Consider the following 69,263-nt stretch of genomic DNA (forward strand, 5'->3'; position numbering starts at 1 on the left):
GCACTACTCGACCACCCTACTATAAAAGAAACAACTTTACCTACTAGAAGAGTCATATGGATCACTACTTTATGACTGAGATTTATATGTGATTCTCAGTGATGGAGGGTTTCATTGTGTCAACTTTGGAAGATGGAAAAATTTTAGAATCTTCAAGATTATCTGTTGAACAAAAGTGGAAGGTACAATCAAATGCCAAAGATATCATAACTATTCAATGCGGACTGATTTCATAGCAACTAAACAAAGTTGATTCATTTAAGAGTATCAAAGAATTGTGGAACAAGCTTATTGGGCTAAATGAAGTCACAAAGGACTTAAGAATCATAAACAGAGACCTTCTCATAAACCAAATATAGAATTTAACCATGAAAATAGAAGAAACGGTAAGTTCACTACATGGGAGGTTCAAGGAACTCCTCAATGGTCTTCATTCATTTGGAGAAAGTGTGAAAAACTAAGACCTCATCAGGTATGCGCTCAAATCCTTTCCAAAAAACTCATTATGGTCATCAATGGTTGATGTCTATAAGATTTCAAGGGATTGTCAATTGTTAAGCTAGATGAATTAATTGGTGAACTAGACTTGCATGAACAAGTTAATGCAAACCATAAGGAGAAAGGTATAGCTCTGGTTGCAGATGAAAAGAGCAAGAATAAAAACAAAGAAATGAAGAAGGAGAAGAAGGAAGAGTCTTCCTCCAAATTTGAACAAGATAGTGATAGTGACGAGGAGTTATTATCCAATGAGATGGAAAACTTTGATCGAAAGGTGATCAGTTGCTCTAGAAAGTTCAACAATAAGGATGTTAAGAAAATGTTCGTCGACAACAAAAGAAAGGGTAAGTCTTCAGTATGATCAAAATCAAAATCTAATACAATTTGTTATGAGTGCAATAGGAAAGGGCACTACAAAGCCGATTGTCCAGAGCTAAAGAAATAAGATGATAAGTCAAAGAAAAATAAAGTTTTGAAGGCTATGTGGGGTGACTCATCTTTCATCCCATCAGAAGAAGAAAATCAGAGAAAAACTTCCAGACACTTAACACTCATGGCATTGGACAATGTTGAGAGTTGTGAGGATGAAGAAGAAACTAATGGAGAAAATATGGAGTCCTCAAAAGAATCATCATCTAATGATGACAAGGTAACCTCTCCAAATTTAGATAAGTTATATTCTACCATTGTATTCTTAACAAATGCATTATCTAAATTAAAAGGTAGAGTTAAAGAACTACAAAATGAATTGAAGTCACTTAAAGTTGATTTTGTGTCATGTGAAATTTGCATGCATCATGAAAATATCACTAATCAATTTGATAGGCTCAAGAATGAAAATGCATCCTTAAAATTGCAAGTAGATAATCTTAGAAATTCATTGGAAAGGTGTACTTAAAGTTCTAAATATTTAGATATGATTTTAGGAGCTCAAAGGGTTGTTTATAACAAAGCAAATTATGGTACAAACCAAAACATAAAGAAGTAAAATTTATATCCTTAATCAATAGAAATCATTCTTCTAAAATTAAAACTGTGCAATCCGAGTACCCAAGCAATATGTTTCTTGATGCTACCAAACCCAAAATTTAGGTACCAAAATATTTAGTTCATTGTATTTGAATAGGCATGCATCGAGGGGGAGCATCCATCAATATGTTTTATTGATAGTGGATGCTCTAGACACATGATAGGGGACTCATCAAAATTCTCATCACTTAAATATAAAAATAACGGTACCATTTTTTTTTTTTTGGTAATAGTGGTTTGTACAATTTGTGAATAATTTGAACTATCCAAATTTATCTCTTTTGTATGGTAATAGTGGTTTGATGTTTGTCCTCTCCCATACACTATTTAACTGTCCAAAGTTATTAGTCATCCGTGATTTATCTCTTTTATATTAACTTAGAAATAGACTTACAGGGATATTCAAGGTAAGCGAATCATCTTTTTACCACATACTTAAAAGTGTAAAAGAATTAATTAAATTGAACAATTTATAGAATCCATCGAATTTTTAAAATTCAGTTCAATTTATTTAAAATTTTAATTTTAAAAAAATCAATTAATTTGATTTGATTTATTCAAAATTTGATTTTTTTTAAAACATAGCTAATAGCTTAGTGTTTAATTTTTATTATTCCTCCAACCGAATAAACTAAATAAATTAATTTTTTTAGACAAATTAAATTTTTTAAATGGAAACCAAATTTTATTAAATAAAATTGAATTTTTATATCCTAATTAAATTTTTTTGATTAATTAGATCTTTAATCAAATTAATTAGTATTTTATTGGCTGAGCTTTTCAATTATTTTTAAAAAATCAATCAATTCAAAAATTTTAAATAATGTTCTCACTTCTCTGACATGCGTCAACTGTGACACTTTTTTTAAATTTTAAAAATTGAGTTTAAAATTGAATAAATTGCTGAATATTTTTTTAATAGATAATTAATATAATAACCTTGTACTGCTACTTCATCCCTTGTAAATACTCCCTAATTTATTTTAAGGGTAATTTTGCCTGCGGCCCTTATTGGCAAATAAATCTTTATATGTAGTCTCCATTCATGAAAATCTTTGTTTTTACTCCCCAATCAAACATCTTTACCTAATTGCCCATGATATTTTTTGATACAAAAGTCTAAAAATCAGTATAAATCCTCTTAAATTGAGTATATTAACTTAGAATCTAGTATATTTTCTATCAAATTGAGTACGATTCTTTTTTCACCTCAAAATATACTCGATTTTAGTTTAATGTGCTGAATTTAATAGGAATTATACTCATTTTTAGACTATTTGTACCGAAAAATATGAGGGTTAATTTTGATAGAAAATATATTCGATCCTAGTATAGAGTACTAGATTATAGTATAAAGTGTTGAATTTAACATGAATTATACTTATTTTTAAAATTTTTATACCTAAAAAATAAGAGGGACAATTTTGATAGAAAATATACTTGATTTTTAATATAAAGTATTGACTTTAAGAAGAATTATATTCATTTTTGGACTTTTTGTACTCAATTTTAGAATTGTTGTACCTAAAAAATTTGAGGAGTAATTTAGGTATCAATATTTGCATGAGGGAGTTGAAACAAATAATACTTTACATGCAGGGAGTGGAAACAAAATTTTTTGGACATGAAGATCAATAAATGATTTCAACTAAAAATTTTTTGGACATAAAATTAGATCAATAATTTTTTTATCAAAATTTTTGGTAACTAAAATTAATCCACTATTACCAAAAAAAAAAAATTAATAATTTTAACGGTCCCATACATAATAATTTTTTGGAGTTATAAAATTTTTTTTATGGAATTGAATTAATCACCCTTAAAATTAATCAATTAGATCAATAAATGATGTCAACTAAAAAAAACTCCAAATCTATTTTTTTTATTTCAATAAAAAAAAGTTAGGGTGCATTTAATTTGCACCGTTTTCATTTTCATTTTCTGGAAAACGCGCGTTTTCTAGAAAACAAAAAACGATTTTTTGTCATTCTCTGTTTTTCTAAAAAACGATAGCTAATTTTTTAGAAAACGTGCGCGAAAAACGTAAATCAAACATCGTTTTTCAGAAAATGCATATTTTTTAGAAAATAAAAATAAAAAACGCACGTATAATTCCTTCACGAAAATGAAAAAGAAAACCCTGTTCCATATATTATATTATTTAGGAGTAATAAGAACACCGAATTCCCAAGTCGATCGAACGTCCACACAGAAAGAGACGCCTCAACCTCAACGCACACGCAAAGCCGCAAATGAGACCGTCCGCAGAGTTGGCCACAACTCACGAGCAAAAAAATACACAGCTGTTGTTTTGTTTTCTTCTTCTTCCCACCGCTAATTAATTGGGATTTAAAGACGGATTCCACTCATCTCTGCTTCCATGATTGCCACTTTAGATGGCTAATTATTCTTCACAGATAATGGAATGGAACCGAATCGATTTTCAGGGGAAAAAAAAAGAGCAGAAAAGTTAGGCTGTTCACGCGCAGACATGTAAAGAATTAGTGTGCGAAACTGATGATGAAAGAGGAAGAAATGTCTCTCTGATTGGAAGGAACGAAGAAAATAAAAATGAAAATGAATGAATTGGATTGGATATCAGTGTTTGAGCTTTTGGATGACGACCTCGGTGTCGAGGCCGAAAGCGTCGACCTTGCGGGAGCGGACGAGGCGGGAGTGGTTGAAGAGGGCGAGGAGGCCGTCGACCCCGCCGAGGAGGTCGTTGGCGGAGTACTTGTCGCCGCGGCGGTGCACGGCGACGTGGAGCACGGCGAAGCCGCCGGGGCGAAGGGTGCGCTCGACCTCGGCGGCGAAGCGGTCGGGGTAGAGCGCGTGGTCGAAGACGTTGGAGAACTCGAAGTCGAAGGAGGCGTCGGGGAAGGGCTGGCGGTGGAAGTCGCCGCGCACGACGAGCGGCGGCGCGGGGGCGAGGTCCATGCCGACGGCGCCGGAGACGCCGAGGCCGCGCAGGGCGGCGACCTCCTGGCCGAGGCGCGCGCCGATGCAGAGCGCCGCGGAGGAGTTGGAGAGCAGGCCCTCGGCGGCGAGGTCGGAGAAAAAGCGGGTGAAGACGCGAACCTTGCGGTCCCAGTCGCGGGTCGCCCACACGCGGCGGAGGCGGGAGTCCAGCGTCTTGTTCAGCTGCAGCTTGACGTAGTCGTCGTAGGAACGGAAGGTGCGCCGGATGCGAACCAGAGGAGGAGGAGGCACCGTTTCAGAAACAGACGAAGTAAAAACAGAGGCGGTGGCCGTGGCCGTGGCCTTGGCCGTGGCGCTGGAGGAGAGAAATAGGCGGAGGAGAAGGAAGGAGGAGAGGAAGAGGAGGAGGAGGGAGAAGGGTTTGAGAAGGGGCCTCTTGGAGACGGAGTTCGACATGAACGATGTCAAAATCGGAGGAGAAGGAACGGCGACGTGGTGCTTGTGCTTCGATTCCTCGCCTCTCTCTCTCTCTCTCTCTCTCTCTCTCTCCCTCTCTCCCTCTCTCCGGCTCTGTTCCGCGGTGGAGGAGAAGGGAAGACGGCGATAACGACAAGTGGGCTGTCGCGTTGGAATTCTATTCTTTTTATGGCATAGTTTTAGTTGGGAGGTGGCTTATTGCGACAGGGTAGGCGTTGGGCGTTGGGTCATTGGACAGCCATAAGGGTGGTCCGGGACAACAAATACGCAATTTTTTTTAACTAATTCTTCGAATGATATTTTAACGCTCCGGAAAAATCAAAATAAGTAACAGAAATATATCGCTAAACTCTTAGCATCTTAAAATTTTATAGGAGTTGAAATAAATATAATCGGACGTATTTAAGTCTATAAATAATTTTAATCAAAATTTATTAATGGATTTAGATAAATTTCTGAGATTATAAAAAAATCTAACGGTGCATGAATTGCTTATTTCAATTATTTTAGAGAATTAAAATATTATTAGATGAATCAATTAAAATATGATCCGATCTCTCAGAACTTAAGTCTGTGATAGTATCAAAGATAATATAATTATCGTGGTACTAATTTTAAAATTCAACGTGATAGTAATTGTACATGTATAAAAAGAAAAGAAAATAGAGAAAAAATGGAGGGTAAAACATGAAAGGAAAAAAAAAAGCGAGATTGATCTAATAGAGGCATAAAATTAGGGGTGTAAATGAGCTAAGCCGCTCGTGAGCTATTCGAAGTTCGATTCGATAAAAGTTCGTTTGAGCTCATTTAATTAGGCTCGTTAAGATAAACAAACCAAGCTCAAGTTTCACAATATTCGGCTCGTTAGCTCGTGAACATGTTTGTTAAGCTCATGAATCAATTTTTAAATAAAAAAATAATAGTTTTGATATTGAATTTATAGATTTTACACTTTACTTATGAAAAATATAGACAAATATATTAAATTTATTGATTAGAATAAAATTATAAATTTTAACAAGAATATTATAATTTTTTTAAAATATATAATTTAGTTTTTAATGAATATTTAAATTTATAATTTATATTTATTAAGCTCGTTTAGGCTTTATAAAAGCTCGAATAAGCTCGTGAGTCATGAATATATTCGTTAAATAAAGATCGAGCTCGGCTCGATTATAAACGAGTCAAACTCAAACATCCAAGAGTTCGGCTCGGGTCGACTCGATTATACCCCTATGATAAAATTAAAAAAAAAAAAAACTGATATATTTTTGGTATTTTTAAAGTTTAGGATTAGGACGACTTTGAATCATTCTGAATTTTAGGTGCACTTTTTAGGGCAATCCTGTTTTCCTTTTTCTTTTTATATATTGAGTAAATAATGATAATTTTATGTGGCAAAAAGATAATTTACTGGTTCAGTATTTATGTCAACTAGTCTCTAAACTAACATAGAAAAAATAAATTATGAGTGATTACTATTAGACTAACTATTGACACTTTTAGATGTGAGAAAAAATAAATTTCTTTTTCAATTTCATCATTAACAATTTATTTTTATTTTCATTATTCTTGTTACACCTTATTTCACATGCATTTGTGAATCTATATATGATATTTGATGTGCATCGCAAATAAAGGATACTAAGTTTTTTGATCATATGTCTCAAGTATTTTATGATTTATCCTGATGACTGATGAAAAAACTTTGTCGGGTCAGGTCGGTCATCCCAAGGCTAGTCAATGAAATTAACTGGGTTTATCATTTTTTGATTACATCATTCTCTTATTGGCAAAGTCAAGATAATTGCCCTTGCATAGTGGTTAATTATAGATTTCTAATTTACCTCCCCACAAATAATTATGAGACCATTAAAGTGACGAATTCTATCATTTTTTATTGCTACAATTAATTGCATCGTTCCCTATCAATTCAAATCCAATAGAGCTCTCAATCCTTTGCACCCAGACGGGTCTATCAGTTGTAATGTTGCACATTAATACTAATCAGTGAGGGTCAGCATGACCGGCATGATTCCTCTGGTCAATTCAACATATAACTGAAAGATAATGAAGTACTCTCTGCGAGGGAGAGGAGCTCAAGAGCTGAAAGCGTTCACTTACTTCTGCCTTCTGCCTTCTGCCTTCTGCCTTCTGCCTCTAGATACTTCCCCTTTTATACGGGTGAGGCAAGCGATCTACGCATGGGCCAATGTAAAGCCACAATTACAATCTGCTAGAAGCATGGATTGGCATAGGAGACGTAGTCCAACAAGGACGCTAGGTCTATGTAGCGCACTTACCATTGTATGGAAGTCATCGCGCGTCAGTTTTTTGGACGTTAGTCTTGTCTAAGAATGACAATGGGTCAGATTGAAGTTGAATTTTATATTTTTCATCCCCATATCTATTGGGTATCGGATATTCATCATCATATTCATACTCATTAAAGGATCAAATATTTTTTAGACTAATAATTTTTCTTCTTTTCATCCAACTATCATCATTCAACCAAAAGAAATTAAAATGAACATTATATATATATATATATATATATTAGTAATCCCTCCATACCCTTCTCCATTTAGGTCAGATATCAGATCCTCAATCGAGTTCAGACGAAATTGGTATCCCTAGTCTTGTCCATGAAAATTGTTGTCAAGCCTATACTGAAGACATTACTATCAAAAACAATTAGACTTATAAGTCGGAGGGATTTGGTTCATGATCCCATCTAGAAGCGGTGAACCATGGACTACCGGTGAGCTAGTTGGGAGTTTGTTGAGAAGAAGACTTTGACAAGGGAACACCGAGGGACACTTGCAAACACCAACAGAAGGAGGAGGTAAAAAATCATTAGTAAGCAAGATGGGGGCGGTCCCTAGCACAGCTATTCTGATGATCAAGTCAGAATCCAGAAAGAAGAAGAACAGTGGCGTATTGAAAGAAAAGTAATGGACTTGTGTACCTGCACCAGTGGAGAAAGACCCCTTTTAAAATGCCTCTATAATCTATGTTTTTAATGAGGCATTATATCACTACTTGATAATATGTCTAATCACCTTGTTTCCACTATATCCTGTAGTCTTATCGTAGGTATGAGCGAGTGTTGTGTATATATGCAAAGATATAATTTTCTGACATTCTGACAAACTCATGTGTTGTATTAATGGTAAGACGGGCTCATAGACCAAAAGGCCTATTGGGCTGCCCAATTAGGAGATGGGCCACGGATAGGGGGCAGTCTTTCATGAGAGTGAATGGGCTATGATAATGTCCTAGAGGAGGGTTGGGCCCCGTAGACAACCTGCAGAATGGGGAGTTAGACCCTGAGAGATTATTCGATCGGCATTAGCCAATCGAGAGATGAGGGGGAGCAAATCTCCATGGGTGTACAGTAGAGTTGGGGAGCTAGGCCCCTGAGAGCTAGTCCGATCCGGAGGTGAGGGGGAGCAGAATCCTGTAGGCGTCCAAGAGAGTTAGGGAGCTGGGCCCTTGAGATCTTGTCCAATCGACATTTGTCGATCATGAGATAAGGGGGAGCAGAGCCCCATAGGCATCCGAGAGAGTTGGGGGGCTAGCCCCTGAGAGCCCATTTGATTGGCATTAATCGATCAAGAGATGAGGAGTCCCACCGGGTAGGTTACTTGTCTTATCTTAGACTTTGACTGTCATCTACCCGACCCACTAACCTTCGGACCCCCTCTCCTTATTCGATGTATCACAAGTCTTCTCTTCAAGTTTAGTCAAAGGAAGCCCAGGACCGACTGACTAGACCCCCTCACAGCTTTAGTTTCCTGATCAGATCCTTTGTCATGACTAACGCCATTCTACTTATGCTTACTGTTGAAGCTTATCCTCCTCGAATATGAGCATGTCAGATGCCATAAATGTACGGTAATGGGAGGTGATACGCATGATGGCATATCATAGTAATAATTTGTTGGTTACATCTATCATAAATATTCTTTCCTACGGGGCCACGTGGCCTACCCATGCCCGATTTTTTAATTCCTGAAGAGAGGTCTGATGATTAAGCTGCTAGCAGTTTTGTCTTTTTGATCGGATGGCTACAGTAATTAACCTGCCCTTCTGCCCTTCAGATCGGATAGCTGTGCTTCAACCTCCTAGGTTTATAAGCTTTACTCGTCAAGGGTTTTTGGCCCACACGTTCTTCTCCTTCTCAAGCGCTCACGTCTGCTGTCGTGATTCCTTCCTTAGGTTTTCGACCCTCTTCTTCACCAAGTTCTCCTTAACTCTGTGTCACTTTTTTCAAATCATAGCCCTTAATGCTCCATTGCACATTTATATTCTATGGTACACCTCCACTCTCTTTGATTTTAATGGCGAGGAGGTGGACAAGATCTGGCTCACCTTCGAGCTTCCTCAAGATTACCACATTATCATCCTCAACACTCTCGATCGTCCCCATCTTCCTCCCTCAGGTTATATTATCTTTTTCAAAGACCAGTTCCTAAGGGATCTTTGCTTCCCCATTCCTAGCTTTTTCTCGAAAATATCCCAATATTTTCACATTCATCTTCAACAGTTGGCTCCCAATTCCATTTGGTTGCTGTGTGGCATTGTTATCCTCTTCGATTGTATCACATCCACCTAACTCCTCGTATTTTTTATTTTTCTTATTACCCTAAAAAAATCGAAGGTGGAGGTTTTCATTCTCCAAGCTTGAATGAAAGTAGTCTTTTTCGATAAGATGTCCTCTTTGAATAAGGGATGAAAGTCACGTTATTTTTTCATCCAACCGGATTCGCTTGTATCCTAGCCAACCATCTGGAAAATGGAGCTACCCGCTATACCAAAGTTGGGTGATTTACGTTGGGAGTCCACCTTCGTTTCAGCATCACAAACACTGGTCGGTCTAAAGTTCAATATTCAAGTTGCTCCATGAGGGCATTCTCTATATTTTTCGACTGACTCCAATCATGGTCGGACTGCCCTTCAACTTTGGTAAGGAACTCAAACTCACTTTGATATTATAGCTAATCAAGGTCATTTTTCACCTTTTTGCAGCTATGACCATGTGGAAGGCTACTGTAGCTGAGACCCTAAAACTCGACGAGGCTAAGATGAACCAGGACGGGAAAGCTGAGTTGGAAAAGCGCGACCCCGAGCCGATTGGCTCCACAGCAAGGTTAATACAATTAAGTAGGAGGCTAGTGGGGCAAGGGTAGTGATGCGACAGCAGGTACTGTGAGCTGCCACCACCCAGGTCTTCTATGGTGCCCATGCGGGTGTCCACGAAGTCTAATGAGACCCTCAAGATTTGACACGAGAAGTAGATCGACGACCCCCTCCACCTAGGCTCCTCCAGCGGTCCCTTTGACGTGCCCACTATTTGTTCAAGGGGAACCCCCAATATCTACTCTAAAAGACTAGTGGCCAAGTGGCTCGGGCTTGACTCCAACCAATCCATCCAGTAGTTAGATTCCAGTCGAGCCCCCTTACCTTCTCAATCGACTGGCCCTATTGTTGCCCAACCACTTTCCATCCTTTCACTTCCTCCGACCGACACCATCCTCGGGGCTTCCCCCTCCAGGCCCAGTTCATCCCGTGGGCCTATTTTAATGAAAATAAACACAACATTTGGGATGTCTTCCCAGAGGGGGTCAGTTGTGTCCCGTTCAGATCCACCTATAGCCCAACTTCTCATCAGGATGAGGGGTAAACTTATCAAAGCTTAGGAGGAGGCAATCGGTCGTCGAGCAAATTGGTAGACGGATTCGCCTAAGACATAATTGGGGTATGTGCTTAATTTCAAGAGAATGCCCTTGCTTCTCTTTAGGATAATCTGTAGTATCTTTATACTTTTTTTTTTGTCAATTTTGGACCATGGGGACAACCCTCTATTATAAATTAGCCGACCTGGACTGAGCAACCCAGACACTAAGAAAAAGAATGGGGGGTGGGGGTGAGTCCAGCCAGGCTCCTCCTAATCAGGTCTTGAAAGAGTTGGCTAAGCTAAAGGATGAGGTTGTAGGCAAGCGAAGCTGTTAATAAAATTCCAAGAAGGTCATCCTTGAGGAGGAAGAGAGGGTTGCTAGCCAATTGACCATCATGGAAAGGCTCCAAGCTAATCTATAGATCTATGAATCCCGGCTCAAGTATGAGAGAACTCGGAAGATGAGGGTCTTATCGGATTTATACAAGAAAATCATTGAGGCTAAGGCCATTTTCCTTAGGTTGAAAGAGATTAACACAACTTATGTGACTGAGCTGGCAAGGAAGATGGTCAAGGTAGTGCATGTCCAGGAGCCATAGAAGGCCTTGGAGGCTCAAGGAGTCGAACTAGAGGCCTTGAAGGTAGAAATAACCAATTACAAGGCTGGGGAAGCCTAGTGCATCGAGACCAAGAGGGTAAAGTGCCTCCGCCCTACTGAATTCAATGGGCTTCTAAGCAGGAGGACCATAAAAATGTTCTCCTACGGAATTGAGGGAGCCATAAAGCAATTTTGCAAGGTTGAGTATCTGACGACGAAACTCCTTGAAAACTTCATCATTTTTTATAACATCCTGGATGACACTTTTTCCGACTTCGCTTAGCCTACCTTTCTACTAACTCTTGTACCCTTTGTTTTGTCTTATAAATCTTGTACTTGAGTTGCTGATAGAAATTATTGGAAGATCTTGGCCTTTTACCTTTTCTTGATAAGTTAAAGCCTTTATGTGTCAACTAGGGTACTGGTCGAGAAGACTTAGTGCTGAGCGACTTAGTGTTGAGCGAGCGGCGATCTTAATGTCGAGCGAGGAATGGAGTTAGTGTCAAGCAAGCAACAACTTTAGTGTTGAGTGAGTAGTGAAATTAGTGTTGATCGAGTGAGTGGCAAAATTAGTGTTGAGGGAGTGATTAGTGTCAAGCAAGCGGCAAATTTAGTGCCGAGAGGACAGTTGGGACCACTCTTATAACTTGCAGTGGATGCGAGAGTCTAGAGACTTTATCGATCGGAAGGTCATTGAGGCACGTGGGACCACACTTATAACTCTCAACGGATGCGAAAGTCTAGATGTTTACCGACCGAAAGGTCATTGGGGTACATAGAGACCACGCTTATAACTCACAGCTGATGCAAGAATCTGAATGTTTTGGTGACATCGAGGGAGAACGTTTTTGCATTTTTTTTTACCTAGGGTGAGAAGAGTACATGTTACAGTATATATTTTCCTTAGTAACCCAAAACTACCCTTAAGTCTTGTAGGGCTACAAATAGTTGCACTCCATGGTCAATCCAGCCTCACCGGAATTTTGAAGGTAGTTGGCTCGAGAAATGATCTTTTGAACAATTTTATAAGGTCCGCTCCATTGGGATTCCAACTTATTAATGTCTCTGATTGGCTTGACTCTTTTCCACATCTCCTTCTTGAAAAAATCGACGGACAACATGTCAATTGTAATTTTGCCTCATCCACTGTCAGTAAGATGTTAGCTGGGCGGATGTCCTCTCTCGGGTTTCACTGATGAAATCAAACTCCAATAGACATTGATCGATATTATCTTGATCATACAACAATCTGCAAGTGAAATCTTCACCTACCTTGACAGGAACTACTGCTTCCCTGTCATCGACTAAGTGAAAAGATATCATCCTAGTGCTCTCCTGCAAGGTGGTCTAGTATACCCACAAAATACTTGCCAGTTCCTCTACCCAGTTGCCACCCACATGATCGAGTTTGATTTTGAGTCCTCAAATAATTTTTTGATTTATATCTATAAGTACCCCAGATGAGTTTTGATGTAATCAACCGAGTTAAGTCAGGCTCTGTGATTTAATCCCTTGTGTCTAAGTGTGCAGGGACTTAAGAACATAAGAAGTTGAGCGAAAGACACAGCGAGCGAGAAAGATGGCACGAGAAGTGAGTCGACGGGCTCGATGCATCCAAGGGATGAGAAGCTGTGAAAGAGTACACCAATGGACAAGAAGGACCTGCACAGAGCTTCCGAGTGATAAAAGCCGGGGAGGAAGACTGTCTGAAGAGAAGGCTGAAAGTTTGGAGAATGTCAAAACCCTCACACAATTCTTGAATTCTACGCTCTGGAAATTACCGCCTATTATCTGGGATAAGATTTTGGGGGATTCAAACCGGCATAAGATATATTGACCCATAGGAACTTAATGACTGCATGCTCAGTATTCAGGTCAAAGATTCTACCTCCATCCATTTAGAAAATAGTCGACTACCATGAGTATAAACTTCTTCTGAGCGAGGGCAGTCGAGAAGGAGTTCATGATATTCATCCCCCACTAATCAAAAGGACAAGAGACCAGAGATGTCTTCATGGGCTCGGTTGGTCGATGAGGAATGTTCTGATGCTTTTGACAAGAAACTCAGGTGGCCACCAGCTGAGCGGCATCAACCTACAAAGTAGGCTAGAAGTATCCTTCCAATAATATCTTTCATGCAAGCCTTCAACCTCCTTCATAACTACCGTAGTAACCCTAATGAATTTCTTGAAAAATATAGCCAATGTCATTTGGTCCAATTCACTTAAGCAATGGGCCGGGCGAGAGAAAACTCGTTTATATAGATGATTCCCTATTAGAGTGAAGCAACTGACCCTCCTCTTGACATCTCAAGCCTACTCCATGCCAACCGGTAAGATTTCATGCTAAAGATAGCAAATCAACGAAGCCTGCCAATCGATCAGCTCTTCTGTATTTACTTGCAGATTGATTTGGTCTATCAGCAAGGTTTGCGCTACAAATGTGTCCAAAACCTAGGTGGATAATGAACTTGTCATTTTTGCTAATTCGTCTACTTTCTAATTATCCACTCGGACTATCTTGTGTAAAGTGACCTCCAGGAAATCGGCTTTCAACTTCTCATACGCTTCTATGTACATTTGGAGCCGCTCACTGTTAACTTCAAAATTTCTAGCCAACCGTTGGGCTACCAATTGTGAATCCGAGTTAATTACCACCTGAGTTGCTTCCATGTGTTTTGTTGCTTGAAGTCTGGCTAGCAAAGCTTCATATTATGCCTCATTATTGGATGCTCTAAAATTTAGTTGAATGGATAATTGCATCATATCTTCTTGGGGGAGATATTAATAAAACCCCTACATCACTGCCCTACCGAATAGAGGATCCATCAACGTATATTCTCTAAGTGCCATCTTATTCTAGATTGTGAACTTCAATCAAGAAATTGACCAAGGCTTGGACCTTGATAGTCATTTGGGGCTAATATTGTATGTCATATTTACTTAGCTCCATAGTCCACTTGATCAGTCTCTCTGAAGACTCTAGATTTATCAACACCCTGTCCAATGTGCTATTAGTGATGACTATGATAAGGTGGGAGATAAAATAGGGTTGTAAGTGGTAAGTGGTCAAAACTAGCCCGTAACCTAGTTTTTCAAGAGCGGTATACCAGTATTCAACACCCTTTAATAGATGACTCAGAAAATATACAGGTTGTTGTACATTGTTGTCTTACCTAACTAGCACCAATCCCACAACTTCTTCGATAGCCAATATATAGACATAATTGCTCTTCAATCACTGACTTAGAGAGGGATGGTATCATTACTAAGTATTTCTTGAGCTCGGTGAAGGCTTTTTCATAATCTTCGCCCCACTGAAATTTAATAGCTCAACAAAGTATTTGAAAAAAGGGAGGGTTCAGTCAGCTGACTAGGAGATAAATTGAGAGAGTACAATGATCTAGCCTATCAGTCACTGGGCTTCTTTGAGATTTTACGGAGCATTCAAATTTCTGAATGCTTAGATTTTTTTTGAGTTAACCTTAATTCCTCACTCAGCGATGATATACCCGTGGAACTGACCTCCCCTTGCTCCAAATAAGTACTTATTTGAATTCAACTTCAGCTCATATTTCTACAGAGTGTTGTACGTTTCTTCTATATCTAGAATTAAGTTTGTCTCTCAAGTGGACTTGATTAGAATATCATCCACACATATTTCAATATTTCTTCCAATCTACTATCGAAAAATTTGTCCATAATTCTTTGATAGGTTACCCTTGTTTTATTTAGTTTGAACAACATAATATTGTAGCAGAAAGTATCGTCGAAGGTAATGAAAAAGGGCAGCCCGTTGCACGAATCTCTCGCTATACGGGATCCCGGGGAAGGATCCATTGTACTCAGTCTTACCCTACTTTTTGCAAGAAACTGTTTCCAGTCAAAGGTAATGAAGCTAACTTTTTCTTGATCTTCTTAAGCAAGGGGGATTTGGTGTATCCTTTATAAACATCCAACATATAGATCAGCTTACTCCTTGAAGTGGAATCAACAATATAATCAATGCGGTGGAGCAAGTAACAATCTTGGGACTTTCTTTGTTGAGATCCTTGAAATCAATGCAGACTCACCATTTGTCGTCGAATTTGACCACTCGGACTATGTTGGCAAGCCAAGCTGGAAATTGCACTTCCCTGATAAGCCCAGCTTCCATCAGTTTGTTGACCTTCCCTCAGATAATCTTGTTCTGATCCACCCTCGTCCCTTTTCTTTTGTTTGATTGGTCAGACACCAGGAGGAATATGAAGTGTGTGCTCCATCACAGATGGAGCGACACCCATAATTTTCTGTGGTGACCAAGCAAAAACATCTCTATTACGAGATAAGCATGCCACCGGGCTCTCTTTTATTTCTGGGAGAAGATCGGTTTCAATCCGAGTGACTTCTTCTGGTCGATCAAGGTGGAATTTCACTTCCTCTAGCTTTGTCCGTTGAGATAAGGGCTCTTCTTGTATGGTACGCACCCTTGTTGCTTTGGTTTTGTCAGTCTTGCGTGTCTCTATTTTGATCATATCCATGTAGCACTTTGCACTACTAGCTGATCTCCCTTTACTTCCCCCATTTGACCTTCTACCAGAATTTTTATTTTTTGGTAAAAGGTGGAGATCGCCGCTCAAAACTCATGTAGGTCAGGTCTTCCCAGGATGACATTGTATGTCGATGCAACATCCACCACTATAAATCTCTGGGTCCTCATTAGGGGCTCAACTCCCAAGGAGATAGCCAGTCAGACTTGGCTGAGTGGTTGTACTTCATTTCCTACGAATCCATATAAGGCAATGGCCATAGATTGGATCTCCCTTGGTTAATCTACATCTTGCCAAAGGCTATCTTAAAAAGGACATTAATTGAACTTCCCGTATCCATAAAAACTTTGACCACCTCGGAATTGGCGATGATGACCTTGATGATCAAGGTATCATCATGGGGGAGTTCTATCCATTCGAGGTCTTGGGCCCAAAGCTGATATGGGAGCCTTCTATTTGCTCCCACCTAGAATTGACTGCATGGATTTCGAGTCGACGACCATGAGTTTTTCATGCCCGATTAAAATCTCTATCAGTGGGACCTCCTAAAATCATGTCAACCCTTCTTACAGCAGCATTATTTTAGTTTTCTTCTTGGCTAGGGTTGTCGGGATGCTTTGTGGTTGTGTATTGGATGGTCAGCTAGCTATTATGGGGCTTAGCACCGAAGGCATGATCAGTTGTGGAGCAATTTAGGGAGGCGGTTGACCTTGTTTAGTCGCTTGGTGACAGTCCTAGGCATGCTGATGAAATCTTGAGTATTGTAGATTTTAGTTCTGTGTTAAGTACAAAAAGTAGGTATCTAGTGATGGAACTTGGCAAATGAGGTATGTGTCATTTCCACATGTTACACTATCCTTCCTTTCCAAGCCGCGGGGAGAGGACTTGGTTGGAGCTCTTTGTGTCGCATGGGAGGAGGAGGAGTCTTCCTCTCAGCTTGGAAGGAGGGTGCAGGAGCAGGTACCTCTTTTTTTTGTGCGGCTTGGGCTCCTTCCAAGTTGATGTATTTGACCATTAGGCCCAACAAACTGTCAAAGTCTTTGGAGGGCTTTCTCACTTGAGATCAAAAAAAATCTCCATCAATGAATCCTTGAGGAAAGACACTCGCCAATATTTCAGATGTGGCAGAAGAAACATTCATAGCTACCTGGTTAAACCGCTTTATGTCTTCAAGGACTCCTTTGCCCCCTACTTAAGAGTGAAGAGGCTCGAATTGGTTTTATGGTACCTTCGGCTCCTGGCAAAATAGTGCAAGAGAGCCCTTTTGAAATCTTTGAAGCATGTAATAGAACCATCAGGAAGCTAGTCAAACCACCTCTGTGCCGAGCCAGACAGGGTTGTTAAAAATGCTCGCCATTTAATATTGTTCGTGTACTGGTGCAATAAGGCAGCATTTTTAAATCGTCGAAGGTGGTCTTCAAGATCGGTGAAGCCTCCATACTCTCCAACCGGGAGAGATCAGAAATAATAGGGCAGCTTGTCTTCAAAGATCTCCTGAGAGAAGGGCACACTTGGTCGTTCAACGGAATTACTAGCGACGAGGGCCTTCCCATGCTTGGGATTGCGGGGAGGTGAATCTCCAATCGAGGATGCTTGGGGCAGCTAGGGTTTAGCTAAATCCTTTGCAGGCACTCGGAGCAGGGCCTTGGGGAACTCAATCTATTGTCTTGGCTTGGACCTTCTATCAGTAGCCTGTGACCCTTAAGATGATGTTGTAGGTGCTTTGGAGAGAGGTGGCTCTGCTGCTTGTTGCTTTTGCACCAACGTTTGAGCTTGGCTATTACTAGCAAGTCGAAATCCTCTTGTGACAAGGTGACGGTTGTAAACTTTCCAGTGTGGTCCATCTTCATGTTCCAGATCAGGCGGAGATGTTCCCATAGACGACGTCAAATTTAATCTCATCTAAAAGCGATGAGTTATGGACTGCCAGTGAGTTGGTTGGGAGTTTGGTAGGAAAAAGACTTCGATAGGGGAACACCGGCAGACGCCTGCAAACACCAACAGAAGGAGGTAAAAATCATCAGTAAGCAGGCCAAGGGAGAGTTCCTGGCACAACTACTCAAACGATCAAGTAAGAATCTCAGAAGAAGAAGAACAATGGTGTAATGAGAGAAAGGTAATGGACTTGCGTACTTGTGCCACCAAAGAATAACCCCTTTTATAATTCTTCCTGTAATCTCCATATTTAATAAGGTATCATATCATACTTGATAATTTGTCTAATCACCCTGCTTCAACGGTCTCCTGCAATCCTATTGTAGGTATGGAGGGGTATTGTGTATCTGTGCGAAAATATAATCTTCTGACTTTCTGACAAACTCATGTGCTGTATTAATAGTGAGACGGACTCATGGGCCAAAAGGCCCATTAGGCTATAAGTCAAGATATGGGACATGGACAGGGGGCCCAATCCTTTATGAGGGGTTAATGAGCTATGATAGTGTCCTAGATGGAGGGTTGAACCCCATAGACAATCGGCAAATTGAGGAGTTGGGGCCCTAAGAGTTTGAACGATCAACATTAGTCGATCAAGTGATAAGAGGAAGCAAGGCCCCGTGTCGTTTGACGGAGTTGAGGAGCTGGGCCCTTGAGAGTTTGTCCGATCGGCATTAGCTTATTGGAAGATGAGGGGGAGTAGAGCCTCGTAGGCGTCCGGGAGAGTTGGGGAGTTGGGCCCCTGTGAGCTCGTCCGATCGACATTAGCCGATCGGGAGATGAGGGGTTATAACGGATAGATTACTTGTCCTATCTTAGACTTTGACTGCCACCTACTTCGGTCTGCTGACCTTCGGACCCCCTCCCCCTATTCATCGTATCAATTCAAGAGTGATATTCCCAAATGGGGATGACCTGAGTGTGACATGTAGAGGACATTCCCGATCGAGAATACTCCTTCACACTAGCTAGTAGCTAGGGCTTTCCAAGAATGTTCCTGAACGAGATGTTCCCAAGCTAGTATAAGGAGATAAGCTTGCGTGATTTTTCCTAGAGATTTTCGAACAGGGTTGTTCCCAAACTACTATGAGATAGCAAGCCTATGCGGTCTTTTCAAGGATGATTCCGAACAAGGATGTTCCCAAATAGTACAAGGCGGCAAAACTTTCCGGTCTTTTCAAAGATGTTCCTAGACTGGGAAGTTCCTAAGCTAGTACAATGTGGCAAGCATGTGTGATCTTTCCAAAGATATTCCCAAGCATGTGCAGCCATGCTGGGATGCTCCAAGCTAGATTGTGTGTCCGAAGGTCTGTCTTCAGGCTCCATCTCCTCATCTCTCCGTGCTTGGGAGGGTCACTCGGTTCCATGCTTCACCGTCATTAGGCGAATATTAATCTTCGACTGCCGCCATCTGAGGTTTAGACAAAACTCGAGTCTCAAGGACGCAACCCTTCTCTATCAAGTCCTCAATTGGGACGCATGCACCCGCCCAGGTGTATCCAACTAGAGATTAAAAAAGATATTTTTTACAAAACTCATGAAATATATCTCTTTATCATATTTTTTTTCCCCAAACTTATTCCATTTTCCTGTATGAATCATGCACCTTATAATCTTTGTACTAGTGTCGTGAATCCTATATATTTTGGCACGCAACTATATGTTCTCGCCAAAATATGATTTAATATTAAAATACAGTTGAAACTAATATAAGTGGCCTCTTATAGTTACATAAAATGTATTCAAAAATAATATATTTTGTAAGATGTCGTAATAAAATAATAATAATAATAAGGTTTAATGGACGAATGACCTTAATGAAATTTTCTGGGAATTTTTCAGAACTCGTATGATATATTTTGTGGGGATGAATTTATAGGCTGGGAAAAACCTGTTTAGAATATCAAATAAGTGGGAGTTGTTTAAGGATTTAACTTAAAGTTAAGTTGGTTAAAAACCCTAAGCTTATAAGAAAAGCTACAGTGTCCTATTCGATTCATTTTCTATGCGGCCCTTCTCCTTTTCACCACCACCTAATCCCCTTCTCTTCATTTTCCACTGCCACCACTTTCTCTGGCCATCATCGGCGAACTTCTGTGCGCCACCGGCCTTGGGCAAGAAACCGTGGGGATGTCCCCATACGTCGTTTACCTTTTTCCCTCTTGATCTCTCTCTTGTGCTCGAAACCGCTCCCTCTCCCTTCCCCTATCTGCATCGCTGCCATTCCATCATCGGATCACCACAAGCCACTGGCCCTTCGTCGGTGCCAAGTTTGGCCATCGTCATTCCTCCTTGTCCCGACTTGGCACCACAGCAACTGCCGTCGAGTTCCGTTCTTCCTCCTAATCTACTTGGTGACACCATCTCCCACACAACGTCACTGTATCTGAACACCCTAACTCTGATTATCAGACCCTTCTATCCCAGCCAACCATTGCTGGTGACTATGCCCTCACTCTCAATTCCCTCTACGCTGAGAAGCTTGACACCGGCTATAATTTGACCCCAGGCAGTCAACTGTCTCCACCTAGTTCCCTCTGTCGGCCACTCTTCTGCCTAAGATCCAGTGTTGGACCTCACCTCCTGTTCCAATGTGAAGTTGCTGGGTGTCTTCCAAGCACCACTGATCCGGCCAGATCCTAGGATCAATTAAGGTAAATCTTTAGTTTAAGAAGTTAATTGATCAGTAACTAGAGTTTTCCCGGATTGGTTTGGGACTTGATTTAGTAATTTGAGAAATTATATCGTTAGCTAAATTACACTTGGTTGCAGGTCCTGGATATGGGACGAGCTAGGTACCTTGGGATTTTTCTGATACGATTTCCTTTTTGAGGCGGGTACCTTTGACTTATCTTCTTTTGATATTGTCATTACGATATGCATAGTATGTTATAGCCAGTAGTAATTGTTATGTTTATATCTGCATTCGTATGTCACTACTTTATACCTGTGGTATGCCTTTATTTTTATCTGTTACGCATTTAGGCCTATATCATCTTGATTCTTGCCTTGTGTACTTATATTCATAGAAGTAGTGACATACAATGCATTACTGGGTACAGGACTAGCTACTAGTTATACCTGACATGTGTACCTAGACATTATGATACCTAGTTTATTGTTATGGATTCATTGTTCTTTTTGGTACATATTAGATGGAGGCGCATATTGTCAGGTGTTACATGCTTTAGTGGCATGCACCATCTTGCATGATTGCATGCTGAGCAATTGTCGACTTCTTTGTAGTTGAGCATATCGCCAGTTACATGATCTGCACACACAACCACTCATGGGTTAATGGTACATCAGGCAGGGTGTGTGCAGTTGCTCTGTCAGGACTCCGCTCGACCACTCATGTGTAGTGGTGACGCAGCGTGGTAGCGGACAGAGATCCCTCCTCTTGACTATGACACGGGGAGATGAGAGCTTCGGCTCCCCCATTTTAGTTGGGGTAGGAGGATAGGTGTACTCCGACAGCATCCTGTCCACTCGATCACTCAGGAGTAGTGACGATAGAGTGCACAGTTATCATAGCCCTACCCACTCGACCTCATCATCGCGATGACGGTGGATGACTGACGTCAAGGGTGACCATGTCATTTGCACAATATTGCACGGATTGCATTTATTTGTGTGTGATTGCTGCATTTTGGTGGCTACATATGATTGACATGCATACAGGAGACATTGTATATTTAGCCTGACAATCCTACATCTGTTTGTATGGCTCACACCCTTATGTCTGGATAGGAGGTCCTGGTGAGTATAGTTTTTCTCCGTTGTTCAGTTTTGCATTACCTTATATTGTTCAAGAGACTGTACTGCATAATTATTATTGATAGTTATATTTTACTATGCATGTCTGCTCGATACCCGCTGAGTTCATTAAACTTACTCCGTTGATTTATTCCTATTTCAGATTGAAGCCGTCAGGAGGTTCCAGACTAGCCCCTTTCCATGTCACGATGGTTTCTATTTTTGGTCTTTTGTTTCCTTGCTATGTGACTTATAACTAGTGATATGTAGTTTTTACACCCGTGGATTTTTATATTGAGGTTGGGTATGCTACCCTCGTTTTCCGCTGCGAAGATTTTCTAGGTGGGTTGATTTTTCCTTGTTGTAGTGGAGTAGGTATTATATATATCTGCGATGTTTTAATACCATTTTACTTCTTTTCGTATTATGTTCTTAGTCGGAGGCTGTCTTTATTAAACTGCGTGGAATGTTTTATTTACTTTATGATATATGTTCCGATCGTGTTGGCTGAGGATTGTGAGACCCTGAGAGCTATGTATTTCCGAATTCATATTGTCACCGGTACAGAGGAGATGTTGTCAGATTTTCGTCGGCTGGGACCCGAAGCCGACCTCCAAAGTATTTGTCCCTACTACTGAGAATTCAAACTTTAATTCTCTTATTTCTTCCCCGAAATGCTTTACCATGGCAGACACATCTATGGGTGGCGATGCTTAATTATTGCATAGAAATATCTTTGTTGATGGGATTTTGTGTGTGTGTGTGTAGCTTCATATTTTTGCCATAGAATTGTGTTTTGGTTAAAAAAAACATAATTTTGTGTAAAAGGAACCCATTTATATCCATCTTTTGTATGGTATATCCTTTGCCAATTTTACTTTGCCATGCTGATCAATCCCTCTATCATGTTCATGTTTTATCACAGACATCAAAGCATGATTCTGTTCAGAGGTGAAACTCATACATTCATGCTAGAATTTTGTCTAATCTAATGGTATAGTGAAGCTTAACTATTGAGTTAAATATGTTGTGTTTATTGAGATTTTTTTTATTGCACAGATCTATGTTTTGACACAAAAATATACTTTAGTTAAAATATTATTCTATATCAAAAATATATATTCATGTGTATGGTTTTGGTCCGTCTTTCGACTATTCTACACTACCAAGTTGACCACTCCCTTCGCATGTATATTGCTTGTGAAATTCATTAAATACTTAATGTGCAACTAGATTTAAATTTAGTATGTTTAATTGGTTATTTAAACTCTTGCTATGATTTTAGCCAAAACATCCTTTTGTGCAGGGCTATAACTTTGAAAACGTTTATTATTTCTGAATCTTATAGCTTTAGTGACCCCTTCCAACAGCCTGATACATAAAGCTCCCATAAATACAGGATCTCAAAAGAATCTATTATAAATAATCTTACCCTACTTTGTAAGATGTTATTTTCAAACTCGAACTTGTGACCTCTAAGACACAATAACAATTTACCGTTCCACCAAGACTTCCCTTAATTATATGGCTCATTGTGGCATTCAACAATATTTTTTCCGAAATTTGATTTGTTACCAAAATAGAGCTATAACTTAACCAAAAATAATAATAATCAAATATCTTATCATTTTTGTGGATCTTACAACGAAGAAATAATTCTTGATAGTAATACCACATCTTATATTATATAGTCATACTATATATATTTACTAGATCTTTTGAATATCCATTATACACCATATATTTAAGAAAATTGCAAGATCATCGATTGTGATCGAAAACATTTGATTAGTTAGTATAAAAGCATCACTGACCCAAAACATCTACCAGTTAGCAATGGTCACAACTAGGGTATTAACAGAAACCATAATTTTGATGCCCTCCGTTATTATTGAAGTCACATCATCAACTATCACAAGATCCAACTACTCTTGATGTTACATCACCCATTTTGATGACTGATGATCTCTCTCCCAAAAACATACATGCTCATAATTCCAATCTCTAATCATAATCACAAGTGCACCATCATGATTGTATTATTTTGCTTTAACTTTGTTCGCCAAAGCTCCTATCCCATAAGGAATTGCATTAGCTTGATGCTTTAGATGTGTTAAACTTCCATAAACATTTACTTTAGAGCTGTTTAGCACAAAATCCATTCTTTCTAATTCCTTGATTCCTGCAATGTGGTCCCCTCGGATGGGTCTAGTGGCTAGCACATGAGGTGTTATCATAATGAGGTTTGGGATTCGAATCTCGACAAAAGTCAAGATAAATACATTCCTTATGTGTTAGTCACTATTCCAAAGGCTAATAGCCACCCGTGATTTACCTCCTCCGTATTGACCTTGGGACGGGTTGACAGGGGCGCTAGAGGCGAGCGTATTCGCCTTTTTTGCCACAATTGATTCTTGCAATGTGTGCAACATACATCTAGAATTCGAGTGTGAGTAGCTCTCCATGATATGCTACACGAATTCATCCTAAAAACACAAGATCAATTCAAAGGCATTATGTCACAAAGATGGTGTTACCTCCTATATCATATGATCAAGAACAAGTCTTGCCAATGGTCTAGATGTAGTTAGGAAATGTTATCACACATTTTACCCAGTCTAATTAGGAAGAAAGTTTCCATTGAACAATGATGATAGCGAAGCATAATGGATTTGTTGAATGAGATAAATGTAGTCATGTTTCAAGTGCAACAATCAATACAAAATGGTTAAAAGGATAATAAAGTACGAAATATGTAAAACTATAGTTATGGATGTACATTAAAAAGTGATGTCAAGCAGTTGATGTTTGAATAAGTTAATGTATCAGTCAATATATTAAAAAAAAACAGAATAAGATAAATACTTAGAAATAGGCAAGACCAAACAACAAACCCAAATAATTCAAAATAAGCCATAAACCAACCAAGGACAAACTCAAATCAAACAACTTGGGCCTTGAAATGGCCATTCTATGATGATCTGAAGGCGGCTGGGCCATAAACAGTTCAAGGAGCCTATTTACCTACAAACAGGCTGCCCCAGGTAAAACACAAAGTCAGGTGCGCTATATATGCTACATATGTACAAAATATATGTACAGGGTTACCACTTGTATAGCCCTCAAATTAATTGTCCATAGAAACTTGGATGATACCTTGAGAATTATTATTGCCATCTCCCAAAATGATTTGAAAAGCTTCGGGTACTAGATATGTAACCTTAACAATTAAATTTCCTGGTAGAAGGGAAGCCCCTAGGTGGTCATGCTCGCAAACCAATGGTCTGAATGTACAATTTGTATCATTCACAAATATACAACTACTTGGCGATGGTAAGATAAAGCAGAGGCATCCCTTTCAGCTTTTGCTAGGTTGTACATTCAAATACAGAAGTTCAGCAAGTTCCTATAGTACCTGAATATTCAATAAGGCGAAGATAAATTGAATAGAATTTTAAGACAAGAATCACCCTTTAGTTATGCAGTAAAAAAATGAAACAGTAAATGAGTCTATAATTTGCTGGCTTACCTAAGAACAATTCCTGATCCACTGTGTTCTCTAAAGTCAAAAAGATCACCAGACCTTGTCAATTTGATTATCGTTTCTCATGGAGCTTGGTCATTGCATCTGTTTTTGTCATGTTGGACTTTGCAGAATCAAGCAGTGGGTCAGAATGTAAAGCCTTTTCAAAGCAGGATTTAGCTTCTTCCCAGAGACACTCAGCCACATGGACAAGCCCTAGATTGTTGTATGCTGGGGCATATCCAGGGCAAAGTTCCAACGACTTTGAAAACATTGCCTTGGCATCCTTGAACCTTTTCTGTCTCCGGTAAAGATTTCCCAGGTTAGAGAGGATTGCATGTGCCTGTTGATTTGTCGCAAGGGAGAGAGCTCTCTTGTATGTTAATTCAGCTGTAGGAAGGTCATCAGATAATTGCAGCGCGATACCTAGTATAATCAACATACAATGTATCACTTGAAATGAAACCATTACAATAAAAAGACTAAGAAAATAGGTTGTATTTCAGCCACAAAGAGATATCTCAGAGACTGGAGACTGATAACCTACCAAATATTTGACTAAAAATGTTGAAATTTCTTCATTAATAGATAGCTTGGTGTGATGTTAATAGCCTAATCAGAGACATAAAGTTAATCCTCCTAGGTGAAAGAGTTCGGTTTCAGTTATAGAAAGCAAAATAGATTTCATGGAAAATCAAGAGTATCTAATCGAACAAGCAAACTTAGGGTTTTTTTTTAATTTAGGAAGTTCAATTTTTATGGGTTGCAACTGTCATACCAAATTAGTTACTTCAATTCTTGTTTCAGTAGAATATTTAAAAGGTTAGTTACCTATTTACTAAGTAATTAGGTAGATTATTCCTTTAGTTTTTAAGAGAATGTGTCATAGACTAGGTACTAATACCTTTGTTTTGATATTCCTCTGTCAGTTTGGTTCAGTAAGGGAGATTGTTTAACTTTTTTGTCCGTTGTTGGTATCTGATCTTTGTCTGCTTCCATGCTATAATAATTGACATTTATCTCTTGATCCATTTAGGTCTTGACACCGTGTTCTTTCATCCACTGCTCTCCACATCCAGAGTAGAAGCCAGTCAGCCACCCTTGCTTCCGAACAACCACCTCAAAGAACCTCCATGTGCATATCTCACCACATCATCTTCCTGTCTTCCACTGTCCATCCATCTTCCACCAGATCGCTACCTTTGAGCACTTCACTCCAGCCACTGAGCTCCCTTTCCCATGAGTTCAGATCAACCAGATAACTGCTGGTAGCTCGTGTAGGACCACAACACCCATTAAGTTTGATATTAGAAATTGGTCTACAGAAACTTGTGTGGACCTCTCTTTTTTTGTTGGAAAACCTAAATGGAGGGACCCACCACTTGGTGGCTTTAATACAAACAGTCTATGGAGGGACTCTCCATAAAATCTTATGGACGGTGCCTTCTTTACCATCGGAACCATTGATTCAGTAGTATATGGTTTAGTGTACTATAGTATATCAGCTTAAAAATTGTAGGTATATCAAAATTTTACAAAGCATAGCATATCATGTAAAGAAATGTAGTACATGCAATGTAATGTAAAATCTTAATCATGCCGGAGTTTCAATTCTTGATTAGAATAATATAATTTTGATATCGTGTCAACGTTCAGACTTATGGTGTTGGTGGCAAATTAGAAGTGGAGGAACCAAGGAAATGAAAAAGGGATGACAATTTTAATATTATGTCCTAGTACAATTTTGTACAATTTTAATATAATGTTGTACAACAAAAATACAAAATTTGGTTCATCTTGACGAGCATGGTAGCATGCTAAGAGATGTCAAGTGTCGACATGACACAAAAATATAGGAGAGATTACATGTGTCAAATAATATCAAAGTTTCCGTAATTTATAAGAAGCTTAGTTTCGACAATGTCACCTAGCAAAGTATGAGATTTCAAACCATGAGTGCATAATGTATAAAACTAAGGTATGTTGCAAAAAAAAAAAAACTATAGTCCATCATGTAACAAACCATAGCATATGAGGTAAAGCAACGGTCGTTGATCTAAAGGAGTTGACTAGAAGGTAGTTAAATCAACAAAGGAATCGAACAATCGACTGTCAGCAGTTTGCATCAACTAGATGAAGTAACATGGATGAAGTATTAGTCTAACAATGTTCACTAAGGATAAGGTTCTAAGAGTAGTAGCTCAATCAAATGTTAAAGTTTCAAACAGTCAACCAATGGTGATCGGTTTTGCTCTATAAATACCAAGCAAAGGCACCTCAAATAGCACATCCAAGACATCCCTAAGCATTCATTTTTGCGATCAATTCACCCATACTACTATTGTGCGCTTATTCGTTATTCTTGTGCTAAGTTATTTTGTTTTCTATATTCTCTTCTACTCCACTCTTATCCATAAAAGAAACATGTTTTTGTACCAGGTTTCTCCACCTCTAAAAAGGGGATGGCTTTTCATATAGTGGATTCAAAGAGTGACTCGTCTAATGAGTCATAGACCGTGGAGTAGACACTTGGGGGTTGCCGAACCATGTAAAATCCTCAGTGTTAGCATGTTTCATATTTTTCCGCTGCTTATATTTCTAATCGACTAACCCACTATATCTAAGGCTTTGCCTTTGCAAGAGCACAGAAAAAGGAATTTGAATTTTCAAGTGCAACTATTCATCCCCTTTTAGACGTTTCACAATGTTAACAGTATATGGTTTAATGAATAAAAATTGTAAAAATATCATAACTTTACAAAATCTAGCATTTAATATAATGAAATGTAGTACATACAACAACAACAACAACAATCAAACCTTATCTCACTAGGTGAGGTCAGCTATATAGATTATTTTACACCACTAGACTCTATTCCCTACTATATTATCATTTATATTTAAATAAATTTTATCTTATTTTATTGTTTCTAACCAAGTCTTTTTTTGGTCTTCCTCTTCCTCATTTGATGTGTACACTTATCATAGTTTCACATATATATCCATATTATCTTAAACGTCTCTCTTATAGTTTTTTCTCAATAGATTTTCTCTCTAATAAATATGCTGTCCATCCACCATATAATATAGCAGGTCTAACCGTTGTTTTGTAAAACTTTCCTTTAAATCTTATATGTACTTTACGATCACAAAGAACACCTAACGCTCTCCTCTATTTCAACCATCCCGCTTATATTCTATGGGAGACATCTCAATCCCTCCATCCTTTTGCAAAAATAATCCTAAATACTTAAAACCTTACGAACAATTCATCATCTTCTATCTTAATAATTGTATCATTACGTCTAACATTGCTATACTTAAATTCTATATATTCTGTTTTTACTCTACTAAGCCTAGAACCTTTCACTTTTAGCGTTTCTCGTCAAGATTCGAGTTTAGCATTTACTCCTTCATGTGTCTCATCTACCAAAATAATATCATCTGAAGTAAATCTGGTACATGATGTATGAAAATATAGTACGGTGCAAAAACAATGCCATACATCATGTCATAATGTTCTTGAATTTTTTTTCTGAGGGGACTAAATTGTAATTTATCAAAACTAGTGGATTTAATTGCAAAATGTCAATTAAAAAAAAATAATCCCACTTCTCCCACGCCCTGTGTTATTATTTTATATTATTTTGGTTTTCCTCTTCATTACAAACAGCAATGCCTCCTCTGTTCCTTAAAGTAACCCACGTTGATACCTCCTTCAATGAGGAGGAGATCGATTTGAATCTACTACTCTCTCGCTACTTCACCAAGCAGTCGCCACCTTCTTGCCGGAAGAAATCCCTGCCCTTGCCAGAAGTAATCGCTGCCCTTAGCAGAGGCAATCGTTGCCTTTTGCTGGAAGCGATTAATGCCCTTGCTGGAAACAATTTGTTACCCTTGCAAGAAGTGATTGCTACCCTTGCTGGAAACGATTGCTTAAGTGATTGAAGAAAATGACTCTTATCCATCTTGCTAGAAGCAATCTTACCATTCTTGTTAAAAGTAGTTGTTGCCCTTGTTGAAGGAAATTGTTGCCCTTTTCGCTAAAAGCAATCCTACCTTTTCTATGGGAAGCAATGGTTGCCCTTGTTGGAAGCGATCGTTATCATCGCCTCCTCCCTTCACATTGTTGATCAAGTCTCTCCTCTAGGTAACAACTACACAACATCTTAGCAGTTTCTTCTCTTGAAATTCCTACGTGGTTATGTGTTGTTAATTGAATCTATATTGAGTTCTTACTTAGAGTTTGTCTAATGTTGTGCCTCATGTCTTGTAATGTGATGATGTCCTTTATTAGGATCTTACTTTTTGATTTAGGAAACTCAAAGAAGGGTTGTCCATCCAACTCTTTTGGTGTTTTTGTTCAAGATGGTATGCTAGATGTGTTCAAAGAGTGCATTGATTGGGCAAGTGACAAAGGGGAGCTTCCTCAATTAAGGAGGGTTTTTCTTGCTTTCATGGTTAATATTTACTTGGTACATGATTAAGTTGTGAAAGTAGACATAATTATGAAGTATTGCTAACATAATTCTTTACATGATCTTATTCTTGTTGCTCAACAACTTTCTTCCACATTGCTTACCCTTTTATATTCGTAGTTGATATCCATTTCAATTGTTCCCTTTTGAAAATTATGACAAATTAAAGGATAGTCTGATGCACGAAGCTCCCCCTAATGCAGGGTTCCAGGGAAAAATCTATTATACGTAGCCTTACCCTACATTGCAAAAGGCTATTTTCGTGACTCAAACCCGTGACCACCAAGTCACATGACAACAACTTTAGCGTTGTGTCAAGGTTCCCCTTCAACCATGACAAATTAAATTACCTAATTAATCTGATTAATTAATAAATAAATGACACTAGAGTTTTGGCTCCACACTTTAAACGAGGATAGTGTTAACACTTATATTAAATTAACGAGATAATAAATATAACACCTAGATTATAGAGCTGAAGTTTGATGCTACAAAGAAGTTACGTAACTCGTTATGCTGAAATATGTAAATAAAATAAATTACTTATATTATAGAACATTGAGTCTGCGCTTAAAAAAAGAGCCCTTTGGTCTTTTCGCAAGTGTGTAGGCTTCAACCATTTTATATGAGATAACTTCTACTTGATAGATAGTGGGTCGTTAGTCCTATTCTATGTGAGAAGTGTTCGGGTGGATTGCAAATCGTTCACCTTATATATGTACATCTACATACACATGTGTTTCGTATTTGGTAGATTATAGGTCATTCACTGATCTTTATCCGGTGGATTGCAGGTCATTCATCATATGTATTCATATATGATTTTGATGCACTTTGTCTTGGATGGATTGTAGGTCGTTCATCCATATATACGATACATCTGTCATTAGATAGATTGTGAGTTGTTTGCCCTTATATAATATGTTCATATGCGGATTCCTTGATAAACTAAATTAGAAATACTTGTAAGAGGGTAAAAGAGAAAATACGGGAATTGAGGAATTCATCTAAGGGTTCATTTTAGAGAAATTTATGATAAAAGAAACTAATTGAAAATGAAGATCTTGACTAGTTACTTCCTGGATTCTACTATGAGATATGATATTGACATCAAGCACTTCTCTCTTATGCCCACTTTGCATTTTGCTCACGTTCAGGTGTTTTTTTACCTAAAAGTTATTTACTTAGATGCATTTGCATTTAGCTTGGCTAGTTGATGTATGTTTTTGCTTTGACATTATTCCAATTCACACGCGGTGAGCGAAGCTAACTTCACACCAAGCCAAAGTCGTGCGGGGCGTGACACATAATGTCACAAGCCATAACATGAGATAAAGATTAGTGGTGCATGGGTACCCTCCACAAATATGCCCTCGACAAAGATCTCTATAGAAGAGATTCCATATAATGTATTCTACAAGGGTTGGTATCCAATCCAAACTTCATTGTCACCAATGCTGTAAAATCCATTTATGAAGTGGCCTATGAACCCACCTAGGCCACTTCAACAAGGAGCAGCTTCACCCAATGGCTAAGTGACACTTGTCGGGGCCCTTTCAAAAAGCAAACTGCCTAGACAACCCAAACAGACCCTATTAGGGGCCAGTTTTAAAACAATGACCTAGGCAATACACTTGGCAATACAAGCAAATCTATGACAATATGTCTATATAATTTTTCAATATGTTTTTCTTTCTAAACAAGACCAGATTTAGATTGTCATGACTCATGAATTTAATTGTAATATAATTATTTATCTTATTTATATTTTGACATTGTAGCATGACACAAACTATAAACTTGCTATGTGTTTTGTTGCAATTTAGATTTATGACTATGAAATATTTGATTTATATTTTGTTATGATTTTAGTTTTCTTGGTTGCAATGGAAAATATAAAATGTTTTATTATTTAAGTGTTTAGTACTTATCAATTATTATGACTTATTCATTTTTTATTGTAAATTTCTTTTAATTATGGAAATAATTGTTATATATATGTCATTCTTTAATATATATTTTTCTTTTCGGTGCTCACCTACTGCCTTACTCTTACATTTTAATATTATTTTAATGTTGACCACCTAAGTCTTCTCTTAGGTTAGGCAGTGAATCAACCATTTATCATCTAGAACTACCTTATTTAATACTTTGATTGCCACTTTACAGGATCTAATGCAAGTTTGGATTCGACTCATTGTTGACTAAAATTACAAGGGAAAATTTAGTTGAAGCATCATTTCAATTAATCAACATTAGTGTGCGATAACTTCAACAACAAATTGATTCACACATAAGAGAATTACTTCTTTTAATTTGTTTGTTAGTTTAAATTTTTAGCATTTAATTCTAACAAAATCCTAACATAACATTACCTTGTTCGTCAAAAAAAAAAAATAGTTAGTTCATCATTTATTGTATTATATACAATAAACTCATCATCCATCATATTTTCTTCATTGTCTTTTTGTTATCATATTAATTTATTAAAAAATCATTGTTCCTTGTCAATAAGCTTACATCAAAATGATGAGAGAGAACAACATTGCTACTACTAGAGACAAGAAACAAGTAAAATTTTAGAAATGAGGATAGGATCATAACCAACTATAAAATTTAGGAGAGCTCAGATACACAAGAACTAGATTCAACAATACTTGTAAATAATAATTATTATAAACTTAGAAATGTCAAGGCAGATGCCTCAACTTTTGACATATGACACACAATTAGACCAAGAGCAAATATGTTTCATGATAGTCTAATTAAAATAGAAGACTATTTTGAATATTATGTATGAACCTTATTAAGCAAGCACCTTTCAATACACATTTATTGGAGCCACCAAGAATTGTTGAGACCTTGGTTCCTCTCTTGTGGTTAAATCTAATTATGATGCTTTGATGTTTCGACAATCAATTTATGTTAAATGTTTATATTTAATCAAGTGCATAAAGTGTGCAAGCATGCAACTTGGAGATTGTAATGATTAATCTTGGATAAGACTTTATAGATTGAGTAGGAAGACTTAAAGAGATTTGGGAGTCGTGTATGGATCAAAAGTTCATCAACCTATTAACTTGATTCTTTTATCCACTACTTCTAATTCATCTGAGTCACCTAAGGGCCCTGTTTGGTATGGTGGATTACGATAGGATTACAAGTTAAATCCATGTTTGATTGGTTTTTAGAAAAGTCAATGATAACTGCAGAGCCTGATTAAAATACTGTAGCATCTGGAAAATCAATCCCACTTTGAAGAAGGTATTAATAATCCCAAATTGAACAATAAGCCTGATAACTAGTTAAAAGGACATTTTTACCCTTGCTTTGATGCTTTCCTTGCCCTAAAAATTACTAATACTGGAATATTTTAGTCATATAATTAATAATCCATACTTGTATCCTTACCATAAAAATCATACCAAACAAAAATAATTTTATCATAGTTTACTAAATATCCTCATTAAAAGATTACTATCATGTAAATTTATAATCCCTCAGTAATCCTATCAGACAACCAAATGCTACCTAAGAGTCTTACTAAGCGTACCAGAGAGATTCATGTCAGGAGCAAAATTGCACTATGTAATGAGCCTTATAAAATCCAAGCTAATACATATTGTAAATTTAAGGAGTAAAATGTAGATGACCATGTGTGCTTATCCACATTCACCCAAAAAAAATTTCTAAAAACTCCTTCAAAAAACTTCATGCCCACTCTAGTTCTTTTTGAATTGTTAGAAAAGTTGAATCTAATGCGTATGTTATTGACCTAATTTTAACATCAATCCAATTTTCAATTTTGAGGAGTTAATATCATATTGAGGGTGAATAGGAGCCTCGGCACAATAAAGTTATTGTCATGTGACCTTGTGGTCATGTGTTCGAGTTGTAAAAATAGCATCTTGTAATGCAAGGTAAGACTGTATATAATAGACCAATTTGGTCATGGGTTCGAGATTCATGCACCAAGCTACCCTTTTTTAATACCATATTGAGGGTGATTCGAGTCTTCTTCTTTATTTATTAATTTGCATACAGGTTATGCTCAGTATACCTACACTCTCATCTATGAAATATCTCATTCGTCTAATCAAGCATTATAAGCACCCAAACAATGATATTCCATGACGAAAGCACCGAAAGGTACCTAGTATGTTCGAGAGGACTTCCATAAATTGATAATGCTTAGATCATGGAGGATGAACATTGATGGCTTGCTCTTGCACTACTTGAAGGAATGAGGCAATTATCGCTTCACCCATCTACAAAGATGTCTCCACTTCAAACCTGTGTGGCACCGCCAGACTCGAATTGGAAAGTCTAATCATCTCTCATTCAACAAAGTCAAGTTCTTCTTGGTGTATAGAATGATGCAAAAAAAAAAAAAGATAGAGGGTATCTTAGTCTAATTGAATTTTAAAATTTATTATTATTGTTTATTAAATTATTGAGTTATTTGCTAATTTAGGATCGTCACATTTTCTTTTTTGGTAATTAATTAAAGGGATTAGTGTATTCAGAATTATGATCAAGTGTGTTTCCCAATTTTTTTTATTTATTTCCTAATCTTTTTATTAGGGTTAAATTTATTAAAGTGGTCCGAAGCCTATATAATTTTCATCTTTTTCAATTATTAAGAATCTACATTAGATTCTGTGTGAGTTTCTCTCTTTGTGAGGTTGGTTCAGTTAGTTTGTTCATTCTACTATGTCAGGGCAATTAAAAGATATTTTTATAATCTTTATATAATATTCCACTAGTAAGTTTTATTCTCTATGAGATTGTTGGTTCATAATGCTGCATCACCTTTCATAACCAATCAAACTTGGCACGATAATGGAGCAGTCCAACGGTCTAATTTTGTACATGTTGCAATATATCAATCAAGAGAAAAGGCTTGGGCCAGTCAAGTTCAGTATGCTTGTACACACTTGAGGTTTAAAGTTATAAAAGGAGTTGTCGGCTTTTCTTGTCGTGTAAATTTCTGGATCAGAGATCATGCATCAAACCATATTAATTTTTATTACAAAAAAAAATTATGAAAAGTTTAAACTCTAAACTAAATAACATTGATAATTGCACGAAATGTGTCTGCACTTTCTGTATTATATTGAGCAATTAAAACAACTATTAGCTGCATAGTTTGCAACAAAATTTCACTTTCAGTGTCATGTTCTTAATTGGCGTAGATAGTTCAGAAAAATGGATTCTTATAGCTTTTTAATAAACACATCTGCTAACATAATATGTAAAGATAAGTAATGGGAAACAGTTACCGAGGTTGGACCATGCATAGCTGCATTCCCTGGATCGAGCTACTGCAGCCTTGAGGAATTTTACAGATGTATTGAACTGCATGCTACCTAGGCTGTATAAACCAAGTTGATGCCATTGCACTGCATCATCAGCATCCACTTCAATTGCCTGTAATAAATTTATTTACAAATCTGTTAAGAAAGTTGTATAAGTCATCGCATAAAGAAACCATGATTGAATACAACAATGTTCTAACATCAAGCGGAAAGTAATGCAATACAAACATTGGCATAGTATATGTAGGGTTTGAAACAAGCAATCACAAAAATGCCTTAGCATAGATAAACAATACTGTACAATATATGCACACTTGTTTGCTTTATTAATATACAGCCCGTTAAAACAAATAAGGCAAAATTCAGAGATCAGGATGCACTTTCAAATAGTGGTTTTGGAAAATCTTGAACTGACGGTCTATGAATTTACTCAAGCATCCATCAAAACATAATAGAGGAATTGATGGTGTTACAAGGACACAATGAATGAAGTTGGCAACTAAGGAATATAACAGAGTGAGGAAATACAACATAATCCAAAGCTCATAAGGAAATAAGTTTTATTCGAAACCAGTTGAGTAAAATTGTGTTTATCCTTACTATATTTGAGTCAATTACATGAATGGTGTCCCTCCTTTGAGCTTTATATTAGATTACATCACTAAGAATATTTAAATCAATTATCCAAATTATGGAGGGGAGCTTGGTGCATAGGTAAAGTTTCTGTTGTGTGATCTAGAGGTTGTGAGTTCGAGTCTCAAAAACCTCCTGCAAAGTATGGTAAGATTTCGTATAATAGACCCTTCCCCGGCACCCTACATTGGTAGGAGCTTCATGCATCGGACTGCCCTTTATTGACTAATGTATCTACCTCTACCCCTTACATCTATCAGTCTAATTGATTCAACTCCATATAGAATATGTTGGTCGCATTTGAGCATGTGCTTCTTATCAATAATAAATACTAGTGTCATAAGACCAGCATTCAAATTTCGGATGATAAAGAGTATTATGAATGTTTCAGTCTTAGACGTCAAAAAGTGCATCTGACATGCAGGAATATTTTCAATGTATATCCCAACTTTTCCATATAACACATTGATTGTTGGTCCTTGCTTACAAAATGAGAGGTTTTTTGCTAAGATATTCTGGGGTTGATAGAAAAACAAGGTTGGCCAACTTAGATGAGCAGCATGCTTCCTATTTGGACAATGCCAAAAGGCATAAGAATGTAAATTCTACCAGTTGGCCCAGTTCATTTTTAAATAAGAAATCACTTATTAGGACGAGATTAGCAGGCAAATAAAAATACTGATCAATAGACAACTGTTGGAAAGCCCCTTGACTTTTCTACTTGTTAAAATGGTAGCATCCCTTATCAGCAGGTAGATGATACCTGTTTCACAGAATTTTTTTTTTTTAAAGTATGGTCAATATACAATAATGATAGCCCATGTCAGTCAACTAAGTATGTCTTGCTACTATTAGAACAGAACAGCTAGCTTCCGGGTCAGACTCATAGGCAATGATAATGTCATATGCAAGCTGCTGAATGCTAATATACTTCCATCATGAGATCGAAACAAGTGAGCAGAAACAAATAAACAACAGCTAACACTTCCTTTGAAGCATAAGTATTAAGGGTCTAACAGTCTTAGCTAAATTGGAAGCATCACCCGTTTTAATGTGCAGAGGGCTAGCTCATCTGCTTCATCCAAGTCTGTCTGCTCAGTATAAAATGCAGCTGCAATTTCATGTTGAGCTTTATAGGCCATTGCCAACCCTGCCCAAGCTACAGGAAGATCAGTAACTGCAGCATCACCTTCTTTCAGAATTGATGCCATTTCATTTGCTGCCCAAGTAAGCTGCTCCCTGGAAGCCAGTGACCTTAGAGCATCTTTGATTCGATGGGTTGCTATTGCATACCTAGTAGACATGTTATTAGGCTCTAGTGTTCCTGCCTGCAGATAGACATTAATCTTGCAGAAAATTAATATTGAAATAAATAAATCATGTAATTGAATCTTCTAACTTTGTAGACAATTGATCAAACGATAAATTAACAGACTATCCAAACATTTATTTGGAGATGCAGACTAAGTTATTTAGTTGGAACAAAATTTAACTTGCTTTCTGGATTAGTAAGCAAAGAAACAAAGAAAACTACCTTCTCCAGGCATTGTTTGGCACTCCTATGATCACCCAGTACATAGTATGCATTTGCAAGATTCACCCATATTGTTCCAGATCGGAGATCAGATTTTAGCGTTGCCAATAAGCACTCTTTTGCGACAGTTGCAGCTTCTATTTGTTGCAAAAAAGCCCCTTGTCCTGCATTGGCACCTGGACCTAAAATGTTCAAGGATGTCAAAAGGGCTGGTGGTTCACTCTGAGATGAAACTATGAATGAAAATGTTATTAATTCAATATTAGTGCAGTTTGATTGTGAACCAAACATCTGGTTTACTTTCTCCATCATAAAATTTCTTATAACCATTGCATAATTTTTCCACACTTTAACCATGCTAGTGGGAGAAGTAGAAAAAATAAAGAAGCTAGATTATTGATCTACTAACAGTGTCTTATTTGATTGATTAACCATCTTTGACACCAATAACCAAGCCGTAGTTGGCATATCATCCTCAATTTTACACTAATCCTACTACTGTTCATTTGTTAATGCCAACTCTCTTAACCACGTCTTCATTTTCCTCAAACACTAATAAGACGCAGCAGCAACTATGTTGATCCAATGAAATACTTCTACTATCAAATAGAGAAGAAAAACAATGACCACACACAATGTTGGAATAGGGAAGGAATCAACAGTGCATAAAACTAATCCAGAGACTTAACCAGAATACTGCAAATGACTAAGAACAAATTGGTCCATTGGCCGCATCAACCCAAACTAATAAGGAGATTGGAGAGCTCAGATAGATTTTGCATAGTATAGAAAAAAAAATTAAAGCACCTCAAAGAAATAGTTGAAATGTATGAATCAAAATATTTTGTCCAGAAAATGTTTTGCTACTCAATCAATTAGAAAAGAACTAATAAGTGGATTATATCAAAATTATACCAGGAATAACAGGAGCATATTTGCACAAAAGCAGAATTGCATGATTCATCAGAGCAGCTGGATGATTTTGGTCTTTCAGGAGGAGATCTTGGAAGCATTTTGCAGAAAGTTTCAAATTGCCACTACAAGTTAATTAGATCTTATTACAAGATATGCAAAAGAGCAACTGAAAAGTAATAGAAGCATTTTTGTTGATCAATAATTCAACACTGAAGTTTATTAACTTGCTTGCCCCTTCGATATTATTAGTGGATTGCCAATTGGTCAAACAGAAAAAAAAAAGGATGTATATTCATGAACATAAACCTAATGCTATCAAAGCACATCAACCTTTTAGACCAAATATGTCTGATCGTATAACATTTTTTACCTACCATACCTATGTAAATACAATGTGAATCTAGTAGCATTAGGGTTATGACAATCAGTTTGCTAATTGGATCTGCAAGATCAAAATAATGAAATCGGACTCATCTTTCGCATAAGCCTGAAGCTACATTGACCTTTTGTCTACCCCATTTCAGTGGGCACTTCATACGTGAGAATTTAGGAGTTTTATTTTTTTAATTAAGGGGCCAGATTCAATTATGTTGTCCAATTTGTGACAGAATGACACACTAAGGCCAGCTCTCAGCAGGAAAAAGATGCAAAAAAGCAGAAGTAAGGACTAAGGAGACAACAAGAGTAATTTGCAGCTGCCCACAACCTGCACAAAGCACGCTTTTGCTCAAAGAGAAATGGAAAGGAGTTGAAACACTAAACATTTCAAGCTACTAGGTAGTCTTAACTATTCTTTCAAAAAATGAAAAATCCAAGTATCAACCAGATAAAGAAGAAAGAAATGTTAAAAAAACATAAAATTGCCGCATGCCTTTTCTGCAAAAGAAATAGCTTTAAAAGGTCAAAATATGTACATTATATGTTTACTAGGATGTAATGAGAAGAACGGAAGAGATGAAATGAAAGCCATTGTTCGCTTGAGGCTCTGATACTCTGGTATGGGTATGAAAAATGAAGAGAAGATAACAAGATTTAGCTACTGTTGTGTCTCGATAGGGAAGATGATGAGGAGGTTTACCTATTGTTGTGTCTTAACAATGAAAATGATAGTGTCTTCTGAGGAAAGGGAGGAGCAGTGATCATAATTGAGAGAGGAGGTGCTCACATCAGGGTTCTTGTCACTAGGAAAGGAGTGTTCTTCAAGGTGCTCTAAGCACTCTCATATCTACCTCCAGTGAAAGAAGAGCACTAGTTAATAGTGGATCGAGTGACGGTGGGGAGGTAGGGATGGAGTGGGAGTGGGAGTGGGAGTGGGAGTGGGAGTGGGGGTGGGGGTGGAGGTGGGAATGGGGGCGAGCAGGAAAATTATTATTAATACATTATATCATACCCTATATATTACAAAGTATAATATAAATTATATTATAACCCTAATTATATATCTATTATATAATTGACGTTATAATATAAGGGTTAATGGGTAATAGTAAAATTACACTAATATTATAAGTTAAGGTTATATCAATAAGTTATATTAGATTAATAGGTTATATAAATTAAGTTGTGTATATATATTTAATAGATTCTTTTTACTAATAGATTTACACAAATTTATTGTGCCCATGCTCTAAATTTGGACCCATTTTTGATGAGTTCCCATGTCACAATATAATTCTATTTCCGCCGATTGAGCTTCTAATAAACATAACAACTTCCGTGGCCTTATTTACCTATGGTTCTGTCTAAGTAAATGATTGAATAAGATAATGTAATTTGTTTGTGTTTCCCTCCACCTAAAAAATTTTCTTTCTCCCCTACTTAATTCCTTCCAAAGTAAACACAACATAAATGATAAGATGGCATCAGATGTTCAAGTCCATATTATGTTTAACATTATACAAACAAGGAAGCACTGTAGGTAATTCAAAATTTAGCTTTGACAATTTTCGAGGTTATCGGCGCCTCTGGTTCTTATAGGCTCTCATGCATCTATTGCATTTCAGGTTCCTTTGTATTCCAAAGGTTATTGTAGTAATTGAAAATTGCCGGCATCTAATCAGAGTAATTGCAATTTACAAACAAAAGATTCTCTCCAATGTCTTTCAGACTTTCCCAACAAATCATCAGTGAATCATTTAGACACCAAAACTGCAGACTACGTATGAACAAACCAATAAAGTGCAGCTTATTCCAAAGAAAGTCATCTATTCAAATTAACTCCATAAACATATAGATTAGACATTTTCAAAATGAAAATTCAGCAGCTTTACTGGTATACCTTAAACATTGGAACTAGTAAGAAGAACAATTAAAGAACTAAAAACACTTCAGAAGCAATCAGTCAAATATATTTTACAGACCTTTGGAGGTATGCAATTCCTAGATTTGCAAGGGCATCCAAGTAATCTGGAATAATTGTTATAAGAGATGATAAAACTGATATTGCACTCTGCAAAATGAAAAGGTTCTAAAGGTCATACACAAAGAGCAGCCAAATGAACACCGTAAACTGTAACTTAGGAAAACAACAAGGAATAAACCAATTTAAATAATTGTGCACCTGCAGACGACCAGTTCTGAGAAGTATCAGTCCCAGCATATTCCAGAAAGCTGCCTGTTTAGTATCAGATTCAATTGAACATTTTAACTTCTTTAGGATTTCCTCTAATTCATCCATTTCGAACTCTCTCTCAGAGTTATCAGCAGAATTTGCAAGCAGAAAGCACTAAGAATAGGAAAAGAAGGAATAAAAGCTCAGCAGTCTCTCAAGTTGTGCATTCATATTTCATACTTTGTAGGGAAATAGTTAACTGCCTCTATTTGTGCATACAATATTTAGACATAGCACATGCACCTGTGCATGATGAATCAGCACTAATGACAGAAGATCTGGTCTTTGAACTTCTTCTTCATCCTTTTGTAGTATTTCTGCTGACTTTTCAAATGCCAAAATTGCCTGTAAATCAAGAGGACTACATTTAGTTGCACTACTGCAACATAATAATCTATGGTTTGAAACACACTTATCACCTTCTGTAGTTGGCCCATCCTCTGGTACATTAGTCCAAGGAGAAAGTGCGCATGAGCATTCTTTGGCATCTTTCTTGCCATGTGTACCAAACCCTACAGTGTCAATCAATTTTGCATGAGAATTGTTTATGTTTTCATTTGATTGTAGCAAACTAAAAATGAATAAAGAGAACATAAGGATTCGATTAAACATAAATAACAAAAGCCAAATTTTCATTTACTTCATTTAGAAAAATAGGGGGGATTAATGAGTGGATAAAGGGAGAAAAAATAGATTAATTCTATTAGAAAAATAAAATAGATAAAAGAGAATGCATGAGAAGAAGTCAATTTATGTGTGCGTGTATTGGAGTGTCCATGGGTTACTCCTCAGGAATCTAAGGCAAACATACATCTATAAAACACCTGATCGAGTCAAGATTAGGAATCAGATCATATAAACCATATACACTCTCAAGGCTTCCCCTACAACCCAGCAAAGATGATAACTGAGAAGACAGATAGAAGACCAGATTAGGTCTATAAAGCACCTGATCGAGTCAAGATTAGGAATCAGATCTTATAAACCATATACACTCGCAATGCTTCCCCTACATCCCCAGTAAAGATGCACTCTTCCTTGGCAATCAGATCGAGCACACCAATTTTTGAGTTTGACATGTTTCTCCTACATTAGCTGACCCCACCTAATGAGATAAGAATGGTTGTTGTTATTGTACGTATTTCTCCTGCATTGCGACCTCGGGTTCTTCAAAGTTGGAATTGAGCTGATATGTTTGCTCCATGAGGAGACTGCTTCATTCAGGTTGCGACGAATATCAATAAATCAATCCTCATCAAGTACCCCCTAATTTTTTACGGACTGAGCTCAAAGAAAGAGAAGCAATTCTGCCAAAATTAACTTCTTACCTTTTTACTCTTAGATGGTAACCTGCTTTAGCCTGTTGGAGTTGCCTAGAGTCGTACTAGTAGTTTCCAATGGACAAGGAAGAGTTGTTTATTCAATTGTATTTCTAGGCCAAGTCTCTTCAACCAGTTCAAAAAATCCATTTAATTGCCGACAATCTAAAATTATAGAACCCCACCTCTTAGGTGAGAAATGAGAGCTACATCCATATTTCCTTTTTCTATATATTATGATTTTATTCTATTCCAAGGAACTTGACTATTATAAGTATTGCCACATAAAATTTTGTAGCAGGTTAACCATACCTACTCTCTCAACCAAACAAAAAAGTGCCAAGTGGCAACAATTTGGGTCAGCTATACTGATGTATCAACTATTTGCAGTCAATTATTATCAATTCTTTGAACTATTTTGAACAATATCACTACTAGTACAAATATACTTTTAAGTAAAGTTTTAAAGTCTCGAAACATACTGAAGTTTCGATCTCACCAGAAATAATATGATTCTGATATGATATCATATAATTCTAAAACAATCTAGATACTCTTTTACTTTTAAATATAGGTTGACTAATTAAAAACCATATTTCTGATAATATTTAAGAGCAAAATGTGACTGTTAAGCAAGTTTGAGGTGCCGAGTCATGCTACTTGAAACCCTTGAAACATTTTGTTCCAATCTCACACCTGAATTGAAACGCATCAGCAGAGTGATACCAACATGGATAAAGAGGGAGAGTGGTAAGATGCAGAACAGTGTGCCAACATCAAAAAAGAAGAAGCGGAGAGAGAGAGAATGTGGTTGGGAGTGACAGAGAAAGATGATTATGTGTTGAAGAAGGGAGGAGCGAGCAAAACCCAATGGTTGATTTAATCAAATAAATTTGGTTTGATCTTAAACTCATCAAATAAATTTGGTTTGATCTTAAACTCATCAAATAAATTTGGTTTGATCTTAAACTCATCAAATTGATTCTAAATTGGACCTAATTTGAACTCACTCAACCCAAATGACAAACCCTACCTAAAGGACTTAGCCACACCCCAATTATGCTCCGATTAGGTTTCCTAAAGCCTAATAATCAATTTGGTTCAACTTAAATAAACAATAAAAATGAAAATTAAATGGCACTGAAAACTTCAATCAAAAGCATAACATATAGTATAAGTTGAAATTGTCTAAATTCAAGTAATATTTCTTATACTAAAGGATAAAACTTTTGTGTAATTAATGGTTCAATTTATATTTTGAAAGAAATAAAAAGTAAATACAGCTACCTATTCTTTTTTTCTGTTAGGCGCTCATTTTTTGTGTTTTATTGCACTCATATTGAAATCAAACTTTTTTCTTGCATTTTTATTAGTGTTCCCAACTAAAGGTTATGCTAAATGGAATAAATCAAGTGCTATGTTTCTAACACAGAGATTAAGATCAAATGTAAATTGCATAAATTTTGCTCTGAATGGTCTTTCTATATTTTGAAGCTATTTATTTATGTTTTGATAGCTGACATAAGTAAAATTTGAACTAAAGATTTAATTATTGTTCTTTTTTTTTAGGAAACAAAGCTTTTACAAGGATGATTTGTTGCTTATCAAAAATGTTATAGTTCCATCAATTTATCTTTATTTTGATATTAAAAATGATGCAGAAAAGTTAATTAAATAGTTGATTAAATATTAACCTTATATTATCAAATGGCAACAACTATACAAGTAGGCAACAACGTTTAAACGAGTAGGCAACAACATCTAGAAACTAGTAACAATATACATGAATTTTAAAAGGAAAAAAAAGTTTTTTCTCTTTTCGATGAAAAATATTACATTAAGAGATTTAATCTCATTTTGATGATTTTCAACTTGAAAAAATTAAGTTATTACTAACACTAATATTAATTTAGAGTTGAACACAGATTTGTTTTCTGAATGTAAAATACACATCTCATACATGATAAAAAATAATCTTCAATTAGCTAATAAGTTCCCACTTCCTATAAAGGAAATAAGTAGAAATAACTAGCATTTTTAGCAAAAAGATAAATAGAAAGGAAATTTTAAAAAGTTGAAATTTGTTTATCAAAACTAGATAAACGCTTGATGGCGATATATCTATAAGCAAGGTGGTTAAGATTTTTGAAATAATTTGTAACATATTGCACTAATTCTTGGGTGAATAAGTGTTCACTCTACAATTTTTTATTTTGAAAAAATAGGTTTTTTTGTTATGCTTGATCTTAGATTGGTTTTATGTAAGTTTTCAGATGTAGGACAATTTAAAATTCAGTAAAGGCAAGCAAACATATCTCTTTTTTCAAAAAAATAAATAAATAAATAATGCAATATTAAATCTCATAAAAACTTACACAAATAATTATGATGAGGTTAATAAAGCATAGGACATGTCACCTTTTTAATACCAAAAAGAGTGGTGCATCGAATGAAAGCATTAGTTTTTGTAACATTGAAATATCAACCTCAGTTTTCTAACATCTCGATTATAGAATTATCCTAGAACATGCGTTCATTTTGTACATGCCCACCAGCATCTCTTAATTTACTATTGAGAGTTAGACTTAAGACTAGCACTACCGCAGGTGTAGGATAAGATATATGTGTCCCTGAGGTCTCCTATGATGCATCAAAGCTATAATGAAAAAGTTGATATAATGAACTTCTATCAAAATTTGTCACTTAAACTCTCATGCATATCATGATTGATGAGGCAGGTATAGGTGTCTCCCACGTAGGATCAAATAGTCAATCTTCTAGTTAACGTGGCAATCAAAGTCTAATGTAGGTCAACCCGAACTAATTTCTGATCGGAACATCAGAGACTATCATCCGATCGGACAACCCAATCGTACGGATCATGCTCCCTCCGCACTTCACTCTACTAGCTCAGAGACTACCAACCCCGATCCCATGGGCCATGCTCCCTCTACTTGCTCAGAGACTACCATCTGATCGGATCCTCTCATCCGATTGGATCCTTCCGACTCTAGAGGCTTAGCACCCTTCAACTCCCTATAAGATGGGCAGGCAAATAAGCTGACCTGTGAGCCCATGATCAAAGATTGGACCCCCTTTTTACCAACACATTATCCCACAATTGGGGTCAGGCCAGAAAGCCCAATGAGCCCTTCGACTAATGAGTCCATTCCATAATTAATGTTGCGCGTGGAGTTGTTAGAAGCACATAGGACATTATCTTTGTACATATACGGGATATGAGTAGTGCATGGGCAATAAGATTGCGCAATACAACAAAAATACAATGATGGGGCATTTTCCTTATCCTGACATGGTATTTCATAAATGCGGGGATTACAAAGGTATTATACCTCCGCAAGCACAAGTACGTTTTTTGCTTCACATACATCCCATATTCTTCTACTATTCATCTTTCACATCTTCCTCCACTTTGCTAACTTGAGTGTTAGAGTGACTGCACCAAGGATCCCCCTTAGCCTACTTACTAATACTCCTTCCTCCCCCACTTGGTGATCTTGTTGGTGACCCCCCTTCGAGGCCTTCTTCTAGTCAACTTTGAAGTCATTTCATCGATAGTTCAGCTTTCACCTATTTCAAACGGAATTAATGATAATCACAAGCTTCATTTTGTTTGTCACCATTACATCAGCATTCATATTAACTCTTGATAACTTTGTGCCATAACAACCATACTAGGTTGGGTATGTAACTTATTCATATATCCAAGGCTCAATTGTTGGAGTTGATGTTACATAAATTTCATCACTACCACTACTCGGTGCATCTCTATTGTTATCACCTACATTAGTAATTGCATTGTTGTCAACATCATGGGTTAAAATTTTACGTTGTATTGGAGTTTCGCTTTATGATCAAAACGATATAATTTCGAATCGTATTGTGTCATACCAATAGGTACTTTTTAAATATAAAATATATTGATTAAAAAATATGATTATAATATTTTATTACTATAAATACTTACTATTAGGTTAACTTAATATTTTAAAAATTAAAATTGAGTAAAAAATAATTTAGCATTAACTAAAGTCTAGACGTAATAATTAGGATCAAATAAGTTTAAATTAAATTCACATTTAATTTATTTTAATTAGTTTACAAAGGAAATTTTTTTGAGAAAAGAAATAGGGAAAAAAATTTAAAATCATATAAATAAAAAAATAAAATATGGAGAAGAAAAATGAAAAGGGAAAAGAAACAATCATTAAAAATAATAATAATATAATAATAATAGTTAAAAAAAATTGAAGGGAAAAAAGTGCCTAAAAAATATTAACCATCAAAGAAAAAAATTAAATTGAAAAAAAAACTCATCGCAACCGTCGCGGGGCTCGCACGAGGCCTCCACGACGGCTACGGAGCCTCGCAAACGCTTTGCGCGAGGCCCCGTGTGCGAAGGCACGGGGCGTGTCAATGTCATCACCGTGCTGGGGCAGAACTAGATGTTTTGCCGGGGCATGAGATTTTAAACCATGGTCAACATAGCATCATTTCAAACTTATCATCATGCTAGTATCAAAATCCAAAATTGCTTCGTCATCCTTATCATGTTCTTGTTCATCAAATCATCAATTGGCTCTTCCCCTTGGCAACTAGTTTTCTTAAATAGATTTAGAATATTTCTATTTTTCTTTAGTAGAAATTGCAAGAGTTTTGTCTTTCTGATTAACTGAGCTTACCTTGTGTTGGGTTTGATTGGGGTTAAAATGTTTAGGAATGTCTAGGTCAATTAGAATAAATCAAAATTTTCCTCATTACCATCTTTCTCACTTGCATTTCCTCTAGCTTACGCTTTTTCAATCTGTTGAATAAAAATGATTGTGGTGAGAATCGCTACTTCATTAAGAAATGGAATCTTAGCATTGGATCATCCTCAATTTAAATGAATCCAATACCAAATGAGTACACATCACTTTTGTTATTGTCCTTAATCGAAGGAGTTATTATGGCGAATGTAGATCATTTTATCCAAGCAACAATAAGGCATTTTGCACTTTCATATATATAAGGGAGAAAGTTGTGTTGGCCCAAGGTAGGTCGGAGGGAGGGGAGGTGAACTGGCTGTTAAGAAAAACCCTCCTCGATTTTTAACTCAGATTAAAAAAAAAACAAAATAAATGAACAACCAAAACAAACGAGGCCAAAAGAGTTATTTGGTTATAACCGGGGTGGTTGTTAATCCAAGGCAAGTAAACGCACTAAAGATCTCCTTCTTTGAAGGCGAAGAAGCCTCTTACACTCGTTGGAAACTCAGAAAGTAGTTAGGAAATGAATACAGCAGTTGTTACCTATTTCCTAGATCCAAGGGTTTTTTTATAGCCCCAGGAAAATCTTATACATGGCTGGAAGGCGCCTTCCACTAGCGAGGCGCAGCGGATAAAAGTTTATCCACTGCCAACGGCAAAATCTGCCTGGTCGAAAGTGCCTTGCATGGGCTAGAAGGCGCCTTCCATGGTTGGTTGAAGGCGCTTTCAGCCCAACTGAAAGCGCCTTCTGCCTAATCGAATGTGCCTTCTTCTTGATCGAAGGCGCCTTCAACTCCATTTTAGCTCTTGCGCTGCTCCGATCGCTTTATTGATTTCGGCCAACCGAAATAGGGTTCATCCGAACCTAATTTCCAGCCTTCTCCTCGAGCAAGCTTCCACTCCGGCTTCTTGTCCCTCGAACGTCACGCACGTCCTTCTCATCCACTGGTGTACTCTTCCATAGCACCTTGTCCCTCGGATGCACCGAGCCCGTCGACTCCCTTCCCGTGTCATCCTTCCCGCTGACTGCGTCTTCCGCTCGACTTCTTGTGTTCCTAAGCTCCTGTACACTTAGACACAAGGATTAAACACTAACAGGACCTAACATGACTTGGTTGATCACATCAAAACTACCACGGGATACCAACAAGTTGATCAATTCCTTTCGCAACCGCGTGAAGATGTTGTGAGAGAATCTATAATAAAATCAAAAGTTTATCCACCATATTATAACCACCACCACCCAGCTACACAACTATAAGAATAAGTGAACAAAATTTGTGTTGAAAATCACTATCATAATTTATTGTATATTTACAAACATCTATTTCTATTAATATTAGCAAAATATTCAACTTTCAAAGAGTGTTAACCAACATACTCTCATTAAGAACCTTATCAGCTAACTCTTTACTTGGTTAGTCTTAAATTTACATTTATAAGGGTCAATAAGAGATTATATGTGGTTAGACTATATTGTATTTTATATTGGTATTAATATGTTGGATCAAGATAATAACCAAAATTTATCAAAATATATAATATTATCAATAATTAATATTAAAATTTCCTTATTATTAAAAAATTACAAACCTGGCAAATGAATAGGGTTTCCCATCTGATTTTCTCATCATCCAATGATTACATCAACATAAACATTAATAGTTTGTTGGTGGCTATAAGCACCTCTTAATTTTTCTAATGCTTCATTAATTATCTGTATGTGTTGTTTATTTGTGCACAGTGTTCTAAATGACGTTGTAGGCGGTCGCCTAGGCAGCGCCTAGCCGGGAGGCAGAGGTCATCCGCCCCGTTTTTGTCGAAGTTGGCCTTAAGGCGAGGTAAAACAAGTAGATTAAAAAAAAAACTTCATTGCCTTCCGCCTTCGCGTCGCCGCCCGCCCGCCACCGCCGTCATCAGGTTAAGATTTTCAAAGATTAAGATTTCAAAGTTTCTCCGGGATTCCTTCAGAGGCTCGCGCGAAGAACACCTCACCGAACCCGTTGCGAGGGCACGGACGCATCACCCGAGCCCAATGACAAGCTCAAACGCGTCGCCCGAGCCCGGCGAGGCTTCCATGCACACAAGACGGATCCAACGAGCGTCCGTCGCTCATGCTCTTATGGAGCAAAACCCATGATTAGGGCTTTTTTTTGTTTTATTTTATTTTTAAACTTAGGATTTAATCAAATATAATCAAATACTTTATATTAAAAATTCTAATCAATTCCTAGTTATAATTGAGATAATTTAAATAAACCTAATTAAAGCCTAACTTATACCACATGCCCCATCCACGCCTAAAATATTTTTTTAGTTTAAAAATTTTTTTGTACTTAATGTCATAATCCAATCTCTTAGCCCTATGACAAAATCCTAAATGGCATACCTACAAGCTAAAAAAATAATAATAAAATCAAAAAAAAATCTCAAATTCACTAATCACATATACATAACTATTAGTCTATTATATATTTAAATTTTTTAATATTTAGATTAAATTTTTACGCTAATTTTTAATTCTTATTTTTTTTATCATTAAATATTAATGACGGAAAATGAGAAACAACCGGAGGTGGAATTGAAGTGGAAGTCTAATGCTATTGTTTAGGATTATGGGGTACAATATTACAAAGAAAAAAGAAATTGGATCACATGCAAATTATGTAAGAGGCTTATCAAGGGAAGAGTTTATCGGATGAAACATCATATTTCGGGTATCGTAGGACAAGTTGAAGCATGTCCTAAAGCATCTGATAAAGATTAAAAAAAAAAAAAAAAAAAAAAAAGAGTAAGAGTTTATCTTAAAAATAACAAGAATAAGAATCAAGAAAGGGTGGAAGAACTAAACAAAGAGAAGATGGAAGTAAATATAAGTGTTGATGTAGAGGATGAAGATTGTCCAATGGAGGGAGATTTATCTAAAAAAAATTCAAAGCACCTCAAGCCTATTGATAAGTGGACATCTGCAATCGATCCAACAAAAGCAAGACAACAAAACATAAATGATGTATTAAAGTTAAAGTTTACAAATGAAATGCATGAGCACCTTGCAAGATGGATTTATGAGGCGGGGATTCCTTTTCATGCAATTGACAATCAAAGCTTTAGACAATTTGTAGAGGTCAATTTGGTCCGGGCTACAAACCTTCATGTCAATATCTTCTAAAAGAGCCACTTTTGAAACAAGTTAAGAGAACCAAATTATCTCTTAAAAAGCATGAAGAGTGGATGAAAAATGAATGTTCAATTATGACCGATGCATGGATGGATCGCAAGAGGAGAAGCATTATGAATTTATGTGTTAATTGCAAACTAGGTACTTCATTCTTTGGTTCTATTAAAGAATCCATGGAGGCACACACCGGGACTTACATCTTTGAGTTTGTGGAAAAATACATCAATAAAATTGGCCCTCAACATGTAGTTCAACAAGTGACAGACAATGCAACAAATAATATGGCAATCACGGAGTTGTTGAAGGTTACACAACCTTAAATTTTTTGGACCTCTTGTGTGACTCAAACAATCAACCTCATGCTTGAGCAATTGGAAAGCTACTCAAGTTTAGCGGAATGCTTGAAAAAGCAAAGGCTCTAACAATATTCATCTGTGCACATCATAGAACTTTGGCTATTATGAGGAAATATACCAAGAAGAGGAATATTGTGAGACTCGGGGTGACTAGGTTTGCTACTTTTTTTTTTTTGACATTGGATAGTCTCAAAGACAAGAAAGATCAATTGAGACTTATATTTACATCTGAGGAGTGGAGCAACACAAAATTAAGGAGTAGTGTAAAGGGGAAAGCGGCAAAGGCGATGGTAACAAGTATCTCTTTTTGGAATGGTATTTATTTGATTTTGAATGTTTTCACCCCTTTAGTGAAAGTTTTATACCTTCCTGACGGTGACAAAAGGCCCTTAAAGGCCTTTTTATTAGGCGCACTTAAACAAGCCCAGGATGAAATTAGAAAGGCCTTCAAAAAAGAAGAAAATGTCATCCCTATTTTGAAGATTATTGATGAGAAGTCTAAAGGTAGACTTGATAGTCCCTTGCATTATGACACTTACTTGTTGAATCCAATTTTTTACTTCAAAAATCTAAGCATACAAAATGACATCAATGTTATGAATGAGTTCTTAAATTGTGTTGAGAGAGTTTTTGTATAAGAACTAATCTGGAAACTTTGAAAGAAAAATGATGATCGCGACATATGAGAAGGTGGATGTGTACCATGACTTTGATCGAGGTATATCTCTTTTCTTTATTTCTATTCACTAGCATGCATGTCTCTTTTACTTATTTATGGATTTATTATTTTTTTTTATTTTACCTCTTTACCATTTTAAATTGGATGGTGGTCTAATTATGGTGGTGACACTCCAAACTTTCAAAAGATGACAATGTGATTTCTCCCTTTAACAAGTAGTTCATCGAGGTGTGAAAGAAATTGGAGTCAATTTGAAGGGTAAATTATTTAGATACATACAAAGAAGAGGAATAGGCTCGAGACATCAAGATTGAATGATCTTGTATATGTCAAATTCAACGTCGATCTTATGAAGAAAGAGTAAGAGAAATGGGTGGAGATTTGCTTTTATCCTCTCAAGCTAGTGAAGCTCAAGGTTGGCTTGTTGATGGTTGTGATGAAGATGAGGTCGAAATGAGTTCGGGACTTAGGCGGAGGCCTCGGGAGCGAATGAAATGCTACAACCAAGGAGGAGCGCAAGGAACATCCCCATTAAAGAACTTGATGAGGATTTAGATACATCGGAGGAGGAGAATGAAGATGTTGATTTTGAATCCAATGATGAGAGGATTATGGATGTAGTTGATGGTGCATGTGTAGATGATTTAGAAGATTAGTTATGTTTGGTCTAGTCCTTGTTGACTTGTTGTCATGTTGAATTGAAACTTTAAATTTAACTTTGACTTTTGGTATAAATAGTGGTATTACATTAATTATCTCGTTAGATTATCTTTTTTATTGTAGGAACCTAAAAAAAATTCAACCGCCTAGGTGGCCGAGACAGTAAGCGGTCACTAACTGCCCCACCACCACCTACCACCTTTTACAACATTATTTGTGCATTATTGTCTATGTTGACCTTGTGCAAAACAATATATTAAAGCCTTCATTATCATAAAAATTCCTCTAATATATCCCCAAAATTTAGCAAATATAACAATTTATTGTCTCTCCCTACCCTTAGTAGTACTAGAGCATTGAGAGGTTTCTCAGTTCTGAGTGAACATGATCTTAAATCCTACTTTTTGGAAATGACCTTATATAGGAAGAAATAAGTTGTAAATCTAGTTGCTTTAGACCAAATATTCTCTCTATCAACAAATTTCCTTATTGAGCCATAATCGACGAATGATGACTTTACAGGAATTATGTTAACAATTACCAAGTTTCACTACCTTATTCACTAGATAAAAGTTTACTGATGTTCTCCATCACCAAATAAATACAACATATTGCATATGGTGTCTAGAATGACATTGGATGTTCTTGCTCCAATTTCTCCAAACCCTCTTGAGGTTGGCATAATTGTGAGTGACCATTGCATTATATATTGTGCATCTATCTCTCTAGCTACATAATTCATTAGGCAAATTAGGCAATATGTAAGATGGATCATGATATTATGCACTTGAGACGCATGATCCCACCACTACATTTTAATCATATCACAATGTAAACAACGTCAATAATATCAATTCCCTAACTCAATGTGTGTCTCCAAGTTGAATCATAAGATTACTCTTTTAGTATCATTTGTCTACTTAATACATAATTAAAAAGTTAATATATCAAAAACTATAAAGACATCCATAATACATAAATATACTAGTACAACTATAACACTATACACACCGAGTAATCACATTAATACAGCAACAACAATAATCAAACTTTATCTCACTAGATAGAATCGGCTATATAAATCTTTCTATGTCATTAAGAAGTAACCCCTACTATATCATCTATATTTAAATAAATATTATCTTATTTTATCATTACTAATCAAATCTACTTTGATTTTCCTCGTTTAATATACATATTTGTAATAATTTCATATCGTAGCATTTATTGGTCGTCTAAGTACATATATGTACCATCTTAAATGTATCTCCCGGAGTTTTCCCTCAATAGGTGCAACCCTGACTTTCACTCTATATTCTTATTTCTTATCATGTTCATCCTCGTATGTTCGTATATCCACCAAAACATCCTCATATCTGCGATTCTCATCTTCTAGTGTGCTCGAGTCATAGCCCAACATTCAGTTTCATATAATATAGTAGGTCTAATCATCATTTCATAGAACTTCCCTTCAAGATTTAGAGGTACTTTACTATCACAAGGAACACCTGACGCTTTCATACATTTCAACTATTCCATCCTTTTACAAAAATGAAACCTAAATACTTAAAGCTTCCAATTATGGACCTTTCACTTCCAATGTGTTCCGTCAAGATTCGAGTTTAGCATTTGCTCCTTCACGTGTCTTATACACCAAAACAATATCATCTGCAAACATAATGCACCATGACAACATGTCTTGAATGTGTCCATTGAGTTCATCCACGATTAGTGTAAAAATATAGGGACTTAGAGTTAATCCTTGATGTAACCCTATCTTTATAAAAAAAACACTTCGATTAGCATAAATCTGCATTCTTGTCGTTATATTCTAATACATATTATGTTATGCTAACACATTTTCTAGAATTCTTCACATAACTTCCCTCAGTACTTTATAATAAGCTTTTTCTAGGTTGACAAATATCATGTGTAAGTCTTACTTTTGTTCCCGAAACTTTTCAATTAGTTATCTTAGAAGATGTATAACTTTTATTATTGACCTTCCAAACATAAATCTAAATTGATTTTTTATCACTATTTTCTATTATTCTTTCCCAAAGTTTCATGACACATTAGCTTACTATCCCTATAATTCGCACAATTTTATACATCTCCTTTATTTTTATATAAGGGAACTAAAGTACTTACTCTCCACTCCCTCCACTAATTAGATTTATTTTTTGTTTTCAATATCATGTTGAATAACTTCGTAAGTCATTTAATATTTTGATTCCTTAGACACTTCCATACCTCTATTGAAATATCATCTAGTCCAATTGTTTTTCCATTTTGCATCTCATTTAAAGTCTACATTTGAAAATTACGATAAAAGTTTAAATTTCTATACTCCTCTTACCTGCTTAAATTACCTAAGTTAAGTTGGTCTCTTAAACCTTCATTAAAAAATTGATGAAAATAATTCTTCCATCGTTCTTTTATTTCCTCATCATTCACTGGTACCCTATTGTATTCATCTTTAATGCATCTTATTTGGATAAGATCTCTTATCTTTCTCTCACTTTAACTATTCTATATATATCTCTTTCTCCTTCTTTTGTATCTAACTATTCTTGGTTTCACTAACCGCTTTTTTAGCCTCTTTCTTGACTACTGTATATTTTTTTAAGTTTTCTTGTTCTTACAAGTGTATAATAACTTATAAGCTATTAATTTCCCTTTCGTTGTATTTTCTCGTTTCACCATAAGATTCTTTACTTGGTAGTGCACATCCTTTTGATTCACTAAGTACACTCTTAACTATAATTTTCAACTTTAATGTCATTTTATCCAATGTCGTATTCGAGTCACTACGTATTTCTCTTAATACTGATACTCCTACCTTCTCTTTAAATATATTTTATTTTCAATTTTTTATCCTTTATCATTTAATTCTAGGAGTCGTATATGTTTTCCTTCTATTGATATTATGATTAAGGCATATATCTAACATTATTAACCTATATTAAGTATTTAAATTTTCTTTAGATGATCTTGCAATATTTATAACTATAAGAAAGTCAATTTATAATTTATTATTCCCACTTTTAAATGAAACCAATTGTTCTTCTCTCTTCTTGAAAAATGTATTAGTTATTATAAGTTATATGCTATCGCAAAACCTAATACAGTTTTTGCTTCTTCATTTATGGTTCCAAAATCATAACCCCCATGCGCCATATCATATTCTTCATTTTTCACTCCTACGTGCCCATTTGGATCTTCTATCAAAATAATGAATTTTTTTTATTACCTCTTCTCGGTCTTCCCAAAATATAAATTTAGTGTCTTCATTTAATTCTACTTGAGATGCATATATATTAATTACAATAATAGTTTCTTTCATCACCACCATCTTAAGAGTTATAATTTTATCCCTTTTGTAACACTATTATTTCATCTTTTAACGAACTATTTACAACAATATCTACTTCAGTTCTTGTTTTACTCTTTCCAGTGTACTATAACTTAAACCCTAAATTCTCTATCATTTTTGCCTTCTCTTCTACAAATTGTCTCCCGTAACCGCAAATATTAATTTTTCTCCTAATCATCGTATATACTACCTCTGTTATGTTACCAATGAGCGTTCATATGTTCTAAATCTAAGATAATTAGTATTTATATAATGTTTGTTCATATCCAACTTATGGTGTGAGAACTCTTACATATTTAAGACTACATTCAAGTTCTCATAGAGAAGTAGCGGTCCTTACCAAAAAGTTATAGTCGGACTCTGCAATAATATAGCCCTCAACCTTTTTCATCCGAGCTTAGAATTGGCACAGCGATTTTTGGGACTCTTATTAAATACAAATTATTGAATTAATTCTTGAAATTTTCTAACCAAATAATTAATTAATATAAATAATATAAATAATATTAATTATATTTAAACAATTAATAATTATGTAACTATGATAATCAAAGGGCAGCCCGGTACACGAAGCTCTCACCATGTGGGTCCCAAGAATGATCCATTGTACGCAGTCTTACCATGCTTTTTGCAAGAGGTTGTTTCCAGTATTCGAACCCGTGAGGTCACAAAGCAACAACTTTACCATTGTGTCAAGGCTCTCCTTCTAAATATGATAATCAAATAATTACTATTATATCATTTAATATATATAATTTATTTGTGTAACCGCTTTTAATTGTTATATATACATAACTATTATTAATTGTTTAGATATAACTAATATATAAATATGTCATATATAACCCGTATATGCTTTATAATAACCAATACATATGTTTATAACTAATTTATAAATTTATTATTTGGGACTCTTATATTTATAATATATAGATCAGTTAACTATTATATATGTCGAATTTGATTCCTTCTGTCACACATGTCGTCCACAAGCATGTGTCAACCCACATGTGAACTATGGAAATAATTGTGGTACGAGTATACCTTGTGTGTGTTGACCACACAACATAATGATATTTTTCAACCATGTTGGGCTTTTAAGTCACTTATTGTGTTAATGCTTTCATTGGTCTTCTCTACTGTTCGCACCTTCAGGGATGAGTTTCTCTACTTTATTAATTTAGCATACTAATTTATAAAATTGAACGACCTCAATATGTTTATACCATAGTAATTGTTTTTCTGTCATCAACTAGAAAGACACTTAATTGCTCTCTAATAGTAGAGAACTTATTTTTTCAAAACTTCACAACTTTAGAAAATTAATGATGTTTGAAAAATAAACCAAAAGGAAAGGTACCTATATAGCTCAATTAGCACTCAAACATAATATTTCACCTTCAAAATATTAAGTGAAAAGAGGACACAATGGAAAAGAAGAGAAACTCACAGCCTTGAGACCACTAACTTTCTCTTCACGTAACGTAGACACTCCATGACACTGTTGGTCGATATCTGGAAATGTGTGAAAATTAAACATTAACACTGAAATTCTGATGCTATTACAAGACAATATTCAGCAACCAACCTTCACCATCGCCCATATCAGTATCTTTTATCACCACCGTACTTTGTACTGTACTACTCTCATCCTTGTTGTCCCTGCAGATTTTGTTAATCCAACAATAGGATTAAAATAAGCATGTTAAACTGCAAATCAGAAAGGAAAAGTAACTCCAGAGCAAGCATCAAAGTTAGTAAAATCCAGCAGACAGCATACAACCTGAAACATGTATAGAAGGGTCATCAAAGAACAAAAAAAAAGCCCGCTTACTTAGTACAAGGTTGGTTCAAGGTAACTGGCCACTCATATTGCCCAACCCTCCACAACTACACTTTTCAAAACCAATTTCATTTCCAAGGTAAGTCTAAGCAATGAACATGACGAAGGCTGTGAAAGAGAAATTAGATCCCTCAGTTATTAAAGGTGCTCGCCTGGCCTCCATCTAGGCGCAAGGCGCAACCAAGCGAGCCTCTTGCGCCTATGTGCCTTAAGGGTGTGCCTTGTGAGAGGAGGAAGAAATGGGTCTTGAGAAAACCGATGAAGATTTAGCTATACAAATCTAAAACATCTGAGAATGATGATAATGATATGATTAAGGAAAATAATGAAGATTTTGATGATTTAGATATTTGAAGTTTTTTTTATTTGAATTATGAGCATAACGTATTTATTTGCTAGTGAATTTTCTATTTACATTATTATTTATTATTTTATGGATTATAGATTTGTTAGTGAAATTTTGTAGCAAAATTTTCATATATATATATTTGAATTGTAAAAATTTATACTCAGAGTGTCTTTATTTCGGTAAGGTGTGCGCCTCAATTGCGTCATGCGCCTCAAGTCCCATAGTACCTATTTGCTTTTGGGTGCCTCACGCCTTAAATAACTATGGGATCCCTTGAATCACTCGATCTCGAGGGTGGGTTTAGTGAAGGCAGAGTAGGGTGGGTTGTGAAGGAAGAGTAGCAGAAGGGTCATCCAAGTTAACCTCTATGTTGAGAATTTTGTTCATACATCTGAAGCTCCAAAATCCAGGTGGTATAAGTTAGAAAAATATTTTCATGTGCATATTGTAATGCTCCAAAAAGGTCTACAACTCATATGTTTATATAGCCTCTAGGTCTAACTCATTTATCAAAAAATTAGGCATGATATCATATCTATTATTTCAAATGAAAATAGCATTCCTCATACTCAGATATTTATATACTCAGCTTCACTAAGAAACATAACCTCAATCAAAGTATATGGCATGTTGATCTTCTTAGATATAAGATCTCAAACGAAGTGGCAACTAACTTCGACATGTTTATTGCATTTATTGAATACCAGATTGCTTGCAACGAAGATTGTAGCCTGATCATCACAATGCATATTTATCGAATCAATAGTAAAACTAAGATCAAGTAAAAGAAATAACTTGAATCATCTTAAATAATGCTAGTGCCACCGGCCTATATTCCTCTTCTGCAATAAATTGTGCTAAGTCGCTTTCAATGTAAGTACAAGATCCTAAAGTCGACTTTGAATTAGTAGCAGACTCAATATAATCTGTTAGTGCAATCAGGTGATTGCAATTGCAATGTTTTGATGTTTATATAATATGTTTGGATAATATATTGGTGTAATCATACAGTGGACAATATGATTGAACTAAGAGTAATTTAGGATCGATATGTCAAATAGGTCATGGTTGACTAGTGGTTGATGTTGGATGAAATCTGAATGAGTTAAGATTGACGAGACATTTGGCAATGATAGAAAGTTCAACAAAAGTTGGCAATGAAGAAGTTCAATAGGAATTGACAAGAGGAAGGTATAAAAAGTTCAAAAGGTGTTAAACAAGTGAAAACTACAATAGAGTTGGCAACGGAGGAAGTCCAACGATGTTGGCAAGTAGAATATAACCAACAAGGAGTAGTTCGCATTGGAATTCTAGGCAGATCAAAAAGAAAATTGGATGCTTGGAAAGCTTAGAAAGTGATAAAAGTCCAAGCAGATCAAGGAGGGTTGGATGCTTGACAAAGTGAAAGTGCTAATCAAGGTTGATTTGCTAGGCAAGTGAGAACCTTAGTGGGTCACAATTAACCTAAGGTTAAGCAAGTGGAAGTCTAAATATGTCAAGGTCGACCATAATGGTTGAAGTTCCAACAAAATGATCTTTATGCATTGAAAGTTACGTAAGTCAAGATCAAATTGTAATAAGCAAATGAGGAAGTCCCATATACATAGGGTCTTTTAACCCCACGAGACTCAGCCTTAGAATGATTGGAGTTAGAGTATTAGTAGAGTAGACTAATGGTCGAGTCGACTGATAGTAAACTAAGGCTAAAATGCCAACGAACAAATTTTGTTGGGAGTCATTCAACTAGCAGTAAACTAAAGATAGAAATCTTGCAACGGATAAGTTATGTTTCAAATTTAGTCAACTGAGCACTTCTACATTCTATTTATTGTAACGTTAAATTGGATTTTGTCATGAGAGGGTGACAATCGACTGATAAGGCTAAAACAATCAATAGATAAAGCAATCAACAGAGGAAATGGTCGAGATCTAAGTAAATTGATCGAATTAATCAAGATCACTTGATTATTAACACATATGAGTCAAACTAATGGCATAATCAGCAGAAGAGTTGGTCATGATCTCCTCCTATTAAAATCATTTTGTCTGTCAGAATTTTTGTTGTAATACCTCGGTCTTCCCAAAACCAGAGGTGCATATATGCTAATTACATTAATAATTTATTTAGCCACCACCATTTTGAGAACTACAATTCTATTCCTCTTTCTAATCACTCCTACTACTTCATCCTTTAACGAACTATTTACGACAATACCTACTTTATTTATTGTTTTACTCCTTTTTGTGCATCATAACTTAAACTCGAGCTCTCTATCATTTTTATCTTCTCTCCGCCCCATTTTGTCTCTTGTAAATATAAAATTTTAATTCTTCTCCTAATCATCGTATCTACTACCTCCATTGTTTTACTCATGAACATTCATATATTCCATGTTTCATGTTCCAAATGTAAGACAATCTATTTTTCTATAATATTTATTTTTATTCAACTTATGGTGTAAGAACTCTTGCATATTTAACACTACACCCAAGTTGATGTAACGGTCCTTGCTGAGACTTTACAATCAAACCCTGCAATGCGTTCCTTCCGAGAGATAACCTAGCATTAACACAATAGCTTGATGAATTCATTCATTGAACTTTGCCTAGCAACCTAACGCAACCGTCAACCTTTTTCAAGCAAACTTGCCATTAAAATTTGGGCATACTATCTAGTTGACCATTTACCAACATATCTTCTATCTAAGACGCCAAGTTCTACACAATAAGTTTCCTACACATATAGTCATCTTCACCCTCTCAGATGAATTTGTTATGATACAAGCCTCTATCAACACATAAATTTGATCAAAAAGATAAGACTGTGCATATTTTTTGGCAATCTCCTTTGTCAGAAAGGTTATCGGGCTTATGATCTTGCAGCTTGTAAATTTTTTGCATCCTGAGATATTGTGTTTTATGAGTATGCCTTTCTATTTCAATACTAATCCACAAGAACGAGATGGTGCTTATCCTTCTTTTACCACACACTTTGAATGACTTAATTATCATAGAGATAAATAATCCATTAATCAATAGTAGCCTTACGAGACAACAAAGAAGCGCCGAGAGTGTAATAGAAGCAAGGAAACTTCAATAAAACAAATAAACATAAACACCTGGGAACAGCTTGGGGGATGGTGGCGAGAGCGCAATCTACGTCGCTCTCCGGCGGGTCTACGTTCAGGTCCGCTATGATGACTCGTCGCTGCTGCGATGGCCTCTTCGCTGCTTCTTCCTCCGGAGATGGATTCTCGCCGACGACAAGCTTGCCACCGTCTTGAGGGAGCGATTCCAACATCCCTCTCTCCTCTCCGGTCACAACCGTCTCTCACACTAACCCTTCGATGGCACGACCACAGCCGTTATGCAGGCTTGAGGAACGAATTGGTGTGAGATTTCCACCCGAGTTAACGCCCTATAGATTGGGTGTGTGTATGGGCCATGGCATGTGTAATTGGAACAGGTACCACGAGGGTTCAATGAAGGTCAGTGTGAGTTGGAAGAGTTAGGGTTTCAAATCAAATGGTTATGTGAATCCTAACAATCGTCTTTCCAATCCGATTCTGAATCACAATCAAATCCGAATCCGACTCGGTAGATAATTTTTTTTTTGCACTCCAGTATTCGTGTATTTACTCTACGATCTCAGGGGCATTTGATTTAAGAAAATGGAAATATAAAATGAGAATAGAAATTATTGATTGTCATTGTTAATATTTGGATTATAGGAATATAATATAAATAAGAAAATAAATCTTTGAAATTGGATAATAACTCATTCTCGTGTATCTCCCCTTCCAATGAGTCATTATTCTATTTTCATCAATCAAAATATTCCTTTATTCCAAAAATACCCTTGATTTAAAATCAAAAATTTTCCTCTTAATATCAAATATCAAAATATATTTATTTATTTTTTCTTTCATATCACTTCTCTCTCATCATATTTTCTCTCTCATCATTTTATCACACTTTCTCTCTCTTTAATCTCTTCTATCACACTCTCTTTCCTTTTTTTTCTCATTACACTTTCTCTCTCATCATACTTTCTCTTTTCTCAATCTCTTTCATCACACTCTCTTCCTTCTTTTTTTCTCATCACACTTTCGCTCTCATCGTTCTTTTTTTTCTCATCATACTTTATCTCTCCTTAATCTCTCTCATCACACTCTCTCTCCTTCTTTTTTTTCTCATTACATTTTCTCTATCTTCATCCTCTCCCATCATACTTTCTCTCACATCATATTTTCTCTCTCATCATGCTCTCTCCTATCACACTCTCTTTTTTCATTTTCTCTCGTCACACTTTCTCTCTCTTCATTCTTTCTCACTACACTTTCTCTCTCATCATACTTTCTTTCTCATCATTCTTTTTCATCATATTTTTCTCTCACATTCATCTTTCTCTCACATCTAATTTTTTCTCTTATTTTACTTTAAGGGTAAAAAAGGAAATTTTGATTTATTCTGATAGAAAATATGCAACTAACCAAACATTGTTTTTAAGAGTGATATTCATGCACATACTCATTCTCATTCCACAATACAATAATTCTCATTTTGATTCCTATTCTTAGGAAAGAACTAAACACTCCCTAATTAATTTTAGAAATGGGCGTCCAGTCCTATAAAAGTTTTTAAATTTAAGAAGCACAAATGTCTCAGTACCATCAGAAATTACCAACTAAAATCCTCTGTCCTTAAATTTACTTATCCTCGTGTCCCATCCGTCATCCCAGTCCACCATCAGGGGTCTCTGGCCATCGTCTAGATTAGTACTATAATTCTTAGGGAAAATGAACCCAGGGAATTGTCATTGGCACGATCGACACCGAAATCCGGTCGGATCTGAGTAGATCGACGGCTGAGGAAAGTATGTTAAGATCCGGCCGAATTCTGACGTCGATCATGTCGATAGTGACCCCCTAGGTTCACCTTCTACAAGGGTTATATTACTGGTTGGGACAACAGTCGAAGATCACTGACAATAAACTGGGGGACGACGAGTGGAACACGAGGATTTGAATCTAGAAACTACCATCCCACAGTATCAGGGAGGATAGATAATCTTTTTTAACTCCATGTCTACCTAGATGGTTAAATATATCATCAATCTTATATATTTTAATACTTTATAAAAATTAAATTAAAAATTTATAGTCTCGTTAAATTTATTACACTACTTGATTTCTATTAGAGTCCCATTGTAAATTCGACGTCATCAACTAAGATAGGGTAAAGTAGATTGTTTTAGTATTTTTTTTTAAAAAAAAATGATTTGATTGGGATTTTATAAATATTCTTATACACAAAAAAAATCCAGAAAGGGAGAGAAAAATCTAATCTCACGTTTTTAGTATGGTTCAATTCGTGATTCAAGGATTTTAGATCTTTCGTGTTTAAAAAATGATTAATTTACTAATTTTTATAAATTTATAAAATAAAATTATAAAAATAATTTATTTACTGACTTTTTTATAATGGCTTTTTGATGATTAAGATTTTGATGCATCTTTTTAAGTCTTAGTTTAATTTAATCGGTAGACGATAGTCGTGGTTGAATGGCTAAATAAATAGAGGATTATGATATCCTGAGTGGCAGTTTGTTACGTGCCTATGCGTGTCTCATCTTCGTTTGTTTTTATTTATTTATGTGTTTTTTAAGTTTCTCGGCACACATCTTCGTGTGTTTTTATTTATTTATTTTTAAGTTTTCGGTTACAACAATAAGATTTTATTTTTAAAATTTAAGAGTTGAGTTATAGTATTAAACATAAAAAAATTCAAATTGATTTTTTTTTTTAAGAGTGCATGGATGTGTGGCGTGCACTCACTTCAAAAATATTTTGATTTGTCAATAGAAAATTCCATCGAAAATCCGTCAATATGTTTGCTTATCGACGACATTACGATGAAAACTCGTTTGTCGGGAGATAATTCGTTGGAAACGATTTTTCCGTCAGAAATTAAACTTCCGTCGTTATAATTTTCGACTAAATACATATTTCGTCTGTAAATTTAAAAAAAAAAAAACTTTGCCCGCGAAAATATTTTTATCGGTATACAATGTCATAATAGTGTTGAATAACCAACAATCATCGACTGAAAACATTGTTTCCGTTAGTAATTATCGAAAGAAAAAATGTTTTCCTTTGGTGATTTCTGACAGAAATAGTGCTCTATCTCCAACTATATCATCATATATACTTAGAGGTGTAAATGAATCAAGTCGCTCATGAGCTATTCGAAGCTCGATTCGATAAAAGTTCGCTTAAACTCCTTTAATGAGGCTCGTTAAGATAAACAAACCAAGCTCAAGCTTCACAATATTCGACTTGTTAGCTCGTGAACATGTTCATTAAGTTCATGAATCAACTTTTAAATAAAAAAAATAATAGTTTTGATATTGAATTTATAGATTTTACACTGTACTTATAAACATATAGACAAATATATTAAATTTATTTATTAGAATAAAATTATAAATTTTAATAAGAATATTATAATTTTCTCTAAATACATAATTTAATTTTTAATGAATATTTAAATTTATAATTTTTTTTTATTAAGCTCGTTTAGGCTCAATAAAAGTTCGAATAAGTTTGTGAGCCATGAATATAATCATTAAATAAAGCTCGAGCTCGGCTCGATTATAAACGAGCTGAACTCAAACATTCAAGAGTTCAGCTCAGCTCGGCTCAATTACGCCCCTATCTATACTTAAATAAATTTTATCTAGCTTTATTTTTGTTAACCAAGTTTGTTTGGTCTTTATCTTCCTCGTTGATATGTGTGTTTGTCATAGTTTCACATCGCCTAATTGTAGCATTTATTGATCGTCTAAGTACATGCTCATATCATTTTAAACGTGTTGATGGAAACAATGTTTTCCTTTGGTGATTTTTGACGGAAATAGTGATCTATCTCCAACTATATCATCATCTATAATTAAATAAATTTTATCTGACTTTATTATTACTAACAAAGTCTTTTTTGGTCTTTATCTTCCTCGTTTGATATGCGTGTTTGTCATGGTTTCACATCGCCTAACTGAAGCATTTATTGGTCGTCTAAGTACATGCCTATATCATTTTAAATGTGTCTCTCAGAGTTTTCCCTCAATAGATACAACTCTGACTTTCTCTCTAATACTCTCATTTCTTATTCTGTCTATTCTCATATATCCGCACATCCACCTTAACATTCTCATCTCTGCAACTTTCATCTTCTGCTCACGTACTCGAGTTATAGCCCAACATTTAGCTCTATATAACATAGCAGGTCTAATTGTGATTTTGTAGAATTTTTCTTTAAAACATCCGATGTTCTCCTCCATTTTAACCATTCTGTTTGTATTCTATATAAAACATCTCTCTCAATCCCTCCATCATTTTATAAAAATAATCTTAAATATCTAAACCTTTCGGTTCTAAACAACTCGTTGTATCCTATCTTAACAATTGTATCATTATATCTAATATTGCTAAACTTAAATTTCATATATTTTATCTTTATTCTACTAAGTCTAAAACCTTTCCCTTCTAGTATTTTCCACCAAGATTCTAGTTTAGCATTTACTCATTCACGTGGTTCATCTACTAAAATAATATCATCTACAAACAACATGCGTCACGGTACTGTGTATTGAATATGTACAGTGAGTTCATTCATAATTAGTATAAAAAGATAGGAACTTAGAGTTGATCATTGATGTAACTCTATCTTTATTGAAAATGCTTCATTACTCAGCCTCAAGTCTTTACTCTAATCATTACATCCTTGTATATCCTTAAATAGTTCAATATATATTAACTAACACCTCTCTTTTCTAGAATTCTTAATATAATTTCTCTTGGGACTCTATCATACGCTATTTCTAAGTCAATAAATATCATGCGTAAATCTTATTTTTACTCTCGATATTTTTTAATCAATTATCTAAGAAAATGTATAGCTTCTATTATCTATTTCTATACTCATTTGACCTATTTAAATTACCTAAGTTAAGTTGGTCACCTAAACCTTCATTAAAAAGTTGATGAAAATATCTCTTCTACGATTCTTTTATTACTCCATCATTTACTAGTACCCTATTACATTCATCTTTAATATATTTTATTTTGATAAGATCTCTTATTTTCTTTTCTCTTACTTTAACTATTCTATAAATGTCTCTTTTGCTGGTCCTGGTATGGCCGATAAGAGGGTCGTGAATTGCCTACAAAATAAAATTTAAGTCTTTCTCAATTTTTGACTTGATTAGATTAGCACAATTAAATTAAGCAAACACAATCAACATAAAAGAAATAACAACTTAAAAGAGTAGGTAAAATGTCAAAGTTTTACTTGGTTACAACTTAGATGGTTGTTAATCCAAAGCGTTGAAAAGCTCACTAAAGAACTCCTTTGTTGAAGACGAAGAAACCTTTTACATATGTTGTCAGCTCAGAAATAACTAGAAAAGTTAATACTCAAGTTGTTGTATATTTCCTAGCTCCAGGAGTCTTTTCATAGCCCTTGAAAAATTCTATTTAAAACTTTAAGATGCCTTCAATTAAGTTCAAGGCACCTTCAGTCAGCCAAGTTTTATCATCGAAGATAAAACCTTATCTTCGGCCAATGGTCATCCAAATGTGCCTTCAACAGGTTGAAAGGCGCCTTCGACACTGTTCATGGATGGCGCCTTCCAAGCCATTGAAGGTGTCTTCCCTGAGGCAGATTAGCTCGTTGGCTGATCTTGCTTCTCCTTGAGCAGGCTTCCACTCCGGCTTCTAGTCCCTCGGAAGCACCGCACACGCCCTTCTCACTCCACCAGTGTATTCTTTTGCAGCTTCTCGTCCCTTAGATGCACTGAGCCCGTCGACTCATCTCCCATGCTATCCTTCTCGTCCACCGAGTTTTCCACTCAACTTCTTGCGTTCCTAAGTCCCTATACACGCTGACGTAAAATATCAAATAACACAGAGCCTAACTTGACTTGGTTGATCACATCAAAATCATCCTGGGGTACTAACATCTTTCATATTCTTTTGTATCTAATTTTTAAAATAATCGTTCAAAAGTTTCATTCTATACTTTATTCACTACTCTCTTAGCTTCATTTTGGGCTAATGTATATTTTTTTAGATTTTCCTCGTTCTTACAAATATATAATTTTTGATAAGTTATTCATTTTTCCTTCACTTTCTCATGTACTTTCTCATTCCACCACTAAGATTCATTACTTAGTAGTGCATGTCTCTTTGACTCACCGAGTACACTCTTAGTTACTATTTTTAACTTTGATACCATCTTATCTAATGTCGTATTAGAATCATCGTATATTTTACCTAATGCTTGTACTCCTACCTTCTCCTTAAATATATTTTACTTCCCATCCTTTAACTTTCATCACTTAATTTTAGGAGTCATATATATTTTCTTTCTATTAATATTATATTTGAGGTGTATATCCAACACTACTAACCTATGTTGGATAGTTAAGTTTTTTTTTCAGTGATGACTTTGCAATCTTTACAAATCTTTCTATCCTTCTCCCAATCATAAAAAAGTTAATTTGCGATTTATTATTATCACTTTTGAACATGACTAAGTGTTATTTTCTTTTCTTAAAAAGCGTATTAGCTTGTTATCGGAAAAATCTAATATAGTTTTCCCTTCCTCATTTCTCGTTCTAAACTCATAACCCACATATACCCTCTTATATTCCTTATTTTTCACTTTGGCATGCACATTTAGATCATCTTCTATTAAAATCATTTCATTTGGTAGAATATTTTGTAATATTTCATTTAAGTCATCCCAAAACCTTGATTTGGTAGTTTCATTTAATCCTACTTGTGGGGATATAAATGAACTAAGCGTTAGTGAACAAGCTTAGTGTTCATCTTGATAAGAGATTGTTTATGTTCATTCAATATACATAAGATTAATTAAATAAACAAGCTTGAACAGCTCGTTAAGCTAAACAAACAAACTTGAACACATATGTGTTCAGCTCGTTAACGTTCGTGAACAATGCTCGTGAACAATGTTCATGAACATAATTCGTGAACAATATTTACGAACCATATTTATTAATAAAACTCCTTTCAATATGCTAAATAAACAATAAAATAAAATAAAAATAAATAAATTTAAATTATCAATCTTAATAACTAATCATACAATTAAAAGTTTCAAACAATTAAGCAAAGTTGAATTGAAAGCTTGATAACATTTAAATGAACCAAGCTCAAGCCAAGCTCGAACCAAACTCAAGCCAAGCTTGAATTGAGAGCTTGATAACATCTAAACGAACCAAACTCAAGCCAAGCTTCAAACAAGCTCAAGCTCATAAAAAATAAATCAAGCCAAGCTTGAACACTCATTTCAAAAGCTTGGTTCATTTTAAGCTCGGCTCGGCTCAGCTCAGCTCGATTATCTTATCAAACAAGGTTGAACACTCCAAAGCTCAGCTCGGCTTAGCTTGTTTACAGCCCTACCTACTTGCGGTGCATATACACTAATTGATGTGCGTAGATTATATATATTTTTAGGTATTGTTTGACACACATCTACTTATTTTTCATGAATATAATCTATGCTTATTGCACCATATTTTATTATTATGTCATACATCTACTCCTTTATTTGAAGATTTTCTCTTTGCTTATTTTTATTGATAGGAGCAATTTGGAGTGAAAATGGAGTGGAAAGACGCATTTAAATAACTTTGGAAGATCAACTATAAGTGGTCATGTAACTGTAATATTGCCATGTTTCTCGGGCCAAATTAGGGTAAAAAGAAGTCAAAATGGACCCAAATTTTACTCACACGGCCATAACTTGATAAGGAACATGATATAAGAGATTTAGGACATTTCCATACTGCTACATGGCACAACCGTGCCTTTTAGGCACATCCATGTCGAAATCCAGACTATTGCATGGATGAAAAGTAAAATAGCCATAACCTTTTGCTCGATTGGAGTTACGTGTCAAATAAAGTCTCAAAATGTAGATATCTTTGAAATCTACAACTTTACTTCAGACCCGAACCTAAGATATAACATGTCCATGCTACAAAGACACAATCAACCCTCCATATCCAAGCAGGGGTCGTGCCACAAAGACACGGTCGTGTCTCCTAGCAAAGCAGTTACACGACCGTGTCAGGCCTGTACGACACAGACCGTATGACGAGCTATGCCTAGTGCTATAAAAAGGAATTTCTTCCCTTGTTTACTCATCTTTGGCTTAAGACTCTGCCTCTATTCCTTGGGAAAGGGTTCTCCCCCTTGGTGAGCCCTAGATCTTTCATCTTCATTTATTCGCCCAGCTTCGGAGCAAGAAGACTCTCTTAAGACATAGATAATGCGTAGTTAAGCATCTCTTCTTCTCATTTCTATTTGGGTTGCAAGAATGTTATTATTATATCTTTGGTTTGTTCTTCCTTCATAATGGAGTAGATCTCTATATTTAGGATGTATGGAGTAGTTGTAATTTAATTGTTGATGTAAACACTATGTATTTGGTAATTTCCTATTCCATGACATGTGAGTGCTTTGTTCATGTTTGATTAAATTCTTGTGTGAACTTTAATTATGTATATACATTGTTTGATGAACGTGTGGTATTGATTGGTCGCTACGTAGAGGGAATGTTCGAGATCGTATAAATGGGGGGCCCTTCGTGACAAAGGCTATTCCTTTAACCGAACATCTTGAGTGTTGCTTTGAAATTGAGGTCAATTCTCTACAAGGAATTGTCTATATGCTTAATGGGTTTTTCCCTATATAGTGTTAGAAGGAATTTGTGTAACCTAGAGACGTATAACCGGAGGGCCCTCATGTGACAGGGGGTATCCCTTTAACCGGACTCTCTAAGTTACCTTTTCTACTTTGGGCATTCGATACTCATGGGGAGAGGTACTCCAGAGCATCCACTCGAGAGTATCACACAGGTACATAGTAGGGAATTCCTATAAGTCATACACGTAGAGGGTAGAAGATTACCAAACTGGGCACATCAACTAGCATTATAATGAAACCGAAGTCCTAGAGTTGCCTTCCCAAACCAACCATAATCACTTACACCTCTAGACTTCTATTTCCCTCTCTCTACTCTTTTTTCTCTTCTATCTCTCTCTCTTTCTCTCAACCTTCACTTCCTCTCTTCAATTTCTCTCATTAGTTCGCAAGCACTAAAGCCAACTTTCAACTATCTAGATAACTTACTTCGTAACATCTCTAGTACTTAATCAATAGTCCTTATGGATTCGACAATCTTTTATATTGCAGATGAAGTTTTCATAC

At 35.9% G+C, this 69,263-nt stretch overlaps 2 protein-coding genes across 2 annotated transcripts; both read right to left on the bottom strand.

Moving 5' to 3' along the window:
- Window positions 1-4,048: 4,048 nt before the first annotated feature.
- On the bottom strand, window positions 4,049-5,168 carry LOC122021768. The gene has a single exon (XM_042579926.1). The coding sequence runs from the start codon at window positions 4,900-4,902 to the stop codon at window positions 4,126-4,128; it is 777 nt and encodes a 258-aa protein (XP_042435860.1). The 5' UTR covers window positions 4,903-5,168; the 3' UTR covers window positions 4,049-4,125.
- Window positions 5,169-24,307: 19,139 nt separating this feature from the next.
- Window positions 24,308-60,423, bottom strand: LOC122019769 (probable UDP-N-acetylglucosamine--peptide N-acetylglucosaminyltransferase SPINDLY). The gene is made up of 13 exons (XM_042577282.1): window positions 60,084-60,423; window positions 56,361-56,434; window positions 56,223-56,287; window positions 40,855-40,947; window positions 40,679-40,780; window positions 40,385-40,549; window positions 40,185-40,273; window positions 37,825-37,946; window positions 36,910-37,091; window positions 36,419-36,703; window positions 34,707-34,854; window positions 24,953-25,372; window positions 24,308-24,838 (listed from the first exon to the last, which is right to left on the bottom strand). Exons 1-12 carry the CDS (start codon window positions 60,263-60,265, stop codon window positions 25,020-25,022), a joined length of 1,860 nt encoding a protein of 619 aa, XP_042433216.1. The 5' UTR covers window positions 60,266-60,423; the 3' UTR covers window positions 24,308-24,838; window positions 24,953-25,019.
- Window positions 60,424-69,263: the final 8,840 nt, after the last annotated feature.

The sequence above is a fragment of the Zingiber officinale genome, chromosome 9A, assembly GCF_018446385.1.
Source record: "Zingiber officinale cultivar Zhangliang chromosome 9A, Zo_v1.1, whole genome shotgun sequence".
NCBI lineage: Eukaryota > Viridiplantae > Streptophyta > Magnoliopsida > Zingiberales > Zingiberaceae > Zingiber > Zingiber officinale.

Excerpts from the sequence above, each read along its gene's own strand:
- LOC122021768 (XM_042579926.1), bottom strand. The coding sequence starts at position 4,902 with ATGTCGAACTCCGTCTCCAAGAGGCCCCTTCTCAAACCCTTCTCCCTC.
- LOC122019769 (XM_042577282.1), bottom strand. The coding sequence starts at position 60,265 with ATGTTGGAATCGCTCCCTCAAGACGGTGGCAAGCTTGTCGTCGGCGAG. Across the intron at positions 37,092-37,824 it reads ATATGCTCCTGTTATTCCTG|GTCCAGGTGCCAATGCAGGA; the intron begins GTATAATTTTGA and ends TGAACATTTTAG. Across the intron at positions 36,704-36,909 it reads CCAAACAATGCCTGGAGAAG|GCAGGAACACTAGAGCCTAA; the intron begins GTAGTTTTCTTT and ends GTCTATCTGCAG.